Source organism: Diceros bicornis, chromosome 20, assembly GCF_020826845.1.
Source record: "Diceros bicornis minor isolate mBicDic1 chromosome 20, mDicBic1.mat.cur, whole genome shotgun sequence".
Lineage (NCBI taxonomy): Eukaryota > Metazoa > Chordata > Mammalia > Perissodactyla > Rhinocerotidae > Diceros > Diceros bicornis.
Window position 1 is genome coordinate 60,104,987 of NC_080759.1, and position 71,537 is coordinate 60,176,523.

Sequence of the window (71,537 nt, forward strand, 5' to 3'; positions counted from 1 at the left end):
TAGGACTCCTGCTGTCGGCAGAAGCACCCAGGACTGAATCCGGAGCAGCCTGGGACCTCTGATCAAAGTCGGCACTGAATCCATGCAGGAACATTCTAGAAGGCCAGGGAGGCAACTCTGAATGCAGATTACTGATTTCACTGAAGTAGTCCATCAACCACTTTTTTTTTCCAGGCTGTTAAAATGTCACTGAGTGAACGTAGCTGATAAAAAAAATGATGAGCAAAAAAATAACATTTCAACTTGAACAAACTTGCTATTTGTAGACTTGATCACATGGATCTGCTGTGGTCAAGATGATTTCGGCAGCAGCTACAGGAATGAATCCCACAAAGGGACTGAGTTTAATCATCCAATCCCAGACTGTATTGATTTTAGGACTACTTGCAATGACTATATAAATAAGCCATTTCTTTGCAACTGTATCCACAGCCGGTCATGAACCCCAAACCTTCACAACCTGGTCCAAAGTGAATTATGCCCTGCAGAAATAAATTAATAAAACTAACACAGCCGGGCTCCTCCACCAACTTATTTTCACGTTTCAAGAGCTTAAAAATATAAAATCAATAATCATTTAGTCATAAGGGTAAATGAAGCGACATAACATCAAAGTATACCCTTTAGCCATTCAAGTCATCCTGGGTAATTTATCTCATCAAAAGGCAGTGGTAATAATCCTTTCCACTCTGAGACAAGCTGCCACACAGCTGCTGTATTATCCTAGAGTAAACAAGTTGGGAGAAAATATTAAAAATCAATATCTGTTTCCTTCTATCAGACCAGGTGGCATCCATCATAAATCGGTCCCTGTACAGCGTTCTTGGAGCTGGGTGCCCAGAGTGAAGAAGACAACTGAATTAACCACATAAAACGAAGCTCTGCTCCATGGGGAACGACAGCTGGATTTCTTTAAAAATGCAGTATTTTACAATTGCAAAAATTTGCTGAAATTATAATTACGGGAAAAAAATCTATTGTCGCCATAGGGCACAGAAAGGAAGCAATTACCAATACCGTAAAATAAAAATGCAAACGCAGCTTTCGATACTCCCCGCGAGTGAGACCAGGTATTTGGTTTGTTTATTTGATCATTCATTTATTCATTCATTCATTCTTATAGGCTGGTGATTTCTAGTGGTGAAATTCAGACACCAGCCCCTCCAACTGGAGAATTCATCACATTGTCACACCGTCGTCACATGTCACATTCTCCCCCAAGATACCTCCTCAAAGTTTTGACAAGCTCTTTTCTGATCACAACTGCCCAAGTAGAAATAGCTGTGATGCTCAGCCCCTGAGAGGCCTGTCCCCCTGGAGAGGGGAGAGTGGTACTTCCTGAGCACCCTGGCAGTGTGGCTTTCCCAGTGACAGCCACAGACGCTGGACGCCTTGGACCAGGGAGCAGAAGCCAGAAGCCACATCCACCCTGCGCTGAAGCTTTGACATGGAAGGTGTGGGAGGAAATGCTGGACAAACCCTCCCAAAGAGCAACACCCCACAACCCCACATTTTCAGGGTCTGCTTCCTTTAAAGTCTACCCTGAATTTCGTTATCTCTGGGAAATGGGGTGTTGTTGCTGTTCTCAGGGAAGATTTCATTTCACTCCTGTCAAAGATATCAGGAGACACAGATACACAAGCACACACACTGTAACTAAGCACTTGAAAAATGCAAAATCCCTCAAACACAATTCCTTTTCAGGAATGGTTGGCTCAAGTCTCTGGAATTTAGTTCCAGCCGTCCTCATTCTGATAAACCCTTTCTATTTCACATTGTCCCTTATAGACTGAATTGTGTCCCCCTGAATTGACATGTTGAAACTGTACCCCACCCCGCACCTTAGCATGAGACTATGTGGAAACAAGGCCTTTATAAGGAGGTAATGAAGGTTAAGTGGGGTCAGAAGGGTGGGCCCTAATCCAATAGGACTGGTGTCCTAAGAAGAGGAAGAGAGAACAAGAATGCCGTCTGTGAGCCAAGGAGAGAGGCTTCACCAGAAACTGTTCCAGCCGGCACCTTGATCTTGACCTGCAGCCTCTAGAGCTGTGAGAAAGTAAAATCCTGTTGTTTAAGACCCCTGTCTGTGATATTTTGTTACAGCAGCCCCCACACACTTACGCATCGTCCCTGCAGTTACCTGCACTTTAAACTCAGTACAACAGCTTCCCCAGAATTTCCTCAGTGCCATAGCTCTCTACACAAGACTGTTGCATAAAGAGGCTTCTTGTATACTTGAATAAATAACTCCTCGAAGGGACCCCCAAATAAATCTCTCTTGGAGTAAACTCTCTTTTGTCATTTTATGGGGAATCCCCACATCTTACTATATAATAATAGCATTTTTCTCTTCCTCAGTCCCAGTAGCTGAAATGTCCCCAAGACCCCAGTTATTCTCCTCTTATTTGCTTCCCCAGATTAAGCCCCTTATTAGGAGACTGTCTGACAAGTGCTCACAGCCTCCAAGTTCGAGTGTAGACACCAGGTGTTTATGAATAAGAGCTGAGATAATATCAGGTTGTGATGGAACCCTCCTCATTGCAAATTTATCGAGAATTTATATTTAATCAAAAGCCCCAAATCCTTTTCACGAGTATTCTTGTTTAGAGATGCGTGATGGGTCCCTATCTGACATTGTGAGGCTGCGTGTGTTTTACACTAGGATCTCTCCCCTACGTCTTCTCCTAGCAAACATGACATTAGATTATTCTTCTTAACTGGGAGGAAGCTCCACATAGATCCTGACTCTCAGGTGGTGAATTTGCTACTATTCTCGGATAAGATGTCACTCCAGAGAGAGTGGAGGACAGAGCACAAGGAGCATCTGGGGCCACACTGCCAGTTAACACAAAGCCGAGATCTCCACGAAGCATGTGTGTTTCCCTAGAAACATACACCCCCAGAGAACAGGGCCCTCCTCCATCCACCTGCTGGGTGTTCCCAGGGCTTCTACACTCCCGCAGCTGTCCAGGCTTAGCGCCAGAGGAACTGGTGGCGCAAATGAAGAAATCATTGCTTTGTCTGATGTCAGAAAATAACAGGATTCTTCATTATTCCAAGAACAATCCAAGTTTGAAACAAGTTACAAATCACACCAAAAGTCTAAAACCCTGTGTTTCTATTAGAAAAGTTTTCTCTGAGGATGATGTTTCAGCTCGTTTGATGTCCTCCATAAGGCACCATCACTCTTCATTCTCACTTGGAGAATCTCTGTCAATTGGTCACTTATACAGATAAGTGAATAATACTCGTAAAACCATTCCATTCCTTGAATATAACTTTTCTTTCATAGAAATGACTAACTGAGCTCTTGTTACCTGCATGGTTCAGAACCCCAAGTATAAACATTTGGATTTGCAGAATTGGAATATCAATCCTCAGAAATATCACATTTGCTTTCATATAATACTATATATCATATCATCAAATGTTTTACAAGTGAGACTCACTCAGAGACAGTTGCCTAAAAGCCCACTGAATGCCGGCCCAGATCCCCACACATAGCTGCTCCTACCAAGACGGCTGTGAGGGCAAAACATACACCATAACCGCCGCCAAGTGTTACCATGTGGGGCTGAGACCATCAATCACGTGAGCCTCCCACGGGACCCTCCCAAGCCGATGCTGCTCAATATCTTTCTTTTAGGAAACACTTAATCATTGACATATTTCTCAATGGGTATTAAGAAAGTGAATTCTTTAAATCCTTGTGGTTGCTAAGAGACTGATATTTAACGTTTGAAAATTTTCTTCTGTATCAGATATATTATTTTTTTCCATGGCAGATGGGATCTTGAGATCTACCAAGAGGTTTAAAATATGACTTTTATAAAGAGAAATTATGCAATTTCACATATTTAGTCCCTGTTTTCTAGAAATGATTCTCTGCAAGTCTAATTTATTAATGAACTTTCAGCACAACATATAAAGCATACGCACTCTGGCTAATGATAATTACTTGGATTTAGCAACTGACAATTTGACAAGAGAAATATCTATGGACTACATTTTTCCATTTTTGCCTTCCTTTCCCTCCCTGCTTTGGTTAGGCTAAGCTATTTCCTAAGACAGATTTGAAAACTTGAATAAAATGGACAAGTTACAAGAATAACATCCATTTCTAAAACTGAAACCAAAAGGAATAACAAATATTAAATGTATATACTTTTTTAAAAAAATTGAATCAGTGGTCAAATATCGATCCCCAGCACCATCGTCACTATCATCACCATCATTTCTCGGCTCAGAGGTATGTCTAGTGGAGTTGAAGAAGCTACGTCTTACAATCCAGCATTTCCATTTAATTCTAAACTATAGAGAAATTTATGCAACATGTTCTTGTAGGAGAAAGTTAACTTTGTCATTATTTATGGTAGTATTTTAACTTCCTTTTCCTAGGCAATATAATATGTATTTTACACAAAATATGTACATATTGTATACAAACACATGTAGGTTTTGTTGTTTATTTAGTTTTGGTCATTGATTTATGTTTTATTCAACATTTTATGTTGTGCTTTCTCACTCTATACCTACTAAAAATCTACCCAAGAGCAAAACGGAACTTCTAGAGGTAACAAGTCAATATTTTCAAGGAAAAATCACTGATGGATTTAGCAGACTAAGCACTACAGAAAAGTATGATTTGAAGGGTGAGAGAAAGTGGAGGGGACAGCCAGGCAAAGGGAAAATTTTTAAAAAGACTACTAAAACAAAATGCATGAAATCATCACATTAATTATTTCGTGTAAATTATTTGTGTATAATCAAATAGACAAGTTTGAGACTGAATATTTGGAAAGCAACATTTGGCAATAGTTCTTAAATGAAAAAATACATATTCCGTTAGACCCAGAAATCCCAGACTAGGACTCTATCACACAGAAATAAAACTAAATGACAAAATATGTACAAGGATGTTTGTTGCAGGATCATTGTAAATAGCAAACAACTGACAACAATATAGATGCCTTTAATTAGAGAAGTGGATGAATAAGTTATGGCATTCTACTTTCACGCTATGGAATATAATGCAACTGCAGAAGGAAAGATTAAGGAACTTAAAGGTGTAGCAATATAATGTATCCAAAAAGAAGCACAGAGATGGGGAAAAAGATAAAAAAAAAAGACTAAATCCTCAGCGACCTATGGAAAAAATATCAAACAATCTAATATAAGTACATTTGGAGTCCTTGAAAGAAGGAAAATGACAGCAATATATTTGAATAAATAATGATAAACATTTTTCCACATCACTGAAGGGAATCACCAAAGCCCAGTCAGGATAAATACAATGAAGACTGAACAAGGCAGTTGGGGTTACAGGGTGGGGCACATGATGTGGGGAAATTAAGATAATAATGACTACAAACTGCTCCTTAGAATCAATGAAACCCAGAAGATAATGAAGAAAATCTCCAAAGGGATAAAGAGTCAATCTATAATTCTGTGTCCAGGGCAATATTTTTCAAAAATAAGGCAAAATAAGGATTTTTCCAGATAAATAAAAGCTGAAAGAATTTATCGCCAGTAGATGTCTACTATAAACAATGTTAATTAAAAACTTCTTGCTGAAGTTAAACGATACTGGGTGGGAACTTAGATCTACAAAAAGGAATAAAGAGTTCTAGAAATGTTAAATATGTAGATGAGTATTAATGTTATTCTTCTTAATTTTGAATTTTTTAAATTGACCTTTTAAAGCAAAAATGTAATAATATAATATAAGGTCTATATCATATGTATAAATAAAAAGTATGACATTCAGAAATGTCTTATAATGGCCTTACATTATATATGTATATATGTAGATATGTAATATTTAAAGGTAGATTCTATTGAATTAAAGTTGCATATTGTAAACTCTAGAGACCACTAAAAATATACTATTAAAAGTATTGGAGAAAAAGGTGGAATAAAAAAATTATCAATCTAAAAAAGGCAGAAAAAGATAAAGGAAAAAAAACAGATTGGACAAATAACATTATAGTAGACTTAAGCCAAACCATAACAATAGTTACATTAAATATAAAAGATCTAAAACACACCAGTTAAAAGGCAGAGAATGTTAGCAAGATCCAACTATAAGCTATCTATAAGAAATAAGCTTCAAATATAAAAACAGAGCTAAGTTAAAATAAAAAGATGTAAAAGGATATAAAATGCAAACACTAATCATAAGAAAGCTGACATGACTATCTTAGTATCAGACAATGTAGACTTTAGGACTAGGAATATTGTTACGTGTATAGAAAGATACTTCATAATGATAAAATAGTCAATTAATCAAGAAGCTATAACAATCCAAAATTTGTATGCACTTAATAATAATTTGTTGAAATACATAAGGCAGAAAATCGATAGAGTGAGGGAGAAATAAACAAGTATAGTTGGTAATATTAATATTTCTCTCTCAGGATTAATAGAATAATTAGACAGAAAATCATTAAGGATATAGAAGACCTAAACAACACCATCAACCAATTTTAATAAATTATCATTTATAGAACACTCCACATTACAACAGCAGAATGCATCACTCCTCAAGTGAATCTGGAATCTTCCATAATATAGACCAAATAATGGACCGTGAAGTAAACTTCAGTAAATTTAGAACAGATGAAATTATACAAAGTATATTCTCTGACATAGTGGTATTAAATTTGAAATAGACAATAAGAACACATTTATGATATTTCCAAGTATTTGGAAATTAAGTGAAACATGTTTAAATAACCCAATGGGTCAAAGAAGGGGGTAAGAACAAAGGAAAATTAGCAAATATTTTAAACTAAATAAAAATGAAAACAGAGTATATAAAATTTTGCAAGCTTCAAGAAAAGCAGAGCTTAGAAGGAAATTTATAGCATTAAATGCTTATGCGAGAAAAAAAGAAAAGTCAAGAAATAATGGTCTAAGCCTCTACCTTTAGAAGCTCAAAAAAAAAAAAAAAAGAATATCAAAGTAAACCCAAAATAAGAGGAAGAGAGAAATATTAAAAATCAGAGCTGAAATCAATGAAATAAAGACAAGACTAACAATAGGGAAAAATCAATGAAACCAAAGCTCATTTGTTGAAAAAAAATCAATAAAATTCATGAATCTCTAGTTGAGTGAACAAGAAAAAAAGAGAAGATATAAATTACCAATATGAAGAATCAAAGAAAGTACATCACTACAGATCCCACAGACACTAAAATGATAATATGGAAAGATTATAAAGAGCTTTATACCAATACGTTCAACCATTTAGATAAAATGGAGACATTTCTTGAAATATATCAAGCAAAAGAAAGAAGAGAAAATCTGAATAGTTCCATGTCTATCTAAACATTAACTTTATATTTAAAAACCTTCCCACAAAGAAAATTCTAAGCCCATATGACTTCAGTGATCAATTTTATCAACATTCTGAGAAATAAATAATAATAATAATATACAAAATCTTTCAGAAAATAGAGGAGGAGGGAAATACTTCCCAACTCATTTTGTGAGGCAGAACTACCTTGATAGCAAGATACCAAAACCAGACAAAAACAAGAAATAAAACTACCAAAATCCTTCATGAAAAAAAGATGCAAATTCCTTTACAAAATATTAGCAAATTAAAACCATCAATAAAAAGAAAATATATTATGACCAAATAGAGTTCATCTCAAAAATTCACAATTAACACATTTGAAAATCAATGTAATTCACCATATTAACAAAATAAAGAAGAAAAATCACATGATTACCTCAATAGATGGAAAAAAAGCATTTGACAAAATTCAACATACATTCATGACAAAAACTCTCAACAAACTAAGAGAGCAGAGAACATCCTGGAACTAATAAAGACCATCTGCAGTTAACCTACAATTAACATCATATTTAACGATGAAAGACTGCGTGCTTTCCTCCAAGATGAGGAATAAGGCAAGGATGTCTGTTCCTACCACCTCTAGTCAACATGGCACCAGAGCTTCTATTTATTGCAACAAGGCACGAAAAAGAAGCAAAAGTTATACAGATTACAAAAGAAGAAATAAAATTGTCTTTATTTGTGGATAACATAATTTCGTACATAGTAAATTCTAAGGAATCATCAAAAGTTTCTGGAATTAAGAAATGAGTTTGGCAAGCTTATATGATAAAAGGTCAATATGCAATAATTAAAGATATTTACACTAACAATAAGCAATTGGAAAATGAATTCTTTTAAATATCCATTATAAATAGCATCAAAAACATTATGTAGGAACAAAAATATCAAAATATGTGCAATACCTACATACTGAAAACTACAAAATATTGCTTAGAAAAATTAAGGAAATGTAAATAAATCGCAAGATATATCATGTCCATTGATTAGAATAATCAATTTGTTATGATATCAATTGTCCTCCTGTTAATTGATAGATTCATTGCAATACAAATCAAAATCCCCAAAGGTTTTTTGGTAGAAAACGACAGGCTGATTCTAAAACATATATGAAAATGTAAAGGACCTGGAAGAGCCAAAACTGCTTTAAAATGGAGTAATGATGGAAAATTAACACAGTGTGATTTCAAAGTTTGCTACAGTAGTAAAGTCCATGTGGTGTTGACATTAAAATAGACATGTAGATCAACAGAATAGAACAAATAACCTAGAAATAGATGCATGCTTAAGTGGTCAATTGTTTTTCTACCAAGATGGTAAGGCACGTTAAAGGGGAAAAGACAGTCCTTCTAATAAATGGTACTAGGACAACTGGATATTAATTTTTAAAAAATGCCAAACAGAAAAGTTAACTTGAAATGGATCATAGGCCTAAAAATAAAATTATGAAACTTCTTAAAGAAATAATAGAAAATCTTTGTGACATTGAGGTAGGCAAAAATTTCTTAGATAGGATGCAAAAATCGTAAACCTCCTAAAAGAAAAACTGATAAATTGAACTCCAACAAATTAAAATCTTCTGTTCTTGGAAAGATATTAAAAAAATGAAAAGACATGCCATAGACTGGGAGAAATATTCACAACACATATGTCGGACCAAGGGCTTGTATATAACATGTAACTCAATAATAAGAATACAAACAGCCAAATTTTTTTAAAATGTTGGCAGATACTTCAACATGCCATTTATAAGCAAAAGACACATGAAGGATCAATAGCACCTGAAAAGATGTTTACCGTCTTAAGTTATCAGAGAAAGGCAAATTAAAATCACAAGGAGGTATCAGTACAAACCCACTAGAACAGTTAAAATAAAAAAGGTTGAAAATAGCACGTGTTGGTGTGAGTGTGGAACAGTTACAACTCTCAGGCGGCACTGGTGGGAATGTGAAACAATGCAGCTCCTTGGAACAGCAGGAGGAGGATTCTCACCAAGTTGAAGATTCACGCACTATGTGGCCCAGCACTTCCACTCCTGGGTATTTACCCAAATGAAATGAAAACATATTCCACACAAAGACTTGTGCATGAATGTTCTTATAAGTTTTATCCTTAACAGCCCACTAAATGAGTACCTTTAAAATTATGCCCCAATGATGATGCTTAAAAATACATTTAGAGGCTGGCCCGGTGGCCTAGCGGTTAAGTGCTCACCCTCTGCTTCAGTGGCCCGGGGTTCCCAGGTTCCAATCCTCGGCAAGCACTCACACACCACTTGTCAAGCCATGCTGTGGCAGTGTCCCATATAAAATAGAGGAAGATGGGCATGGATGTTAGCCCAGGGCCAGTCTTCCTCAGCAAAAAGAGGAGGATTGGCATCAGATGTTAGCTCAAGGTTGATCTTCCTCACACACACACACCCACAAAAAACTATTAAAATATATTAATAAAGGTTATTATAAAAAAATACATTTAGAGAGAAGCCAAGAAGTAACTAAGAAAACATGATCAATTCAACAAAGCAAAGTTTATGGGGCAAGGATGACATGGGAAAATATGGTATCTAGGAAGACAAAAAACAAAAATATGGCAGAAAAGGAAAACTAAGCAGATCAGTACTTGTAACAAGCGTAAGAGAGCTACATTATGTCGTAAACAAGAGAATCTTACAAATTGGGTAGAAAAAAAATCCAATTATGTGTCAATTAAAGAGACACAACAAAACATAAAGGTTAAAAAAATGGGATAGAACAAGATATGCCAATGAAATGCTAATAAAGAACAAGGAACTGGAGCAAAATATCGATAAGGAATAAATTAAAATTCAGAGTGAAAACAGCAAAATGGATAAAGTTGGATATTCATATACCAAAAGGAATGATGCACTAAGAAAATCTGTCAGTCAAAAACTTTTCTGCACCCAACAATATAACTTAAAAACACACAAAGTAAATAAAGACAAGCAGAAAATCCTCAGTCATAGTAAGAGATATTAAATTAAATCTCAGAATCTAACAGACTAAGTAGAAAAAAAGTAGAAAAGTTGCATATCATACTTAACAAGCTTGGTCTAATTTGCCTTTCAATATTGAAACTGAATAATTAGAGAATACACATTCTTTTTAAATATTCATGAAACTGTCACAAAAACTGGATGTTTATTACTGCACATAGAAATCTCAATATCTTAAATAAATTTAAAAACCCTAAAGTACACCATCTCTTAATAAACACAAAAATTGATGCCTAGTAAAGAAAAAGGATCTAAACTCTACATAAATTTGATTAGGAAAAAATAATGTGAAGGCACAAATAACTAAAATTCAAGGTGGGAGGAAGTAAATAATTAAAACTTCAGAGAAATACACTTTGAAACTTAGAATTATCTCAGAAATTTAAATAGCCAACATTGTCTCAAGAAGAAGTAGAAAATTTAAAACAATGGGAAGCAAGGAATTTGGTCCTTGAAAAGTGCTTAAATATACTGTCACTGAAAGAAGAAAATTATAGAATAATTCATATGGTGTGTTCTGTAGAACCTATTGTCTCTTGCACATGGATTATCTCACAGTTTGGGTTCAGAAATCTGAGAGTGACTCAAAGTCTTGTGAGGCTATAGTGCAGTTGACGGTTGGGCTGCAGTCATCTCAGGGTTTGACGGGGGTGGAGGACCTGCTCAGAAACCTGACCACGGGCAGGCCTCGTCACCTCACCACACGAGTCTGCCTCAGGACATGGAGCTGGTTTTCCCTGGAATACACGATCTGAGGAGCACAGAGAAAGTACACCCAACATGGAAGCTGCAGTCTCCTAAACCTAGTCTTGAAATTAAGATTCCATCATTTATGCCATATTCTGTTCACTAGAGGCAAGTTAGTGAAGTCCACACTCATGTCTGACATGTATATATATGTCTTACATGTCTATAGGTGCGTGCACATGCACACACACATGCCTCACATGTCTGTAGGTGCATATACAGGTATGGATACACTTAGAGAAAGCTCTGGACGATACACGCTGACTCTGGGGAGGGGAAATGAGATTGAGGTGTCGGTCTGTCATGGGTTGAATGGTGGCCCCCAAAAAGATACACCCATGCCCCAACCCCAGAACCTGTGAATGGGACCTTATTTGGAAAAAGTGTTTGCAGATGTGATTACATTAAGGATCCTGAGATGAAGTCATCCTGGATTGTCCATGTGGGCCCTAAATCCAATGGCAAAACTCCTTATGAGAGTCAGAAGAGGAGGAGACACACAGAGAGGAGGCCATGTGAAGATGGAGGCAGAGATCGGAGCAAGGCAGCCCCAAGCTAAGGGACACCCGGGATCCAGATCCTAGGAGAGAGGGGGATGAAATATGTCCTCCCCAGAGCCTCCAGAGGAGCCAGCCCTGCCCACACCTTGATCTCAGACTTCTGGCCTCCAGAACTGGGAGAGAATAAATTCCTGTTGTGTTCAGCTGCCCAGTGTGTGGTGATTACAGCAGCCACAGGCGTCTTAACTTTGTCAATAATCTTAAAATTGTGAATAGGAACAATGTAGTCATGTGCACTGTATGTAAATAAAACACCAAGCTCCACTTGTTCTGTTTGGACTGGGTTCATCTGTGAAAGACAGAAACCAAAGCAACAGTGGCTAAGGGGAAGTGGGGATGGGGCTCAGTCCAGCCCAGCAGGTGCAGGGTCTCAGGGGCCCTTCCCATGCACTTTCACCCTGTGGGCACAGTGCCTCTCAGCTCTATCTCTGAGTGGCTGGGTCGTGCTCCAGACAGGAGAAGGGAACAAGGGTCTGAGTGTGTGCTCCCATCTCTAGGGGCTGCTGGAAGTTGCAGCATCCTTTCTGCTTACATCCCATTGGCCAGTACCCAGTCACATGACCAGACCTAGCTGCAAGACATTCTGGGAAATGTAGTCTTCATTCCAGGTGACCATATACTCAGCTAAAAACCAGGGTTCTACTATAAAACAGTATTTGTGGAGTGGGAGTGATTTGTTGTGTGGTAGGGTACAAGCTATACAGTTTCCCAGTCATTACGATAATTCAGAATCACCTCCTGTGGACACCACTGCTCTGTAAGAAGCAGAAAATTGCTAGTGAGGGATAAACAGAAGTTTTTGGTACATCAGCCAAAAGCAATCCATCACTGAAATCATTCAAATAATGCATAAACATTCCAGAAGGAGGTTCCCCACGTGGACTTACTAAGTCAAAGAAGCAGTTAACATTTAGCTTTCCGTGGTTCTATTAATACATAGATATGCAGATCACATCTGCCTTATCACATACAATCTAACATTGCGGCCATCTTTCTGTTTCCTTTCATATAGCTCTGCTCTGCTTTTTTAGTGTCTATTTAACATTCCACTGTGAAGCTGTTGTATGTGTGTTACCGAGAACCTATTTTCTATCTTCTCTTTTTTTTTTAATTATAAAATACTACAGAGTTGTGGTACAGAAAATAACAAAAAAATTAATAAGTACACACACTCATCCTAGGTCCTCTTATTCTAGACTGTGTGTAACCTGTGTGAATAACTGATTTTGTGAGAAGCCTCGTATTGCATTCGTGAGCGCACATTACTTACTGGGACTTTCCCTGCCAGATGTTGATGTCGCTTCCAATTTCAAGCTATGATATATGTGCAGTACTAAATGCTCTCAAACACATATTTTGAGGTCTTTCCATAGCTTCAATTTCTAGAAACAGAATTCCTATTCAGAAATTATGAAGAATGTAAATTTTGATAAACGTTTAAAAATAGCCTTCAAAAAAACTGAAGTTATATTCACTCCAAAAATATGTGATTTCTGTTTCCCCTCCACCTTGACGAACACATTCTCACATTCACTCATCAAACGGCTTGAGCTCTGTTTTGTTGTTGTTGCTAATGTTGTTTCCAAGAAGGCTCTTTGAGGGTTGCTTTGTTGTTAATTTATAATATTTTTGTTGCATGGGTATTTTATATTTTGAGAATTATGAAATAATTATGCAAGCTAAAACATGCATCTTTTTATAGATTTTCTATGTACGTTATAAATATATTTATTTTTCTTTGCTGAAAATTTGTAAATATCTATACATATAAATTTACAGGGTTGCAATATTATATATATATTTGGTCACATGAAATGTGTGAGTTACCAGCTGGTACAAGAATTCCTCTTAGAGAGAAAACTATCTTTGTCAGCACAAACCCTTCTTAAGAAACAGGTTGACATTTTGGCTGTTGGCAGAAGACCATGCATAAAGATAGTGGTTCTGCTGCTCTTCGTAAGGAAGAGCAGCCATCCTTGTGTTCTCCTGATGGAGAAGGCAGAGCAGAAAAGCAGGCCTGGGAGAGAGGGGCTGCAGGGGTGAAGGAGGTGGCCATCTCTGGGAGGACCCGCAGCCCAACCAGGGCAATGGAACGCCCAACATTAAATCTGAAGTTGCCTTCATCTTGAAACACACCCGCCCCCACATCTTCTATCTCCTCCCAACTTCAGTAGAGCCAGGAGACTCCAAGCGGAGGAAGGAGCAGTCCCCTGCTTTGGTCTGCATAGTCAGAGCAGGGCTAGCCTGGCGATAGATGGACAGCGAGAGACAGCATCCCAGGAGAGCAGGTGTGGAGCCGCCGTCCCATTGCTCCCACACCTGCTGACCCCCAGCTGAGCCCGGACCACAGGCTTGCCTCTGCACAGGACTGCAGCCGAGGATGCAGGGGCTGGAACCAGCCTTCAGGAACAGGCTTGTCTCCGGAACAGCCGAGGACCCATCCTCGTGTGGGAACAGGCCGAACCAGTTGTGCTCAGGAGCACCTCTCACCTGCAATTGAGGTGTGCAGGACCAGAGGGCACATTCCAGCAGCGTTGGAGGCAGAGGGCTGGGGGTGGGGGCGACAGAAGTCAAAGGAGTGGGCCACAGGGACCAGGACACAACAGGCAGAAGGCAACTTAAAGCACACAGAAGAGCATGCTCCTAACTTAGATGGATGGCATCAGCACAGCGCTCCAGAAGCGAGTGAAGGGGCGTGTCTGTCCACTGTCAGCTGGGCCACAGCCTCGGGTCAGGGGCTGGGAAGAGAGAGAGAGAGATAGGAAGCCGTTCCTCAGCCCCAGGCACAGGGAGGGCCCTGGCAGCTGAGAGTTTAGTTTGGGCAGCCATGGGGCAACGTGGGGACCCTGGAAACCGTAGGTGGGAGAACAGGATCACCAGAGATTGGGGAGGGAGAGGGCTGGGGACAAGATACCTGAGCTGCCCAGCCCCCACCTCCCAGTGCATCTCCCTTTGCCCTGTCCCCTGAGCGACTCAATGCTGCTTTGTTCTCAGTGAATGTCTTGTCCCCTTAGAGTCCACCTGAGTCCACCTGCCTGGGGGCAGCAGCCTCTCCTTTGCTTTAGGAAAGCAGTAAATAAATGTTCTCTTCTAGGATGGGGTGTTGATTCTGAATTCCTCCTAAAATCTGTATTTTCTACATACATAGTTGGTTGAACAGTGCCCCTCCCACAAAAAAAGAAAAAAGATACATCCACTAGAAACCTGTGAATGTGACCTTGTTCAGAGATACGGTCTTTGCAGATACGATTAAGGTGAGGTTTGGCTTAGATTAAGGTGGGCCTCATTCTAAGGACCGGTGTCCTTCTAAGAAGAAGAGACACAAAGGGAAGGCACGTGAAAGCAGACACAGAGACTGGAGTGATGTGGCTACAGCCCAGGGGCAGGAGTCCTGGGGCACCTGAAGCTGAAAGAGGCAGGACGGTCCTCCCCTGCAGCCTCAGGAGGAGTGCGGCCCTGCTGACAGCTTGATTCCCGGCTTCTGGCCTCCAGAGTTATCAGACAATAAATTCCTGCTGTTTTAAGCCGCCTCATTTATGGTCATTTTTTACATCAGCCACAGGTAACAAATACAGTGTGGAACCGTGTTCTGTTCCCTTTCAGGCTTGGAAGTCTGTGCCCACATTCCCTAGATAACCGCCCCACACCTCCCCATGCCTTCCGGAAGCTCACTCCCACTTCAATAGGGTTTTTACTCGAATGTCACCTTCTCAACGTGACTTTCTCTGGCGGCCGCTGATGAAAAAGCCCTCTGCCTACTGGCTCTGATTCCCTGTTCTTCCCAGCTCTTCTCGCTACCTGAGAAAACAGGATGCATCCAGCAGATTCTCCCGCCAAAGTCGTCTCAGATGTTCGTTCTCCCAACACCAGACACCTTTTGGGGACTGGGTCCAGCCTGGCCGCCGCTGACCCCATACACACCTGGCCCTTCTCTAACCCGTCACTTACCTGATCTGTACCTGTCCCTGCCATGGTACATATGGAACCTGACCACAAAGACAAGCCCCAGCTTTGCATGCATTGGATTCGGGGACTCCCACACAAATGTCTCCATGTCTGCCAGCTAATAGCAACAGGGGTCCTGCAGAGAGAGACCCCGGTGCTCATTCGACTAGAGCACAAGCCTGAAAATCCAACTTGGTTAGGAAGACCAGCCCACTGAAAGACATGCCCACTAAAATATTATTTCATCCAACAGCAGCGGTGATTGAGGTACAGGTGAGACATCATGCTTACATCACAGTTGACTAAAAAACAGGTAGGAAATGGGTGCAGGTGAAGGAGGCTCATCAGAGAGGACACTGTCATCCTTCTAAAAATAAAAATCAAAGCACACTCCAAGCCCTGGAAAGATTAGCACATCCTCCTGCAGCCCGGAGGGAGGACATCACCATGAATATAGGTATAAAGACAGGCACTCGCTTGAACGCACGGAAGCACATCCAGAGGAAGTTGGTGATGACGTGATTCAGCATAAAGTCGATAACATCACCTTGGATGTTGGCAATGGATTTGGAAGTCCTGTTTTGGAATTCCGGAGCTCTCCATGCTGCATCATTTTATATATTGTGTCACCTGGTAAAGACTTGTTGCCTGCCTCTCCACACCTTCTGATGGGTAGAGGAAGCAACTCTACGGTTTATAATCTCTCTCTACCCCACAATGCTAAGTTCTTTTGTACAAAATAAGTATGCAATCAATGTACAAATAAATAACTAAAATATTCCAGTGCCAATCCTCATTCTAGCTTCAGTGCCCTCTTCTGTAAACACAAGAACAAATCCCCAAATCTCACTGACAACCCCTTCTTCTCCAATTTACACAACATTCAGGGGAGGCCGTGGCCCTCAGTGTCTGCATCGGCCAGCGCACCTGGCATTGCAGAGATGACTATGAGGTAGGTTGGCATAGACTGCTTGCCATCACCTCCCACGCTCCTGAACTCGGCCAATAATCTCTGCTGGTTTAAAATCCTAACATATATTCTGAGCACCATCTTCAGAGACAAATCAGCTGGGAGGTATAAGTGGCATATTACATTCTCCCTTAATTTGATTATGAGGTCGAGTATAGTGGGCAGGAGACTGTCGCAAACCCGGAGGAAGACAGGAATCACCATCAGGAATGGCTGTAGGGGCTCATGCTAGCCTGTGTGATTTGTTAACTAGTGAATTTCTGTCCTCACCTCCACGTGAGCATAAACCCCATGAGACCAAACTCCTCTTTTTTTTTTTCACTTGTAATGGCATTTATAGTGTCAGCCTAGTGCCTGTCACTTTGCAGGTTCCTGTGTTAGTTTGCTGCGGCCGCTGTAACAAAGCACCAAGACTGGGCAGCTCAAACAGCAGAAATGCATTGTCTCATAGTTCTGGAGGCCCAAGACCAAGGTCAGTGTGTACGCAGAGTTGGTTCCTTCTGGGACCTCTCCCCTTGGCGTGTAGACTGCCATGTTCTCCTCACACGGTCATCCCTCTGTGCATGTCTGTGTCCTAATCTCTTCTTCTTATAAGGACACCAGTCATATTGGATGAAGGGTCACCCATATGACCTAATTTAACCTTTCTCACCTCTTCAAATAGTGTATCTCCACATCACATTCTGAGGTACTGGAGGTTAGGGCTTCAGTGTATAAATTTGGGGGGACGCAGTTCATCTCATAACAATTCTCAAAAAGTATTTGTTGGACTATTTGACTAACTAATGAATTAACAGACATAAAAATGAAGACAGGTCAAAAATGATGTCAGATTCTCTCACACCTTCAGTCACGAGGACGGTAGGCACAGTGTTCTGGTCAGGTGGTGAGGACAAGCAGAAGAGGTGGAGCCCAGAAACCCCAGGGAGAAGTGTCGCAGAGTGTCCCAGGGTTGACGGTGATTAGAGAAGATGACGTGTGCACATCGGACGCTGTCCTGGGGGCTGCAGGGCACGTGCCCACAGCTTCACACGGTCACTGCACTTGAGTTTCAGTCCACACGATTCCACTGTCCCTTTCCCAGAATTTCATAAACTGCAGCATCATTGCAAAGATACGTCACTTAACAACATTCCTCTGAAACCCTCACATCAAAGTCTTTTTGTTTATTTTCACTGTGTACTTACTTTCCCCTAATTCCCCATGCCAGGCTGCCAGCTCTGAACTGAACCTCTTCCAGGTAAGCCCAGCAATCTCAAAAACCCTTTTCTTTACTGGGGAAAACAAAATTGTGCTCATTGTACCTCTGCTGCCCTGCCAACCATTTTGCATCATTTTTGCCTTCTGTCCTCGGCCCTAGACTGTTCTTACAGGAGCTGCAGCCTCGTCATCTTCACTGCCAAACGGTTTCCATCTTCCTTTCTTTGGAGAAAGGAATTTTCCTGAGACTGTTACCAAGCTCTCATTCTCACCTCTGTTGCTTCCTACTTGCCCCCGAGTCCACTGCCATCCTTAGCCGGAAACCGCACGATGACCACAGCTTTCCGTCACAGTTGCCGAGAAGTTAGCATCCTCCTTGCTCTTTAAAGAAGCCGGGTTGAGTCTGCTTCGAATTCTGAGTAGCTACGTGTAAAGGGTCAGTGTCTCAGTGTTAATAACTCAGTCGGTTCAACTGAAAACTTGCTTCCAAATGAAGCAAACCCATGCAGCCCACCATGCCAGAAGGAGGGAGCAAGTCCCCTGATGGTCTTCTAAAAGAACGTTGCCGTCCTTCCTCAGAAAGCCTCTCTCCCGGCTGTGGGTGGAGTCCTACAGGTGACTACAGGCACGATGATGTAAACATAAACTCTTCAAGAGTATTTTAAACATTAATTTATAACTTCAGTAAAATATGTATTTATTTAATTGTTTTATTAATTGAAGCATAATGTAAATGCAATAAAAACCCCAGATATTAAGCGTAAAATTTGGTAGCTTTCACAAATACATATATCCATGTAATGACGATGAAATCACCATATAAAATATTTCCATCACCCCATAAAGTTCTCTCCAGGCCCTTCATGGTCCTCCACCATCCTATGTCCCAGGCAACTTCTAACACTATTTATTGATATTAACCAGTACTGCTCTACAATGGCTTATAAATGCAATTATGCACGACGCCCTCTTTTGTATCTGTGTTCCTGTTTCAGCATAATGTTTTTGAGATTCATCCATGTTGTGCACGGTAGTTCATTCCTTTTTATTGCTGCAAATATTATTATTACACTGACTGAATAGACCACAATTCAACTCTTCATTCACTTGGTGAATATTTGGGTTGCTTCCATTTGGGGCTGTTATAAATAATGCCACACTCAAATTGTTTGTGGGACACATGTTTTCTTTTCTCTTGAGTAAATATCTAAGAGTAGAATTTCTTGGACAAGTGAGTGATAAGTGTATGTTTCTCTTTATTAAATTGCCCAAACAGTTTCCTGAGGTGCTAGTCCAATCTTACACTTCTACCAGCAAAGTTTGAGAATCTCAGATGCTCCTCATCATTGCCAAGACTTGATGTTGTCAGTCTTTTAAATTTTAGCCTAATTCTAATGGGTGTGCAGTGGTATCTAATGGTTTAAGTTTTCATTTCCCTTATGACTGATGATATTGACCACTTTTTAAATGCTTACTGGCTATTTATGTGTCTTCTTTTGACAAGTGTCTATTCAAGAACTTTACTCATTTTTTATTAGACTCCTTGTCTTCCTATTGAAATGTAAGATGTATTTATAAATATAAATCTTTTGTCAAATTATACACTATATATAATATGCTATATATACACAAATTATATACTGTGGCTTGCCTTTTCATTTTATTGTCCTCGTCACATAAAGAGAATTTTTTGAAGTCCAACTTATGCCTTTTTTCTTTGGAGGATATTCTTGTGTGTGTCCTATCTAAGGAATATTTGCATACCCCCAAATTGTAAAGATTTACTCCTATGTTCTTTCTAGATGTTTAAGCTTTTGCCTTTAGATCTATGTTCCATTTCAAAATAATTTTGTATATGATGTGAGGTAGGAGGCACAGTTAATTTTTTTTGTAAGAATATTGCGTTGTTCTAGCAGTAGGGCATTTATGCCAAAACTAAGTGATCACGTATGTGTAGATCTATTTCTGGGCTATCTATTCTGTGCCATTGATCTATATGTCTATTTTTCAACAATTTCAAGCTGTCTTAATTACTATAGCTTTAGAGTAAGGTTTGAAGTCAAATAGCATAACCTTCCCAGGTTGGTTCTTCTTCAAAATTGTCTGACTATTCTTGTCCTTTGTAATTCTATGTAAACTTGAGAATCAGTTTATCAGTTTCTACAAAAAATGCTACTAAGATTTCGTTTGACATTGTACTGAATTTACATTTCACTTTGGGGAGAGTGGACACCTTAACCATATGGAGTTTTCCAATCCATGATTACATTATTTCTCTCATTTTATTTATATGTCTTTTAATTACTCTCAGCACTATTTTGTAGCTTTCTAAGTAGAGTTTTTGTGTATTCATTTAATTTAATTTATTCCTATTCAATATTTTCAACAACATTATAAATGGAATCTTAAAAATTAAATTCCAAATTATTTGTTGCCACTTTGTAGAAATACAATTGATTGCTTCTAATATGGACTTTGTACCCTGTGACCTTGCTAAATTCACATATTAATTCTAATAGACATTTTGTTTTTCATAGACAGTCACGTTGTCTGGGAAACTTTTCCAAATTTTTTCTTATTTATTTGTTTGTTTATTTATTTATTGTCTTATTACACTGGTTAAGACCTCCAGTATGACGTTGAACAGAAGTGGACGTCTTTATCTTGCTCCCAATCTTGAAAAGCATTAAATTTTTCATCAACATTGATGTCAGCTTTAGATCCATGTTGATGTCATTTGTCAGGTTGACAAGTTTCATTCTACCCACAGTTTTCTACATGTTCTTAATAAAGGAGCTGTAGAGCCAGCCCCGATGGCCTAGTGGTTCAAGTTCAGCACTCTCACAGCTTTGGAGGACTGAGTTCATTTCCTGGTTATGGAACCACACCACCTGTCCCTCAGTTGCCATGCTGTGCTGGTGGCTCACATAGAAGAACTAGAAGGACTTACAACTAGGATATACAACCATGCACTGGGGCTTTGGGGAGTAAAAATAAAAAAGAAGAAGATTGGCAACAGATGTTAGCTCATGGTGAATCTTTCCCTGCAAAATAATAAAATAGATAAATACAGAAATAATAAAGGAGTTTTAAATTTTGTCAAAGTTTTTTTCTGTATTTATTGAAGTGATCATTTGACTTTTCACCTTTATCCTGTACTATGATGAACTACTTTGGTTGATTTTCCCAAGATGAGTTGATCTTAAACTCCTGGGATAAACCCCATTTGTGCATAACGTGCTATCCTTTGATAAGTTGCTCAACTTGAGACACCACTCTAGTCGAAGATTTTTGTTTCTACGTTCATGAGACATACAGGCCTGTAAAATGATAATTTAACCATGACCAAGTAGAGTTAATCACAGTAATGCAAGGATGGTTTAATATTTGAAAATCAATTAATGGAATGCACAATATTACAGAATTATTTTTTAAAAATATGTTTACTCAATAGATACAGAAAAATAATTTACCAAAAAAGTGCAGCCCTCATTCATGATAAAAACTCTTAGGAATAGGAGGATTCTTCCTCAACTTTAATAAAGACATCTTCAAAACTTACAGCACCATCATACTTAGTGAGGAAAGACTGAACTTTCTAACTAGGTTCAAGGCAAGGCTCCTCTCACACTTCTTTCTGTTGCATAACACTGGAAGTCCCAGCTAGTGCAATAGAGACAGAGCATGAAATAGAGGGCAAACATGTTAGAAAGGGAGAAACACAATTCTTCATTCACAAAAGACATAATCATTTATGTAAAAATTTTTAAAAAGCCACAGGAAAGCTAATATAACTAATAACTCAAGCTGGCAAGATTGTAAAACATGAGATCAATATACAAAAATCACTTGTATTTCTATATACTCATAATAAATAAATTGAAAATATGTTGCAAAACCGCATTCCCAATTACATAAACAAACAAATAAATAAAATGCTCAAGAATAACTTTAATAAATGTTCCTCAAAATTTCTACTCTAAAAACTATAAAATATTCCTGAGAAAAATTTTAACAGGCCTAAATAAAAGTAAAGATATACTACTTTATGGATTGAATAAGTCAATATTTTTTAAGAAAGCAATTCTACACAAATTGATCTATATTATCAATTAAATTCCAATTAAACCACAGCAGGCTTTTTTGTAGAAATTGAGAAGCTAATCCAAAATTTTCATGGAAACACAAAAGACCTAGAATTTCCAAAACAATTTTACGAAAGAAAAATAAAGTTGGAAGACTTCTACTACGTAATTTAAGACTTACAGTAAAGAGACAATAAGCAAAACATATGATATTGATGTAAGAGCAGACATAGCTCTCAATGGAACAGAGCTGAGAAGCCAGAAATAGACACATGCTCAAGCGATTAATTGGGTTTTGGCAAAGGTGTTAAGATAGTTCACTGGGAAAAGTATAGTCTTCGTTAATTGTCATTGAAATAACTAGATATTGTATGGGGAAAAATGAATGTTGACCCTTATCACACACTGTAAACAAAATTATTCCAAAATGGATTATAAGAGACCAAAATGGAAGAGCTAAAATCATACAAAGTAAAAATTACATAAAAGAAAATCTTCATGGCCTTGGATTAGGCAAACATTTCTTAAACAAGACACACACACACACACACACCATGAAGCAAAAAGAAGAATTTTTGAAAACTGGATTTTTTAATCAAAATCGAAAGTTTTGCTTGTTGAAAAACTCCATTGAAAAGTGAAAAAATTGAAAAGGTAAGCCACAGATTGGGAGCAAATACTTACAAAACATATATCTGAAAAAGGATTTGTGACCAGAATACATGAAGAACTCTTATAACGCAATAATTAGAAAAAAACCACAATTTTTTAAATGACCAAAAGTACTGAATAAATACTTTAAAAAAGAAGATATATAGATGACCAACAAGCACAAGAAAATGTGATCAACATCATAAGTCACAATTTGGAAAATTCAAATTAAACCACAATGAAATACCGCTTTGTTCTGAAATATACCTGTGAAATTTTAATGTATGCAGTTGACTGAGTGTGGACACCAAGCAGTTAATGCCGTTAAAAGAAGGATTTATTATTCGTATCTCCTGAGAAACAACGACATGTCAGGCAAGGCAGGACTACATGGAGGCACAGGATGGTCAGAAGGCAGCAGCAGGAGTGAAGAGAGGGCCTGGGCTAGAGCCCACCTGGGGTTTCCCGGGAGAGCAAGGCTGGGCGGAGTACACAGTTTAGGACTGGCCAGTTTAAATAGTCCTGGTGGGCTTCGGGCCGAGGAACGGTCTCCAGTTCCCCGGTGCCTGGCTCTGGGGTGATTTAGGGCAGGGCAACACTGGTTTGGTGTGTGAGAGTCAGATGGGAGGTGGGGGGGCTATAGACTCAGGACTGGTGGGTTTGCATATGAAAGACATTCTCCTGGCCAGCCCTTTGCTTCCTCTAAGAACTGGCTAGCCCTGGGAGGAGCAGTCTGTCCCTGGATCTGTATGGCCCCCAAATGCCTGAGCACAAAGAACACAGAAAATAAGAAAATATAGTTAATATAATTAGCTCTGTGATGAACGGATGCCAAATAGACAAACACAGAATCTAAGAGAACACAGTTAGAACACACTTCATACCCACTTTCCGTTTAGAGTGGCTAAATGGAAAAGACTGACCACGTTGAGTTTCGAGAATTGGAAGCCACTGGAACTCTCACACATTGCTGGAAGACATGCCAAATGGTGCAGTCACTTTGGAAAAGAGTTTGACAATTTCATTAAAAATTAAATATACACCTACCCTAGGATCCGGCAAGTCCATTCCTAGGGATCCACCAATGATAAATGAAAACATGTCCACGCAAAACGGGTGCATCAATGTTCCAAGCAGCATGTGTCAAAACAGCCTTTAAAGTAGAAGCAACACAAATATCCATGAAGCCAAGAACGGATACATAAAATGTGGGCAATGGAATACTATCTAATAACAAGGAAAGAACTGGTAGTTCAAGGAACACCATTTACAAATTTCAGAAACACCAGGCTCACTGAAGAAGATGAAACACTGAAGACAATATACTATATGATTCCATTTACAGGGAATCTAGAAAATGCAGCAGTTATGACAGAAGGCACATCGGAGGTTGGCTGGGTTAGGACAGGAAAGATTGTCAAGGAGCATGACAGCACTTTGTGGGGTGACAGGAGTGTTCTAAAGCTTGATTGTGGGGTGGCTGCCAAAACTCATTAAACTGTACACTTAAATCAATACATTTATTGTATTTACATGTATGTAAATAATTCCTTGATAAAGCTCTTAAAAATACCTCAATGAGACACTGTCTTTGACATACCAGATTATAAAAAATTCCAAGTTGCTTTAAGCAGCCTAGACTGGTTAGGTTGTGGAGAAACATGCAGTCTCTTACACTGATGTCTGGAGAACAGAACAGAACAGAAATTTGGCAATGCCTGGTAAAATTGCACATTCACTCACCCTCTGACCCAGTCATCCCACGTTTGAGGCCCTGTCCTGAAGCTATGCCTTCACAGATATGAGACGACCTGGCCTAGGGCTGCCTGCCGCAGCACTGTTTGTAAGGAACAGCGCGAATGTCCTTCTCCAGGGGTCTGCTTGAACTGCTGTGCAACCTAAAAAGAATGCTGTTCAGATACTTTTGAAAAAACGAGGAGAATCTCGACAAATTAATTTGTAGTGTTCTTGATTTGTTGTTAAGAAAAATAGCAAGATATAGAAGATTGTATGTGATGGGCTATCTTTTATCTAAGAAAGAAAGAGAAAGGATTTATTGACTTATTCTCATGAATGCATGCATATCTTTGCTTTTGTTTGCAAAATAAAATGCAGGAAGCCTCGCTGGGAGTTAATGAAAATGGGAGAGATGGATATGGGGAGTTGGACCTAAGGAGCCAAGACTTTTCTGAGTATATTGTTCATAACTTTTAAACAATGAAAGTTATTTTGCAAAAACAGAATTCAGTCAAAAAGGGAAAAGCCCTAAAATTAACATAAATAGAAAAAATAATCTGTGTATAAAATTGATAAGATAAAATACTTTCAAGTAATTTTGAACACAGTGCTTTGTACATCCTAAGAGTGATATTTTCCAGATACAAAAAGATTTGCAAAGAAATTTAAAAAACTGTACTCAGTGAATTTATTGTTAGTAACGCTGATATCACAGTTTTGAAACTTTTATGTATATTTTAAGATAAATCAAATACATAAATATAGAGTGTTGAAGGAAACAAGACTTTCAATATATGGGGAGAGATGTAAATAAAAATATTTTAATGTTAAATATGAATTAGAAATATGTGTGTGCTTATCTTAGATATAATTTTCTACCTTAATTCAGAATCTGTATGTAAAAGTTGACCCTAAATATTTTTCTCAGGGACTCATATAAAAATCTGGAAAAGTCAGAGATTTCAAAAGATAACAATATAATGACATGCTCTTCTTCTCATTCCCTTATCATATACACACAATTCATCATTTTTGTGCATAACTTAAAAATTACCAAATATATGTAAAAAAGTAAAAAAATATAGAAGTCACAAAATCTGAATATTTCCCCTTTCCTGCTGCAGGTTTCACTCCTCATAAATAACTATTTGGAATTCTGTTTGAAGGTTTACAAATCCTTCTGTGTGCAATAATAGCATTTTTTTTATAACATTGTATAAATTTCAGGTGTACATCATTATACTTCTATTTCTGCATAGACTACATCATGTTCACCACCCAAATACTAATTACAACCCATCACCACACATATGTGCCGAATTATCCCTTTCACCCTCCTCCCTCCCCACTTCCCCTCTGATAACCACCAATCCAATATCTGTTTCTATGTGTTTGTTTATTTTTGTTGTTGTTACCTACTACTTAATGAAGGAAATCATACGGTATTTGACCTTCTCCCTCTGACTTATTTCACTTTGCGGTTTTAAAAACAAATGAACAACAATTATGCCAATTTTTCTTAATTGGACATAGAACTGATTTTTATCTTTGGATAACATTGCAAGTCTTCTCTGCGAGGCTTCGCTTACAATAAAAGAACAACGAGACATGTTCGCTCTCAGAGTATCCATAACTCACTGCGTCTGACTTGCACTTTTGCTGCCTCTTCCACTTTGCACGGATGCCCCTCAGAGCACGGACACTGGCGTAGCTCCTGGCTCTGCATCGTCAGAAGGGTACCGTCTCTACTGACACCTTGTCACTTGCCCTCCCTACCTGAGCTCAGAAGCGGGCATCCTATATGATTGATCTCACATCTTCTTCAACCCTCATGCCCTGTTTATCCCTTGAAGGTCACAGAAAACACACAAGGTGAAGGTACTGAGCATCCCATCACCACAAGGATCCCTGCTGTTCCCTTTTAGAAACTACCCACCTCCTGTTTGCCACTCCCAGCTCCCTCTTCCTTGTCCCTAAGCCGTGGCAACCACCAAACTGTGCTCCATTTCTAAAATTTTGCAATTTCAAAAACGTTCTCTAAGTATACTCATGCAGTACGTAACCTTTGGGACTGGCTGTTGTCCCTCAGCCTGATTCTCTGGAGATCCACCCAGGACCTTCTATGTGGACCAATACCTCACTGCTGTGTTTTGCTGAGCAGAAGTTCAACCCCTCGCCCATCTGGGACATCTGGGCCGACATCAGCTTCTGTCTATCACAAACAAAGCTGCCAGGAACATCCCAGTGACAGGTTTGTGTGAACCTAGGTTCTGTTGCTCTGGGACCAATGCCCAAGAATGCAACTGCTAGATTACATGGTAGTTGCAAGTTTAGTTTTACAAGAAACTGCCAAACTGTTTTCCAGAGTGAATGTACCATTTTATATTCCCACCAGCATGCATGAATGATCTAATTTCTCTGCATTCTCACCAGCATTTGATATGATTTATTTTTACTGATACTATTTATTTTTTTATTTTAGCCATTCTGATAGATGTCTATATCTCATTGTGGTTTTAATTTGCATTTCCCTGATGGCTAATGACGTTGAACATCTTTTCACGTGCTCATTTGCCATCTGTAGATCCTCTTTGGTGACATGTCTTTTGCCCAAACTACAATTGGATTGTTGTTTGTGTTGTTTTGTTTCACTGTTGAAGTTTGAGTATTCTTTATATATTCTAGATACTAGTCCTTTGTTGGATATATGGTTTGCAAATATTTTCTCTCAGTCTGCACCCATCTTTTCATTCTCTTAACAGGATCTTTCACAGAACAAAAGTTTTAAACTTGGATGAAGACCAGATTATCAGATTTTCCTTTTATAGATTGTGCTTTTGATGTCTAGTCTAAGAATTCTTTGCCTAGCCCTAGATCTTGAAGATCTTCTCCTGTATTTTTCTAAAAGTTTTATAATTTTACATTTAAGTCTGTGATCTATTTTTAGTTAATTTTTGTATAAGATGTGAGATTGGGTTGAAGGTCTTTTTTTCTTTTTCTTTTTTTTTTTTTGGCTTCTGGTGTCCAATTGTTCCAGTACCATTTGTTGAAAACACTGACTTTCCTCCATTGAATTGTTTTGCACTTTTGTCAAAATAAGTCAGGAATATTTGTACGGATTTGCTTCTGGGTTCTCTGTTCTGTTCCAGTGAACCATGTGTCTATCCCTCCACCAACACCACACCCTCCTGACTCCTGTTGCCTTGTAATGTCTTAAAATCGAGTAGACTGATTTCTCCTCCTTTATTATTCTTTGTGAAAATTGTTTTAGCTATTCTAAAACCCATGCCTTTAAAATTAGATTTTAGAATTATCTTGTCTGTATCTCCAAAAACCTTGTTGAGATCTAATTAAAATTTTAAATATTATAACTCTTTCCCACTCTGAAGTTTTTACTGAAAATACCATCAAAGTTCAGTTTGCTTTTGTTCAAGTTTCCTGTTTCCCATCTTCGACATGCCTTCCTTTGCTCACCCAGCTCCATGGACTGAGTGCCTGCTGTGTGCCGGGAGCTGTTCAGGCATCTGGGATGCAACAGTAAACACACATGCTCACTTTCCTCAAGAAATGCAAGATTTGGGACTGACTGCTAACTAAGGAATTTATTTTAAAAAATAAACGTTATTTTAAATACGCATATCTATTGGGGCTTAAAATTTAACATCCCAAATTGATCGTGCTTTGCACTGGGGAGCCAGGGCTCCTGAGGAGTGGTCTGACTTGCCTGGATTAGTGGTCCACCATGCTCAGGGATGGAGGAATCTCTAAGGAGGAAGTGAGGCTGAAATACAAGCAAGTGTCCCCATCATTTCCCTGTTTCTCTCCCTCAACACCCTGCTGTGCCTTTAACAGAACAAGCAAAGGTGAATAACCAAAAGCAAGCCATTCATTCATTCATTCACTCGTTCATTTAATAAACATTTGTCTAGCATCCAGGCTTTGAGTGAAGGGATGAGACTGAGGTCAGAGAACCAACACACTCTGACACCAGCAGCTCTGGGCTCCAAGGAAGAAGGGTGAATGAGAATGTGGGGAAGGGGCTTACTGTGCTAGACAAGGGAGGGAGCGTGGCTGCAGGCCAAAGGGTAAGTGGGGCAGGGTGCCCAAGAGAGGAGCAAGAGGCCAGCCAGCCCAAAGCTGCAGACAGAAGCAGGAGGCACAGGGAAGCCTTCGGAAGCATGGTGGTGCCTGGGAAGCAGCGCCCTCTTCCAGGCCTGGCTGTAGACAGGATAAGGAACAGAGGCCATGTGGAGACCACTGCCCTCACTGAGGAGGCCGGGCTGCAGGCCTTGGCCCCAAGGCCTCTCTTGCTCTATGAGGGTGGTTAAGCAGATTTGTATTTGAAGACCCGGATCCCCCCGGGCTGCAGCAGAGTGGATGAGAGCAGAGTGAGTCTTTTCTAGAAAGATCTTAAGGCCAAAAAGGCTGGGCCTTCTACTCTGGGAGTGAGGAGGCCTGGGAGGGGTGAGGGTCTGCGGAAGGAAGCCAGGCGTCCATGTCAGTGCCCTGTTTCTTTTCTCTTTTCCCTCCCAGGCTGCGCTTGCCCTTCCCCTCCGCCCCTCCCCCAACTTTCTGTCTCCCCGCAGTCCCTCTCTCTAATCTTGATTTGAATTTCTAAAATATGGGCCGGCCCGTGGCTTAGCGGTTAAGCTCGAGCGCGCGCTCTGCTGCTGGTGGCCCGGGTTCGGATCCCTGGCGCGCACCAACGCACTGCTTCTCTGGCCATGCTGAGGCCGCGTGCCACATACAGCAACTAGAAGGATGTGCAGCTATGACATACAAGTATCTACTGGGGCTTTGGGGGGAGAAATAAATAAATAAAAAATCTTTAAAATATGTCCACTGTGACATAAAGAGAAGATGCAGAATTCCGAACAGGAAAGGCATGCTGCACCCACAGAGGTGGGCGGGGCTGGGGGGAGTTGCTGTCCTTCCCTGGGAGAGAGACCCCGGTGTACAAGGCCACAAACAGAGCAAGTGGCCAGGCCCCCGTTTCCCACAAGGTGAGGCAGTGGATCTGCAGGTCCCAGGAGAAAGGCATAGGGCTTGGGGAGCATCCTGCCAAGGAAACCTGTCTCTCCTGCCATGCTTTGTATAAGGGCACAAAGAGGCCCACACAAGTGACAATCAGTTTAAAGGTCTAAACTGCAAATCCAAGACCTTGTTTATTTTGTTTTGAAGGATGGGAAAATGGAGAAAAGAAGGAAGAGATGAAGAATTTTTAAGACTTTTTTTTTTTTTAAAGAAAGAACTACTCAATTTTCGGGGTATACTTCTGTGCTATGACACTTCTTTTAAATGCTAATACTTACTTTTTAATTTTCAAAACATAAAATATTTCACATGAGAAAAATATGCAGAGTAATATAATCTCATGTAACCATCACTCAAAGTGAATAATCATTAACATTTTTTGGCATTTATTTCAGATTTATTTTTCAGAAATAAAATATTATTAATAGAGCTGAAGCCCCCCATTCCCACTCCCTCTCTTCAAAAGCACTCAGGGTGCTTCGTAGTGGAGGGGAGACCTTCCTTCCAAGATTGTTGTAGCACCAACCCCCCTCCCACTGTGCCTGTAAATAGCACAAAATATTCTGTTTGTAAAATTCCACCATCAGCATCATCTTGGCTGTATCCTTTGTTTTTTTTTTTAATTATTATTTTTTCCCACCCAACTTTACACTCTCAGGACTTATTCATGTTGATACAAGCGAAGCTGTTTCATTCACTCGCAGCCCTGGGGAACATTCTATTCCATGAAATATGCCCCAGATTCTTTATCCAGGCTTCTAGCAATTGCCATTTAGGAGGTTTCCAGTCTTGCAGTTTGCAAACAATACTGCAAAGGCTGGCTCCCCAGCCTCCTGAGCCCCCGCCTGGCGTTTTCTCTGCAATGGACAATGAGGCAAGGAGTTGCAGGGTGAGGTGGAGTGGGCATCTCCTGCTCTTTCGGATGTTTCCAAATGTCCCCCTAACTTTTTTTTGCAGCAATTTAAACTAGCGCAGCCGTGGGAGAGAGCTCCCTGCCTCTGCACACCCTGGGCCTTGTGTGGTGTCATCCAGTGGTGTCAAGCGGCATCTGGCACACTGGAGATTTCCCCATCACTAGTGAATTTGGTTGGTGTCAATGATTTATTTTCTTTCCAACTTAAGTTTTTACTTTTAATGCAATCAAATTTGTCAAATTTTTCTTTCTGGATTCTCTCTAGTTTTTAAAAAGGAAAAACAAAATCCTCCCTTCTCCTACCCACACAATCCCAGGTGTGTCAGAGTGTGCGGGAGAGTTTGGGGAGGGAAGGGCGGATGTGTGTGCGTCACCATGTGCTGCCCGAATTGGTGGTCTGGGTGAACTGTTTCGGGGTACAAAAACCGAATTAAGGGTTAGCAAAAGGACATGAAACATGGCCCAGACAAACGCTCTGCAGAGCCTCGCTTGTTTGCTAAGAGTAATTGTGAAAAGACTTGGAGGAAATCTTCTGTTCCTCGCACGTTTCCTTGGGAACGAGGAGTGCTACCTGCTCTGCCGGGACTGAGTGGACTCCTGCGGTCTCCGCAGCCTCCTGGGCGCGCTCACACCCGCACACCCGCGCCCACCGTGTAGGTGCGCCCTGGCGTTTAAAACAGTGGACGCAAAGCGACGGAGCAGCTGCGGGAGGGGTGGGGAGGGGGTGAGCTAAGTTCTTCCAAAGACTGTCTTGCAGAAACACTTAAAAAACAACCCTGACAACTCTTCATCTGTTTCCACTTGCCCAGAATAGCTCCAGCGGCGCCGCGAGGACCTCTCCGGGAAGCGTGAATGTGCGCGTGCATGTGTCTGTGTCGCTGTGTGTGGGGGTGTCCAGGCCTGCCTGGGTGCGCGGGTGTCAAGGCGAAAAGACTGAGGACTTGCAAACATTTCTCCTTTCAAACAACCGCTTATGAACTAAATCGCTCAGGTCTTCGCTGCTCTGGAAAAAGGTCTCCTGTAACTCCGATTCCTTAAAGGAACTCAGGCCTGTCCAGTCCACGGCCCGGCCCTCTTCCTCCCTCTCTGGGGGCTTCCAGGCCCCGCGCCCAACCCCATGCCAGGCCAGGGCCGCGGACACCGACGGGGCGCGAGCGGGTGAGACTCACCGGGCCCAGGCGCGCCGGGCCAGCTCGGCGCGGAGACCTCGGCCCGGGGAGAGCTCAGAGCGAGGGGAGGACAGAGACCGAGTCTGCCAGATGTCGAGAAACGGCGAGATGAGTTTTCTCCGGACGCTCCGGGGAGAGAAACTTCAGGAAGTACGTCGGAAGCAGGGCATCCGTGAAGAGGACGAGAATTTTGCTGGTCACTAAAGGGAACCGGGAGGGACAAGTTAGCAATGAAGAGATCTTGCAGTAATTAGGAGCTAAAGAGTCAGTTAAGCGGGGAAGAGCTGGGTAGCTGAAAACGCGGTTCTCAGAATGTAAAAGAGCGAGCCCTGGGTCCTGGAATCCCGGCGTTCTGACCCCCAGGGGGTCGTCCCCAGCCCGCAGGGTTGTCACCTCATGTCCCCTCCCGCGCGGCCCGTGTCGCTGCCCGGGATGGCCTAGGCATTCTGGCGCGTTTGAAAACCGGGATGGGTCCCCGCTCAGGGCGCCAGCACAGGACGGCCGCCGCCGCACGGGTCCCTCCGCGCTTGGTCTCCAGGGACACCTTGCCGCGTCACCAGCAGTTTGAGAACCGAGCTGGGAGTACTGGTGCATCCGAAATCCAATCCAACTTGTTCCTGGAATACCGAGAGGGCGTACACCACGCTTTAGGTTTGCTTTCGACTCAAATTTTGTACAACTTATAGCGACTTATTTCGGTTTCCAAAAAAGGAAAAGAAAAACAAAGGAAATTGCAGAATCTAATTTCTGGTCCCTTCTTTCTCTTTCTCGCTGTCACTCCCTCCGCAGTCCCGCCAGGAAGTCCTGGGAGGCTCGGGACTCCTGATTAGGAATATGCTTCCATACAGTGAAACTCCTTACACTGTAAATGTTCCTCCATTAAGGGGAACCCAGGTAAAAGGCGTACATTTAATCTTAATTGACAAAAAAATAAAAATGACACACTCCAAAAGCGGTAGCTATTTTCCCACCAAATTCGTACAAACGCCACCGAAGTCCAGGTTAATAAAACAGAATGAGGAAAAGGTCGTGTCCGACGTAGGTTTTATTGAAATGCGCTAGCATAATTTTCCTTCTTCCCCGAATTAAAGCGACCTGGGAAGAGGTAGGTCGCGCCAGGGCAGGGGCGCCTGCCGCCCGTCGGCGGCCGGGGACAGCGCCCGGGCCACTGCTGCAGGGACGAGGCCGCAGCGGCGGGCCACAGCGCCCCCTCGCCGCCCGCGCGCACGACTTCGAGTCCGCTCGCTGCTCCGCCTCCCCGGCGGCCCGGGAGCCCCAGCACGGACCGCGTCCAGAGAGCCCTCGGCCTACGCAGCGGCCGCTTTCCGGGAACGGCCCTCGGGCCCACGGCCGCATTTCTGACGTTTCTCAGCGTTTGGCCTTGCAGGAAACCCCGGCACCTTGAAACGTGCGTGTCCACCCCGACTTGTTCCAAATACAGCGGCCACTGTTGGGCCAAGAAACAAAAATGTGACAGCGTTAACTTTTTTTTTTTTTTAATGCACACATAGAGGAAGGGGAAGGATCCACAGTCAACCTGAAAACGCACACTGCCCAGGTAACACTTACAAGTGATCGTGCTTTCAAGGCAGTTACCCGGGTTTCCCTGAGTGCCAGACCGTTCTCTACCATTCCAGCTCGGACGGCAACTGGAAAGCAACAGGAGCCAAGTGCCTGGCCATCCCCAGGCGCCCCACATGCCTGAACACCCTCCGCACCGGTGAGCGAAGCATCCACGTCCCTGCTCTCCGGGAGAGGCAGCCGTGGGGCCCGGGCGCAGCCGAGCGATCCCCGCGCGGCCTGCACTCTCCGCGGTGCCGGGAGACGCAGCTCGAGCGGATCCAGGCCACCCTCGCAGGCAGCCGCTCTCGGAGCCACCGCCTGGAGCCTCGACACTTGGAGCATGTTTTTTTTTTTTCGACTGATTTTTTAAAAAGGAGACCAAGCCAACTTTAATCTAAGAAAAGGAAAAGTGATTTTTAAAAATCAAGGAGCTTGAAAGCGAAACGGAGTTTATATATTCCAATAATAAAGCAGAGCATAAGTTTTAATGTCTCTGCGTAGGCATTTTAATTTGCTACAGTCACTACCAATAAAAACGGCATGTAGTGCGATTCGACTGTTTAATAGTGCAAGGTAGACGGTTTTTACTAGTAGCAGGCGGCAGTACGGAAAATTTAGGCTTCAGTGGAGGAGTGTAATTGCGGGGCGGAACTGTACTCAGGGAAGAGGCTGTCTCCAGGACCAGCGGCACAGAGCTAAAGGCAGAGGAGGCGCAGGCAGCGTTTCTGGAGGCAACGGGAGACCCTCCAACGCCACATGCACTTGTCTGGTTATATACTTAATTGATGTCAAAATCGAGTGTATCGGAAGCATACGCTCCTGCTCCAAACTGGGGATGTTTTTGTAATAATTCGCTGTTTCTTTTCTGCCCCTGGCAGAGATCAGGCCCAGGGGGTGTCAAGAGAGAGGGAGGGCTGGCGAGGGGGCCAGCCCCAAATGCTAATGAAACCACAGCAGGAACTGGTCTTTAGAAATGGAAATACTCCAGGCCAGTCCTTGGAGATAAAAATTAGACTGATTTTTTCACTTAAAGTCTCTAATTGGAAGATAACCCGAAAGACTGCAATCTGATCTGCTGCTGCTGTGTTTGTCATCGAAGGTGCGCGCGCGCGGCTCATCTATGGCCTCTTACCGGCCGGTTCCCTCCCTGGAAGACCAAAAATGTCCTAGATTTTGTCAGCGGCATGCTCCACAAGGCTGAAGGGGCTCTACCCCTCTCCCCTTCTCTCTCTGTTTCCTTTTTAAAGCTACAATAATCGATGTAAAATATCTGCCCTGAACTGAATCAGGGCGTCCCACTTGGGGGTCGCAGCATTGTCGAAACCCCCCTGCTGGGTCCTCGAAGTGGGTCCTCGAAGTGGGTCCTCGAAGTGGCCCAGAAAGTGTCAGAAGCAGTGAGTTTGGAGGGAGTGGTGTGTTTGGGGGTGATGTATGGAAGGTGCAGAGTTGTGGTTTGCAGGAAAAGTGATGTGGGGGAGCAATGGGAGGTGGGAGGAGTGACGGGGCGAGGGGTTTGGGGACTAGTGGAGGAGGCATGCCGTGCCTGGATCATACCTACCCGGAGCGACAGGCCTGCAGGCCAAGGAGAATGGGTTCTTCTCAAGCCCAACACTGCAGTTTGCAACTGGTTCCCTTGGACCTGGGGAAAGACAAACGCAGCCTCACCGAGCCCTGAACGTTCCGCAGGCGACCAGGCCGGCGGCTGGAGCCTCGTGCTGCCCGCGCGATCCGGACCGGAACGCGAAAAGTGAGGCCACTCAGCGAGCTGCAGAGCCAACAGGGCTGAGGGCAGGGGGCTGTGCGGGGAGGGGGAGCTGCATGCCGAGCTCCCTCCCGCGGCCTCCTTCTCCCTCTACAGCTCTCCCAGCCCAGACGGCCTCCGAAAAAGAGGCACCTGTTGGGCTGGCGCCCCCGCCCGGCTCCGCACACCCTCGACCCCCTGTGGACCCCCTGAACGCGCCCCATCGGTGACGCCTCCCCCGCTTTCAGCCGGACCCGGTAGGGGAGGACTGGAGGAGGGACGAGGAAGCGGGGGTTTCGGGGCTGAGGTCCCAGGGCCCTCGCTGAGCATCACGCCTCTGGGCCCCGCGAGGCACCACCTGCGCCGCTGTTACCTGAGCTACTTGCTCTGCCGACTGCGCCCGCGCCACCAGCCTGTCGCTTTCTGGTCCCTTCCCGAGTGCCAGTGAGGCTTCACGTGCCAGAGGCGGTCTGTCCGGTGACAGTCATTCTCCCGAGCATTTTACAACAAATCCGAAAGAGGAGTCAACTTATTAAAACAAAATAAAATAAACCCCTTCTGGGGCTGGCGTCTTCCGGGTGAGGCACGGGCGGTGTGTGCTAAAATGCTCCCAACAGTGGAAAGTCCTAACGCCCGGGGACCCGGCTCTCCGCTGTGGACTTCGGGGCACAAGGCTCACCTCAGGGCCGTCCTCGCAGTTCGCAAAGAAGGTGCCCGGATCCGAGTCCGGCGGGGACACGCTGGGCGGCGTGGGGCAGGTGACCAGATTGGAGGCCACGCGGGAGCCTCGCACCGAGGCCGAGTAGACCGAGGAAGGTGGAGTGAAAGCCGCGCACGCCACCCCCAGGAGGACCTGGGCCCCAGGTGCCACCATCTCGCACCCCGCCCCCCATCACCCAGCAGCTCCCTGCCTGGACACTGGGGTCCCGCGCGCAGTCACCTGGGCCGGCCTCTTCGCGGGGGAGAGGGAGACACCGACCGTTCGTCCCCCAAGCGGAGCAGCCCGGCCCGATTGCGGGCGGCCTCTGCCTAGTCCTTGCGTGCCCAGCTGGGGGGCGGGGCAGTGGCTGTATTGGGGTGGGTGGGGGCGATGAAGAAGGTGGCTAGGGCGGTGCAGACACTGGGGGAGCTCCTGGGGAGAGGTGGGGGGTATGCTGGAGTGGTGGGGTGCGAGGTGGCTGAGAGTACGTGCGAGTGGCAGGGGGTGCGCGCTGCTGGGCCTGGCCAGGCTGCGGGGCCGCGGGCCGCGGGCTGGGGCTGCGTGAGAGGCGACTGCGCCACAAAAGCCTGCGTGTCCCTCCCTCCTCCCTCTCGCCATTCTCTCCTTCGCCCTCCCCACCTCCTCCCCTCCCCTCCTGGTTCCCTGTCCCTCCCCCGGCCGCGGCCAGGCCGCTGGAGCAGGCGGAGCGGGCGGAGCAGGGGAGGGGGCGGGCGCCCGAATATGCAGATGAGCGCGTGACGGACAGCTCCGCGTTCCAATGTCCCTCGGAAACTCGAGCGCTCCTTCCTCAACTCCTCACTCCCGACTCCAGACTCCCCCAAACCCCGACCGCCGGCCTGGCGCGCGGCTGCGCCCACCGGCTCCGCGCTGCCGCCGCCACTGCTGCCGCCGCCGCCCCGCCGCTTCCCCGGCCCGCGGGCCGCCCGGGCTAGTGCGCGGGCCGGCCTGCCTCGGCCCGCGGCCCCCGCGCCCGCCGCCGCGCCGCGCCCCGGCTGGGCGTGGATGGAGGGCGCCGCGCGCCCTGCCCGCTGCTCGGCGTGACGCGGGCCCCGCGCCCACCATGTCCTACCCCCAGGGCTACCTGTACCAGGCGCCCGGCTCGCTGGCGCTCTACTCGTGTCCAGCGTACGGCGCGTCGGCACTGGCGGCGCCGCGCAGCGAGGAGCTCGCGCGCTCGGCGTCGGGCTCGGCGTTTAGCCCCTACCCGGGCTCGGCGGCCTTCACGGCGCAGGCGGCCACCGGCTTCGGCAGCCCGTTGCAGTACTCGGCCGACGCGGCGGCCGCCGCCGCCGGCTTCCCGTCCTACATGGTAACCGCGCGGGCGGGCGGGCGGCCGCGGGACCCTGATCGGGGCGTAGGCGGAGCGGGGCCGGGAATCGGCGAGCCAGGGAGCGGGGAAAGTGCCGTGGGCGGTAGCTCCCGAGTCGCCGGTTCGGCCGCCGCGCCGCTGGCGGGACAAGAGGCGGGGGGGAGAGGCAGCGCGCCCGGCCGGCGACGTCCCTAAGGCCGGGCAGGACCTGCTCTCCTAGCCTCTGCCCCTCGGCTCCCGGAGTAATTTTCCCCAAGAACCTGGAAATGCGACTCTGCTGGGGCCGGTGGGGTCGGTATTTGTCCTGAGTTCCCCTTCGTTGACGCGCCGAAGCCTGGCGAGGGGTCCAGCGCTGGGCGGGAGCACGCTTCTGTGGGAGCGGGGCTCGAGGGTCGGCACCGCTGGGGCCTCCGGGGCGACTGCCGGGCGCTTAACATTTACTTGCGGGCGTGGGGTCACCGGGTTTGGGGAGGGAGCGGAGCATGGGGCATCGGATCCAGGGCCCGGCCTGGCCCGACACAGTTTCGGCCTTAATTTGTCCCCATGGTTGTGCTTTCGAAAAGCGTGTCGGAGGGCGTTTGGCCTGCTAAGTGCCACTTCGGTCCCCGGTCCACCGAGAGCAGCTCCTGCTCCGCAGACCCGGGGTCGGCCCGCGCGCCTCAGGTTCCGCAGCTGAGCCCGGCCCAGGGGGTGGCGAAGCGCGTTTCGAGCGATTGAGGCCATTACGGGGGATTGTCGCCACTGCCCGCCCTCGGTGGAATTCCAGGGTAGCGACTGAGTAGCTGGGACCTCAAAGGCTGCAAAGGTCTCGAATTTAAACGTTAAAGGCTGAATTAAAATGCTAATTACCGCGTATTTGAAGAATTCGAAACGGTGACTGGCTTCTGAGTTGCAAATTGGATTTGCGGAGCTTTAGAGCGGTGAATAGCGGAGCGGGGACTGTGGGGTGGTTTTTTCACCGTAGAAGGGCGGGAAGGGGAGCAGGGGGAGGCAGCAGCACTTGGTGCATCCAGAGAGATTTAGATATCAAAAACTACCTGTGGGCCTGTGTGCTCGCGCGTTGGTGTACGTCTGTACCCGCAGCTCAGGGACATTCGGAGGGAGATATGTCATTTTAGGAAAGTCAAATGGTTCAAAAATTCGAGAAAACTACAGCGCTTTTCGTGATCAACAGCTGGCCTTAAATTACTCGCTGCGTTTGCTCTGTTGCTGCGGGAAGCGCGGCTCGAGGGCGGTAGACCACCGTGGGAAAGGCGGCCACGGGCGGACTGGGGGTCACCTTCGCGCTGATGCCTGTCGGGTCCCCGCGCAGCCACTCACCAGGCTCTTGTCGGTTCCAGGGCGCACCCTACGATGCGCACACCACCGGCATGACGGGCGCCATCAGCTACCACCCGTACGGCGGCGCGGCCTACCCGTACCAGCTCAACGACCCGGCGTACCGCAAGAACGCCACGCGGGACGCCACGGCTACGCTCAAGGCCTGGCTGAACGAGCACCGCAAGAACCCTTACCCCACCAAGGGTGAGAAGATCATGCTGGCCATCATCACCAAGATGACCCTCACGCAGGTCTCCACCTGGTTCGCCAACGCGCGCCGGCGCCTCAAGAAGGAGAACAAGATGACGTGGGCCCCAAGGAACAAAAGCGAGGACGAGGACGAGGACGAGGGCGACGCAGCAAGGAGCAAGGAAGAGAGTCCGGACAAGGCGAGGGAGGGCGCCGAGACGTCGGCGGAGGACGAAGGTGAGCGGGGCAGCGGCTGGCGCGAGGGCAGGGGCAGCCTTCTTCCCAGGCGGGGCGCAGAGCTAAGTCGGGGAAGATGCTGCCCGCCCAACACCCCGGTTTCGCGCGGGGCCCAGCGACTCCTCGGGGCGCTTCCCGGGGGCCCGTGCTCCCCCTAAGCCGTGACAGGGGTTGGGTGAGGTGAGGGATCTTCTGGGGCGGAGGGTGCCCTGGGTGCCCACGCTGGCCCCGCGTGCCACCGACCGTGCCCGCGCCCCCGCAGGGATCAGCCTGCACGTGGACTCGCTCACGGATCACTCGTGCTCCGCCGAGTCGGACGGGGAGAGGCTGCCGTGCCGCGCCGGGGACCCCATGTGCGAGTCGGGCTCGGAGTGCAGGGATAATAAATACGATGACCTGGAGGAGGACGAGGGCGACGAGGAGGAGGGCGAACGGGACCTGGCGCCGCCCAAGCCTGTGACCTCGTCGCCGCTCACCGGCGTGGAGGCGCCGCTGCTGAGCCCCCCACCCGAGGCAGCGCCCCGCGGTGGCGGCGGCGGCAAGACGCCCCTGGGCAGCCGGACGTCGCCGGGCGCACCGCAACCCGCCAGCAAGCCCAAGCTGTGGTCTCTGGCCGAGATCGCCACGTCGGACCTCAAGCAGCCGAGCCTGGGCCCGGGCTGCGTGCCGCCGGGGCTGCCCGCGGCCGCCGCACCCGCCTCTTCCGGGGCGCCGCCGGGAGGCTCGCCCTACTCCGCGTCGCCGCTGCTCGGCCGCCACCTCTACTACGCGTCGCCCTTCTACGGCAACTACACAAACTACGGGAACTTGAACGCCGCGCTGCAGGGCCAGGGGCTCCTGCGGTACAACTCGGCGGCCCCGGCACCCGGAGACGCGCTGCACGTGGCGCCCAAGGCTGCCAGCGACGCGGGCAAGGCAAGCGCGCACCCGCTGGAGCCTCACTACCGACCCCCGGGCGGCGGCTACGAGCCCAAGAAAGGTAGGCTGCCTGCGGCCCGCGGGGCCTCTGGGGAGGGAGAGCCAGGGGGCCGTGGTTAGTCAGCACTCCCGAGAACCCGGGAGAAGAGGCTCGGGGACCTTCGTCACTTAAAGGAGAAAAGGAAAAAGAGTGCGCCACTCTTCGCTTAAAAGTTAGGGGAAGTGAAGGAGGTGGTGAAGCCACAAGGAGGGGGAGGCCAGGCGATCCTTGCCTTGCAATAAGACCTACCCCATTATTATTTACTTTCCATTTTATTTATTATTGTTACCACTATTGTTGTTATTATCATGACCGTTTTAGTTTTGGCAAACACAGTTCGCCATAAAATGCAAATTACAGCTGGTCTCCCTGCGGAGGAGCCTAAGCTTCGGTGTGGATGTGTTTTGTTGCTTTATGGCCTCTCGGCTGCATCGCCTCTTCAGTCTTGGGCTGGAAGGAAACAAAACCTTCTAGATACTCCCAGAGGCTTTAGTTCTTCAAAAGAGAAAGCGAGATCCTTTTTCCTCTTTCCCCCCTTGTCTATATTGCCTCTGTTGCTCCTAATTCAGGCTTGAGCTGATAAGACCTAAGAAGCTCAAGGGGAAGAGAAAATGGGAACTAAGAAAGAGGACCGAAGTCTGTCTCAGACGGCGGTGGTGGAGGCAGTCGGGTCCCCCAAACTGTTTGCGGGGTGCAAGGGCGAGCTGCGTGGGTGTGCGGGCTGGTGGGTGCACGGCGTCTGGGAGACAGATGGCTGTGGGGTGGGTTCTGACTAACTGCCCCCTCCCCTGACAGATGCCAGTGAGGGCTGCACCGTGGTTGGTGGGGGCGTCCAGCCCTACCTATAGAAGGGCCGGCTCAGCAATGAAAGTAAGTGGCACCCTGCTGTCTCCTCCTACCCTCGGGTGCCTCCCTGCACCGATTGCTCCATAAACTTGCTTAATGTGTATTTCTTGCTTCTTGTGATGGGGTCTGAGGACAGGGCATTGCACCTTCTCCAGTCTTTTTTTCCTTTAAGTGGGAGAGTGTCTGTTCTCTTTTGTAGAATCCTTCTATCTTGTTCAAGTTCTGCTCAGAAGAATCACTCCTTTAGCTGGAATGATATTTATTGCACCACAGCTGTTGTTTTCTCTTTGGAAAAATAGATTATTAAAATCTGGGTATTTGTATGCAATTTGGAACCATGTTTACTACGAAAGACACTTAATAGACGCTTGCTCTGATGAGCCAGTGCTGGTGAAACTTGGGGTATCAAAGCCCTTTATAGATGATGTTTGCAGAGGGAGACGGAACAGACACAAGAGGCACTAGTCTTATCAGTCCTGTCCCCCTGTGTCCAGATGGACTAGATAGGACCCTGAAGTTTGCCTGGCTCACAGCACTGTCTCAAAAAAATACCCACTTTACCACTAAGCAAAATTACTAATCCCACATCTTGAAGATGGGAAGGAGGCAGAACCATTTCAGATCTACTCATTTTTATAAGGTGATGGTGGTGTTCGTGTGGAACTGAAGGAAATGGGATGATTTGGTTTTTTCCTTGGTCCACAGGTAGGTGTCACAATTGCTTTGGAAAAAAAGTCAGCAGGCCATCTCTCTTCCCAAGTTTATAAATATACAGATATAAAAATCAGATGTCTAAACCCGGACCGCATCTTGTGCCACTATAAAAGGGAAGGATCACAGAGCACTCTCAAGCCACAGACTCAACAAAACAGACTTGTGTTGGACATACGTGAATTTGTTGGCATAGTATAGCTCCCCAATGTATGTGTGACTTTTGAAAACAATCTTTTTTCTCAGGATATCTTGAATTGATCACTTCATTGCCACGGTATATATTCTATAGGTGTGATAGGATTTACTGTAAAATTTATTTGTAAAAGATGTACACAGTAGAAATAAAATGTGATTGAAGAACTTGAGTACTTAAGAAGTGGAAACAAATTTGATATTTATTTTTATAATGATATAAAGCTTCTAGTAATTTATGCAAGTTGTATTGCAATGGAATCTAAACTTTTTGTAAATAAATTCTGCCTGGTTTTTATTTGAACATTGCTGGTTATACAATCTTTGTTGGTTGTTTAACAAGAATTCTTTACTAATTTATATCTTAAATTGTAAATAAAAACAGACTAGTATACAACAATATGGTGTTTGGGGTTCATTTTTCTTGGAAGAGCGATTTGGGTAGGGAGCCCTGGTGTTGAGAGTCCATCCCAAAGGTGATCTGACCTCGGGCTTTTTAATGAAAATGTGTAAAATAATCTCTCCCTTCTCCCGCTCATAAAAAAAGGCAGATGGAACAGAAATACACAGTAGGGAGATATATATGGTTTTAGATTATTTGTATACACATGTATTACAAGAAAATTAAGATTTTGTGCTCTGAATATGCAAATTACTTGTTAGTGTAAATTTTAAACACTTGGCAAAATGAAATGATCTGACATCCTCATGCATTAGGATCCATTTTATGTGTATTTCTGATGCTGAGTTATTGAACCTCCTCAGTAAAGTACACTGGAGTGTCGTGATAACATGGGCAATGGAGAGTTACACCCCTGCCATAGATTACTGATGGAAATGATTATTTTAAAGCCTGAATGATCCAGATTGGCATAGATTATTTAGATTTATTGAACGACTTCTTAACTCTCCTTTTCATAAAACTCACATTAAACACAAGGCGAAAATCTGGGAGGAGAGATTGATTTTCCTTTCAGTGGCTCTTACCCTCACCCTGGGGGTAGAGAAAAGTTTAAACAACCTTAGACTATTGCCTCGTTATGGTGTTACTCACTATCTAATTATAGGACACGTCTAGAATTTGTAGTCAAGATATTCCCTTTGATTAGTATCATAAAAGCAGCAAAACTGTCACTTTAATTTTCACTAAAATTATGTGGATATCCATATAATATAATTTCAGAAAAGAAATGAACAATCATTTATTTGCTCTCCAAAGATAAATTGAGTGAATATAATTTACGGTTATAAAACAAGAATAATAGCTTCTTAGATTGCCCTTTAATCAATCATACACTTATTTTTCAAGAGGTTCATCTATTTTATTCCGTGATTAATAATGTTGCAGCGTGAGTGCATTATTGGATCCCAGCGGGGGACGTCCCGGATGCTTTTAGCTGCTTTGGAATGGTCAGTTGGGGTTCATTATGGGCTGATATTGAACAATTTATAAAATCTTGTCTAAACATCTGCCAGCTCCGATAGGCTGATGTGTCTGAGGATGGGAAATTGCTGGACCAGTTGATATTGACAAACGAATCTCTCTCCAGTGGCTTTTTGTGCTGTAGAAATTAGTGGCCTCTTGCTGGGGTCTTGTTAGAAAGGGTATTTTGAAAGTAATCTTGGATACTTGAGGGAAAGCCAGGAGGCTGTTAACGGGACACAGAGCCACACCAGTGCGGAGGAGCAATTGTAGTTTGTGGAGAAGAGGAGCAGATCAAGATTTCCATTTTCTACTACTACTTAGGCATTGTGTTGGTTTTAAATGTATAAGCATTTGGAGATTAGGCGTCTTTTGGGTAGAACTCTTTTTCTCCCCTTCCTGCCTCCCCTAGTAAGAGACACGGAAGTGTTTGGAGCTGAGCTCTCTCTTGGCGACAGGGAAGATTTTTCACACGGGAAGCCTTGCCACCCTGTGGCAGCACGGTCTGGAAGAAAATAAATGGGAGTCTGCAGAAGGAAAAGTGGGCTGCCAGCTCCTTCGCTTTTGTTTTAGACATAAACCCTTCATAGAATTTCTGTGAAGATAATGACTTTTCCCCTCCAGATAGCATTTTAGATTGCAGTATGAAGGTGTTAAGTAGTTTGCTTTTATTAATATTAGCCATAGTTCCTATGTCAGCAGGGAATACAGTGCATGACAGCAATGTCTCTGTTATACATAACATTATAATTCGGGTATTTTGAAGGCTTCAGTGAGAAGTCTGAAAGTTAACAATATTTAACAAATTGAACACTGAAAGACCACACACCCTAATGAAGCTAGAACCTTGAAGGCACTCCATCTCTTAAAGGAGAGCAGAGTGTGGGAGTAGGAAACCGAAGTAAAAATCGATCTCTGCCGCATATGTTCAGAAATGGAAGCCTGGATAAAAGCTGCCTCCCTTTGGAACGGAGAAGATTGTCTTACCTGGACATGTGAGACGTTTCTGCACACACACGCGCGCACACACGCACGCACACACGCACGCTGGACCCGGTTCTCAGGGCGACGTGCACGTTTCAATTGGTGAAAAGTCAAAACAGCTCAGGAGATTAGCCCAGGCTAACGAATCTCCTTTGATGTTTATATGCCCAACAAATTATCAAAGATTTCCATAACTTACCCACCCTGCCTCCTGACCTGAATTTCTTTCTAGAGAAGTTGATTTTTAAATGTACGCTAAGAACATAAAACCTGCAGGTGTTTAGAGGGAACTTTTTAAAGAAATGAGGAGTGATTTATGAGCTCTTCTGCAGGTAGATCACTAGGAAAGATGAGGGAGGAAGAAATGGAGAGAGAGAGGGAGAGAGAAAGAGAAAGGAGAGAGAGGGAAAGAGAAAGAAAAAGCCTTCATTGGGGAAGGAAATTATGGGATCTGATTTTTATTTTTGCTTTAAAATCTAGTTAATCAAAAATTAAGCCGGCGGCCAAGACAGACGTTTGCAGCTGCGAGCGGAGGTAGGGGAGACAGAGGCACACAGCACCGGCGAGCGCCGAGCGCCGCGCGGGGCGCGCTGCCTGCTCCTCGGCCAGGCGGCCGCGTGGTCAGCCGGCCCCTCTCCCTCCGCGGCCGGGGCTTCATTACAGCTGATTTATCGGAATTCGCGCTTTAATCTCAGGTGGGTCCCGGGGGCCGGGCGCTGCCTAGAGCACCGGGAGCGCTCGACCGGCGGCCGCTGCCTCTCTCGCCCCTCAAATGTCAACATTTGTTCCCAATAAAAGAGTTATTGTTTCTGCAAAGCTGCCCAGCAACTGCCTTTGAAACTTGAAAAGAACTTCATCCACCTTTGTCTGATGCCAGGCTGGAGGGGCGGGGAGCGGAGGGAGAGGAAGGGGGCTGGGCGGGGCCTGGGGGCCGCCCCGGGCCGGGGCTCCGCGCAGCCTGGGATCCCGGGGTGCGCCTGCCTGCACCCCCTCGCCGGCGCCGCCGGAGCTCGTTCTGAGGCTGGGAGGGTGGTCGGGGTCTGCACGAGGCTCTCCTCGTGCAAGTGTTGATCAGATATCTGCAGACTCAGGGGGTGTGAGCCACTACGAAAAAACAGAGGGATGAAACAGTCGCCGTCCGCAGTCGCGTGCGTTTTAGGGTCAAAGTTGTATTTAAATATCTATTAAAGATGCTGAGAGTAAAGTGGACCTTTTTTTTTTTTTTTTTTTTAACGTTGCAGAATATATGTGCCCTAAACTTCCACTACTAGAGTCAAGGTAAAAAGACATCAGTTTGAAAAAATCATTTCAAACCAATTTATCTGTTCAGTCAGAGGCAACTCTTTTCAAATCTAAAAAATACTCTGAATTATTAGAAAGTTTCCTCCAAATAATAGGATATAATGATTATCCCCAATAATTTTTCTTTAGTTACCCCGGGGCATTGCAAGTCCCAAGGAATACATTTATTTTAACCCCAAATTAAGGATACAAATAGATCTATTAAATGTGTTTTTACACTGCTTTTACAAAAATAACATTCTAAACATTTAAGAAAATGTGATAACCCAGGAGGCAATCTTGGGAACAATACACAACAGTCTGTGATACGTGGATATTATGATTAACATCATTTCAATTTCTACAAATCGCAAAGGGGACATGTCCCTTTGATGTATTTTCAAACCTTTATGTAAGTGACAAATCCATACAGATATTTTAAAGGCTTATTATAAGGAGAAGTAATCTATGACAACATAATTTTCCAGTTGCTGAAAATTACTTTCTATTGGCCATAATAAAAGGGCTCACCAGCCCTCCCCTCTGTGTTGGCTAGAATACTGTGAAACTGGTATTCCACCATATGCACTCGGACCTCAGCCATTGGGAGGCCAGAGAGAAAACAATTCTAACCCCAGTTTTAGGGTGCAAATACCCCCATTTGCGTACTTCACTCAACTCTTTCATCTGCACCTCCTGCAAACAGAGGGATATAGTCTCAGTCCGCCCCTCCACCTCCACCCTCCAAGCCAAGAATGGGCTTGTGTTCCCTCTAGTGAGGGCAGAGCGTTCTCCCTCTTTCTAAGAAAGATAGAAACTGAAGCTGTTATGAAGGAAGATTATACTGGTAGTATAATAAAAATGGAATGAGTTATGAAATCTCTGTCGTCTGTTCTTTTGCAATCCCAGGTAAGAGGAAAGAGGAAGAATGCGTTTTGTTTGTTTGTTTAAGTCTGGCCCCAAGAAAATAAGGAAAAGTCTTTTTAAAAGGTGCCCCAATGTTACTTTGTTCTATATGGAACTGAAAACAAATTAAATCTAATATTCTTAAAGAGGCAACTGTGAGGTTTGGGGCTGCCTCCAAATAGGAACAGAGTCAATCTTCATAGGAAATGCCCTGAGGGAAGAAACAAAACACAAGGCTACACAAGCACAGCATTTTTGTGGGGAGATAAATTGACAATTTATTGTGTGTAACTCCTGATCAATTATTAATCGTTAGTGTCAACAACAGGGTTATAATTACCTATGGTTATTTTAAGGAATATTTATTTTTTCATTGCTCTGATCTGGTAATTAGTTAATGCTCTTGAGTGATGATTCTGAGGAGCTGAGCAGACCAGGCCCTCTGTGCCCCTCCTTTTTGGTGACCTTTCGGCAAAATACTCACATTCACCTTCCTGTTCTCAGAAATTCCCTCCCTGCCTCCATTCCACCAGCGGGCACCTCTTTTTTTTTTTTTTTTTTCCTGCTATAAATAATGGTTTCAGAGGAAAAGGGGAAAATGACAAACAAATAGAGCGCAGCTGGAATTAATAAGGCTGATCAAAGTTAGTGGGGGGACTGCGAGCAGCCGCAGGTCTAAGGCCCGTAAAGGTGCCGCAGCCTTGCCTTTTCCCTCCAAGATCAAGAGAAAGGGCAAGCGAACATTTTAACCCTTGACATCTTCGAACAGGGGAAGGTGGGCTGGGGGAGGACCCCTGTTTTTAGGCCTTGCTGATTCCAGCGGAGCGAGGCCGGCCTGGCCTGGGGATGGGAAGGGCGAAGCGCCTTTGCCCAGCGCCGGCGCGGGTTCCGCGCGCACCCCGCTCCGGAACCCCACCTCCCGTCCTTGGGGGGCGGGGGAGGGGGTCCTTGGCCCTGAAAGGTTAGGAGGTAAGTTAGCAGGTTGGATGGGGACAAATAGGCGGCCCGGGAGGCTGGGGTGGGCGATCGGCGTCCCAGGAGCTCAGAGGGGAGAGGCAGTGTCAACCCCGGGAAGTCGCTCCACCGCGCGGAAAGAGGACCATGGCTGTCGCTGCTGTCGCCCTTCGCCTTCCAATGGCGGCCTGCTCCCTGGCCCACATTCTCCCCCGGGAGCCCTGGGGGGCCGGAAGCTCCTTAATGTCCACAAAGCCCGCACAGGGTCGGTCCCCAGCACCCGTGTTTTGCTCTAGCACAACTACAGTCATTTCTTCAGGGACCTATTTTTCCAAGCTTTCCAGCCCCCTGGGCCGTCCGAGCCGGGGACGTCCTTCAGCTGATACCCCCAGACCCGTTTCTGTCCGGCTCCGCGCAGCGCTGCCACGTGTGCGCTTCATTGGTCACATCGAGGCCCCCACAGGCAGCGACCCGGACTTAGGCGCGTGACCAGAGCAGCAGCCGGTTACGGGAGCGTGGACTGTCTGGCTCGCGTCGCCGCCGCAGGGTCGTAGCTGGGAGTTCTTGGCCAGGGGTGCCGGAAGTGCTGGGGCGCATGGGGGCGAGGAGGAGACGGCAGGGCCGGACCCCTGGAGTCTCCCCGCTGGGCACTATGAGCTGCCACGCCACGACGGCCTGGGAGACCCAGGTCCAGCCCTGCCGATGTTCTGCCACTTTCAGAACCCCCCTGCCTTCGAAGGGAGAGGGCGTCTCGGGTCTCCATCACGTCGAGGGGAAAGGGGTCTGGCCCTTCGCAGCCTCTTTAGAGGAGGCCGCAGCCAGGCGTCCCTGGCCACCGGCGAGCCTGCAGGAAGACGCGACGACCACCGGCTCCCAGAGCAGGCCTCATTCCGGGCTCCCCCGATTCGTGCCCCACGCTGCACTCCCTTAGCCCCCGCCCAGGCCCTACTCCGGGCTCGCTGACCCCGGGTTCCACTCCTGACCCCCTAGGCAAGAGCCACTCAGGGTTCCCTTTCCGTAGGCCCCGCTCAGGAGACCGCCACCCAGGCCCTACTCTGGATCCCACCCCTAGGCAGGACTCCCCTCCTCCCCTGGCCTCTTCCTGGGCTCCCTGGCCCTCCAGCCCTGGTCGGGTCTCCTCACTGGGTGGCAGGCTCTGGGTGCCTGCACCCTGTTCCCTTGATCACTGGCGGGGAGACCGTCCGGGCCGGGCGCGGCGGGTGTGCGCGGGGATCTGGGCGCAGGCGGGGCCAGGCGAATACCGAGGAGCCACCGGCAAACTGAAAGCGCTGCCTCCAAGTTTAGGAGATCGTGGGTCGGCGGGTCGGCGGAGCAGTAGTTCTTCGCAGCCCTCGCCTCGCCTCGCCTCCAGGAGCCGCGGCCGCCGCGCCGCCGAGCTCGGAGCTGCGGCCAGCCTGCTTGTCTGCCCCTCCCTTTCTTTTCCTTTTCGGGTTCTTTCCTGCACGAACGCCGCAGTTTTGTCCTGCTCAGCAGCAGAACTCGATATTCGCACAGCTGCGGATTGCATTTGCCGGGCACTGGTCGCGGCCTTCCTTGCGCGCTCCGGGATGGCCCCGCGGAGCGGCGGTGCGCGCAGTGACCACAGCGGGGACCCCGCGCACCCCCGGCCACCGACCCCAGGACCCCGCGGAACCCGACGTGCGCGGCTGGGCTCCTGGGACGGCACATTTGGGGACGACTTTTGGACAAACGCAGCCAGAGTCCGGGGAGCGCCTGAGTGAGCCACTGGCGTCCAGACACGACTCCCCGCAGGCAAGTGGCCTGCGGAGTTTCTTCTCATTTTTAGGAAATTTATCAGACGAAGTCAGCGTTTTATAGGCCCGACACAGCAAATTTAGTCACCCTGACATACTCCCTCCCCCCAATCCCCGCTCAGTCCTCCTTCTGAACCTGCTGGAGGGCTGCCTGGAGGTGGTGAGGAGCCCACGTGGACGCCGAGGCCTGGATGGGGGCGCCTGCGAGCATGCCAGGTCGCCTGGGAGGCGTCCTGCGACAGCCCCGCAGGGCAGGCCCCAGAGTCAAGGGGGGATCTCGACCTTTGTCCTTGGGCGGCCACTGGCGGCCCTGATTTGAGAGCTCAGAGCTGGTAGCGCAGGGGCTGGGCCTTAGGAGCATCGTTCTAGGCCGGCGGGGGTAGGGTCCCCGCAGCTCAGAACCTACGGCAGGCACCAGAGGCCGGGGAAGGCCCCGGGGTGGGACTGGGGGCAGGTGAGGGTCGGATCTGGGGAGACTGAGACGATGTGCTTTGTAACCTTAGGGAGCCGAGCCCTGTTGATCTGGGGGAAGTTGTGGCCCCCACAGGACCTCAGCCCCATCCTCCCGCTATCCGACACCCGGGGTAACTTGACCCTGGAGGTCCTTGCAGATGGGAGGCAAAGGGGGCGTGGCCTGGTGGCCTGGGACCAGCCGCCAGGGCCTGGACGCCCTGGACCAGGAGGGCCCCAAGGACCCCTTGCCCAAGTGCGGAGGCAGATGCGGCTCCTCTCTGCCCCCAGGGACGACTTAGCTTATTTAGATAGGAGGCCCAGGCTGGTTCCTGGTTTACTCTTCCTGGCTCTCAAGCAGTGGAAAAACAATGTTTTATCATGATTATGTGATACTCAGCCCTCAAATAAAAGTGTCCATGGTGGTAAACAGCCCAGATAGAAACAGAAGTTACTGAGGGGCCTTGCTACGCGTGGACTTGCTTCCTGGGGGGCCCGAGAGGAGGACCCCCAGACCTGGAGAGAGGGACAGTTGGGTTACCATTTCCCTGGGCTGGACTTTCTACAGAGAAAGGGGCTGAGTTAAGGCTCTGTTTTGAAAGAAGGTGGAGCTGACCTGACAGGAGATGGACCCACAAACTAGTTACACTGTAAACAACTTTCATGGTCTTTAAGTAGAAGCAGATAATGTCTTCAGGGGCACACCCCTGCCCTCCCTGCCATCTCAGTGCAAACAAGGCAGGTGAGCAGGAAGAAGGCCCCCCTGCTCCTGCAGGTGGGCTGTGGGCTGTGGGCTGTAGGTTGGGGGTGGGGGGCCAGGGTCCCTCCCAGGCCAGGTGCTCTCGTGGCCTGATTGTTACTTTGAGGTCAGGAAAAGCCACTGGTGGAAAGCTTCTCACGTGGGAAAGGGACCAATGATGGTCCTAAGTCATTTCACTGTTGGGAGGCCCAGAGAGGCACATTTTTCTGGTGCTGGGCCCCTTCACTGAGCACTGGCAGCCTCGAGCAGGGTGCTTGGGAGCAGGTGCTGGCTACTGCGGTGGGGTCATCACCTGGAGTGTGTCCCATGTGAGTCTGAGTGTAAGCTCTTTGGCGTGGCCCCCTGCCTGGCTCTGGAGAGTGGTCCAGCCGAAGGGGCAGTGCATGCAGTCTGGAGGCGGGTTCTGCTGGACAGAGGAGCCCCAGACAAGACAGGCGATGCATGGTGGCCACCTCTACAGCCTTGGGCAGGAGGGAGCAGCACTCAAGACTGTCCTAGTGTGGCTATCTGAGTGGCCCGGGGTGGCCCTCCCCTCAAGCCTAGCTCCTCACACCCAGCAGGCTCTGCAAGGAGGATCCTTGTTGGAGTGGGCTGGCCCTGGCATCACCCCCCACTGCCCTGTCCGTCACTCTCACACCTCAGCCTGGCCTGAGGCCCAGTGATGTCCACAGCAGGGTCCACAGTGGGGCCAGACCAAGAGGACAAATGAGGCCCACATACTGGGTGTCTGAATACTGAACATTTGTAAATCAGGCTTATAATCTGCTCAGTATCATATGCTTTATCCTCCCACTTTGGGAAATACATCTTCCAATGACAAAATCACAAAATATGTGCAAAGCATGATTCACACGGAAGTCATCAACGTATCAAAAAGGACCAGATTTAACCGTGACTGTGCATGTGTGAGGGTTCTGAGGGGATGGCAGTGTGTGAATGTGGAATAAACCAAAGAGAGCCTAATTCATAAACTATATCTTTACTTCATTGATTTTCTTCTTGTCTTCTTTTCAGCAGAATCACTCCTTATCTTGTGGTAATCAAGATTTTCATATAATTGGTGTTCCACTGACAATAATGATTCAAAAACTAAAAAGTAACTGTTTTCGAAGTGTGTGTAGAAACTGCACAGTAAACCAGATATGAGAAATAAAAATGACCAATCTCTTGGTTGTTTTCCAAAAATTAATTTTTCTTCTAAAACATTCAAAGTTGTCTATTCAGATTTAAAGGCAAAATACACTTACAATTTATAAATATCAAAATTTTAAATAAAAACTTTGAAAATAAAGTTGCATTGTTTTAATTTTTACAATTTAGTTCCCGACAGAGGCAGGGTCTGAGGAGTCCCTGCAGTGGGAGGTGAGGTAGTCAGACCCCGGCTCTGACACGCAGCCCTAAGGCGCTTCCCCAGGCCCAGCAGAGCAAGTTTATGAGTTCACCTCCCACTCCCTGAGCCTCCTGAGCCCCTTCTTCCTGTGGGAAGCCATGTGACCCCAAGGGGTTGGGAAGATTTAATACCTAAGTGTGGTGGGAACGTTGCGAACAGGACTGGGTAGGTGGTTACAGGACCCAGGGGTGGATATCAGTGAGTGCGGATGGGTGGGGAACCAGGTAATTTCAGACAGCGTGAGGCCAAGGCAGAGGGAGACCCCAATAATGCCCTGATGCGGGAATGGGTCGGGTGGAGAAGGGCACAGAGTGGGCTTTTTCCTTCAAGCTCAACAGGTCTGGCCTGAGGGCAGCACAGCCGCGCTCAGGAGGGAAGTGCAGTGTCCAGTCAAGCTTCTGAGCTCTGAGGCCACATCTCCTGTGAAGACTGGGCACCACTGGCTGCCAGCAAGCACCTCGCCACCAGTTCTCCAGGGCCTGTGATTCACCAGGCAGGCCCGTGAGCCAAATTCTCACTTTCCTGCTAAGTTCACACACAGGAAGCTGGACCCTGCTCACGATTTTACTGCTCACATTATATAGAAAATTAAATATTAGCACATGCACATCTTGTCTGTTTGACTTTGTAAATAGACTTGATATTTTGGAGCATTTTTAGGGTTAGAGAAGAATGGCACAGCAAGCACAGAGAGTTTCCGTATACCCCTCCCCACCCACACAGTTTCTCCTATCATTCGCATCTCTCCGTAGTGCACTGCAAGGGTTACGACTGATGATCCAATATCGACACATTATCAATAACTGAAGTCCACAGTTCACATAGGGTTCACTCTTTGTGTTGTACTTTCTATGAGTTTTAACAAATGCACAATGTCATGAGGTTTGATTTTATACAGGACAAAAATAGACCCCTTCCTGACCTCAGAGGTGTCTCTCTGACTTCCGTGAAAAATAATAGATACAATCAATAAATGAACATACTAAAAATATAATACAATAAACACGTGAATATGTGTAAATATTCAAACATGACTGTATAAATATATATATATCAATAACAGAGTTGCCAAATACAACACAAGACATCCAGTTACATTGGAATTTTTTGTAAATGATGGATACCTTTGTAGTATAAGTATGTCCCATGCAGTGTTTAGGACGTACATAATCTAGAAAGTTCTGTTGGGTATCTGAAACTCAAATTTAACTGGTCATTCTTTATTTTTATTTGTTGAATCTGGCAACCTTAATATTGATGAGACACATTAGAAAACATTTGTCAAGTGAGCCTTTTTTTCATACGTGGCTTGGAACAGAAGAGTGTGGGAGGGAGAAACTGAGGCAGAATTCCCGTCACTGGAGTTAGTGGGTGTCCAGGGGTGGAGGTGAGGAGAAGGTGGTGCTTGTTCAGACGGGATCTCCTATGGTGAGAAGGAGGCAACCCTCGTCTTTAAACACAGAGACCCCAACAATTCTTTCTCCATTTCTCTCTTGCGTCTCTTCTAAGTCAGTGCTGCTGTTTAAAATTGGTCACTTGAGTTCAGCGTGGATTTATGGACAGTCACCCAAGTTCACGGTGTTTACATTCCACATTAAGTGACTTCACGTCTTAACCCAATGGTCTTTAAGTCAAGATGGCATTGGAGTCACCTGGAGAGGGATTTGGGGGCAGTTGGTCCAGCCTGCACTCAAGCATTGGCATTTTTTAAAAAGGTGATGAATCGAGGCTGAGAAAATAAGAAATAAAATGCAGATGGTATAAATTCAGGCAGTATTCGGGTGGTGGAGCCAAGTGGTTAGAACAGGGGCCTGGGTGGCACCCATGATGTTACCACTGGGGTGGATATGGGATGTGATGACCCACACACTCTTGAAAGGGCCAGAAGTTTCCAGAGACCACTGAAGTCCCACAAATGGAGCTGTCGGGAGGTGGGGGGCTGGGTGGCTTAGCTTGACCATCACTGGGTAGTTAGAAGACCCTTTGGTTTCCACCAGAAACAGGGAAATGTATTCACGTTATAAGTGACGATTCCTAATATTGGAAACCGGCCCTAGCTCTGACTCAGCTGTGGGCCCACAGATCACGGAGGGGTGATGGCGTTGAAATTTCGGACTCTTTTCTGCAGACCTTTTGATTCACAAGGCTGCGTGTCCCAGCTTCTGCCAGCACCGAGATTCAGGATCCAATGGGCAGGGAGACTTGCTGGGTTTTCACTGACCTGAAATCAACACAGTGTGTATTTGTGGACTCAGTGCTTGCAGACGGAGAGGACGAGAAAGAATAGGATGTGATCAGAGACACTTTTGGTCATGAGGCGTCTCCTTGAGATTGGGAATCCTGGCATGTGTGGTCACCTGCACAAGCCACGTTCAGATCGGTCTACACTGGATTACTGGGCTGTTGGTAATGGATAGGAGTTCCTTTAAAGTATCCACTTTTTAGTCCAATAGTAACTGAGAGCAGGAGATGGGAACTGGAGTTTTCAATAATTTCTTCCTAGGTTTCATTATGTTGCTGTACAATCCTGCTGATGAATCTAGGTGTATTATCAAGGAGCCCTCTAAAACCCACTGTCAACCTGTAGGGGACACAGATTGCTCAGGAGTTTTCTGTTGGCTTCACAGGATTTCAATCCATGTGCATCCTTGAACTGTGTGTTTAGAACCAGACTGGACCTTGGTCTCTGGTCCGTAGCCTGTTGTCCGTCAGCATAGCACAGAGTAGAGCCTACATCCAGCACTCTGCACCACCCGCTCCTCCTTCACTGTGGCTGCTTTGAGTGTCTGCGGAAAGACACCAGAGTTTGTTCAAAGAGAATGTGACTTTCAAGCGGTAATTTATGCTGTAAGCAGAGAGAACTCATACTGAGAAGGAGAGACGAGAGAGGCACTAAGCCGCGGACATATGGGAAATTGAACATTCTCATTTCAGCTGTTTTGATGGGAAGACACCTGATGATTGAAAAAGCAATGCCGACACCTTTGCCTCCTCTGTCCTCTTTCCTGCCTGTCCATTACTCCCCTACGTCCCTCCCTCTGGCCCTCATCCTTCCGTCTGCCCACCACAGCAACCAAACGCTGGCCTCCTGCCTCAGAGCCTTCCCTCGCAAAGCCACTCCACACCCAGCCTCTAAAATACCTTCCTCAAGCAGATTGTAGACTTAACACTCACCTGATCAAGGGGCAGCACGGGGAGCCCCTGCCTGCAGAATCAATCCTGAGACTCTTGGCCCTCACCCACAGGACCCGGATCTCACCAGCCTCCTGCATAATTCCCCTCATCTTCCTTGCTTGCTCTTGTTTGCAAACGCATCTTTGTGCTGGGACCCTATGCAGACTGCCAGCTTCAGGGGCCCCGTGTAGACAGCCATCTTTTGGGGCCTTGCATAGACAGTCAAATGCAGGAGGCTTGTGTAGACGGTTTCAAGAGATTTGTGTAGACAGTAACCTACAGGGGCTTTGTGTAGGCAGTTAGGTTCGGAAGGCAGTGTAGACAGTCAGGTGCAGGAGACCGTGTAGACAGATGCAGGAGGCAGTGTAGACAGTCAGGTACAGGAAACGATGGAGACAGGTGCAGGGGGCAGTGTAAACAGTTAGGTACAGGAGGCTGGAACCTCCGAGTCGTGTTCTCAGATGGCACCCTTTGTCCGTCTCCTTTGTAAGAAACCTGTGCAACCTCGCAACCTGGGCCCTGTTCCCGTGAAAGTGCCTCCACTGCTCTTTGGTGCAACTGTTAGCTGCAGATGGTTAGACTCTATTTGAAGTACGTGTCCTTACTAAATACTCGTTAAATGATCAGGACATCTTGAAATGTCCTAAGCTGGTTACAGTATCTGTAGGGCGGTAAGAGGAAGAGGGTATAGCCAGGGGCAGCAGGAGAGGAGAAACAGAGCGGCGGTCGAGGCCAGTCCCCCCCCACCGCCTGCTGACAGCTCCTCACAGCTGGTTAACGTGCCATCAGGGGGCGTGCCCCCTCCTCTCGGTTATGCAGCAAGTGAGCAAAAAAACATGCCTTCTTAACTGAGAGTCACCTAGTAAAACTCTCTGTGAGAAGGGCTGAGTCCCTGTTAGCTGCAATGCAAGGGGAACTGAAGCTGGTACAAGTCTAATTACTGCTTCACTGGACTTGTGGGCTTTTCACTGTCACACAATAAGGAGGGCTTTTTAGCAATAACATCAATTAAGTTGACAATTCTGCGTATAAATACATTATGTCTATGTTATAGTCAAAAATTTAAAAGTGCAAGGAAGAGTGTGTGTATGTCTGTGTGCATGTGAGTAGGTGTGTGCACGTGTGTGTTAGTGTGTGCACATGAGGGTGTCTGTGTGTGCATGTGCGTGTCTGTGTGTGCAACTGTGCACTTGTTTTTGGACAAGTGTGCACGTAAGTCCACCTGTGCAGGCACCAGCAAGCTTCCCTTTAAGGACTGTATCATTTCTGGGCGCTCTTCCCAGCTCCTAAGTCTTAGCACACAGACATTTTGATTGAGTAGGAGGCTCAAAGATGAAAAAGAAACTCGTGAAATTAAAAATCATTTCTATTAACATTTACTGCTATTAGTTTTAATGAATGGCCTTGAAGGAGAAGTTAAACAGGTAAACGCATTTGAAAAATTTCCTCTCAACTTAATATTTTATCTGTTTAATTATTGGCTACGGACATCATTTGCATCATAACTCAGCCAACATTGAGCTGGGAAAGGAATAGATTATACACGTGTTTACTCTCTGGTTTCCGAGGAAAGTTTGTTTTGGGGGTGACAGGTGGCATGGTCATGTGAGACTATATGGCCTGGGAACATAAGAAGGAAGGCGGAGATTAATTGGCATAATTATTATGACACTAAGTTGTGCTTCTGCTGAAGGGCCAGCCTGGGGCTTCTTTGACTCAGCAAGTGTCTGCTAGGACTGAGACTGGATCGATTGACAGCTGCCAATGACGTGGGTTAGTTTTCATTCAGCCCCAACAGTGACATCCCCGCTGGCACAGCCATTCCATCTTTATGTCATGGTTTCTGTGACCCAAAATAGGTCCACTAATTTAAAAACACACACATCTTTTATGGCTAATGTCTAAACTCCAGTTAATTCCAGTGGTCTGGGTGAGGCGGGGAAGTTTGGGTGTTCTTCAGCATTTTGGAAGAGAAGTTGGGGTATCTCGTGTAACTTGTGCTGGAGAGGGGTCTTTTTGCTTGACATGCTTTATGGCAGTTTTGATTCAGTGCTGGAGTTGATGCAAGCTGTCCTGGGATGAGCTAAGACTCAGTATAGAATGTTTACACAGCACCTTCACATCCAGGATCTCATTCAAACATCAGACAAATCCCTGCAGTCTCTCTGGGTTGAAGTTACCTTCTTCACATGCTATGAGGAGGATGCTGAAGCTCTAAGTGACTTAAGAGCACACGGTTAGCCATGAAGGCAGGACCAGCATTTATTTACCATTTACTTTGTGTGCTTACCACGGAGGATCTCAACTGCTCTTCACGACAACACTGCAAATAGTAATGATTATCATCTCCATTTTACAGGGGAGCAAACTGAGACTTGTAACTTGTTCAGATTAACCCAGGGAGAGGAACTTGCCTGATTCCACTTCAGGCAAGGTGAAGACGACCGTAGTGGCCCAGCCAAGTCTTTACCCAAAGTCTGCTCTTCTAGGCGAACTTTTCATTCCCTGTGCCCCACGCCCTCAACGGCCCATCCTCAGCTGTCCCTGCTGCTACCTCGCCTTTGGGCAAATGAGAGCCACGGATGAACTGAAGACAATGGGCTAGTACCAGGCATGTGGATGTGTGGATGGCGGATTCCCAATCTTCCACCATCATCAATGGGCGTTGTCTTAGTCAATGCCCACCAGGACCTGTAAACGTGTGTGGACACACAGCTAAGTACAGTGAACAGAGACTCAATCCTTCATGCAACATGGATTCTCTCCACAGAGGGGGGATGGCAGAGAGTCCTTCCTGATTTAAGTAGAGTAGCTGCCAGCATCAGTTCTTTTCCATAAATGCTTCTCCAGCAAGTTCACAACAAAGGGCTTCAGTATTTGCAAAAACAAACAAGCAAACTCCACAATCCAAAGCCATTGCCAGCCAGAAAGGTAGGAATGGCAGTTGTCTCAGCTCTCAGGCCACGGTGGCCGCCACCCTCTGCTGTCCTTCAGGAGTGCTCGCTGGGGCAGGGACACTACTGGGATGGACTCTATCCTCTGCCGGGCTCAGCAAACACAGACCGAGAAAGTGCCTCTGGCTTTTGTTCTTATGGAATCTGAAACTAAATTCTCAGCTCCCGGTTTCTTTCCCGAGATCTTCTCTTTTTTGATTATATAAACCTCTCCCTCTCTCTCTGTCTCCCTCACTCTGCCTCTCTCGCCATATATATACCTCCTCTCCCATAGAGTTTAAATTTCTGAGAATAAGTAAAGATCTGAAAGGGAGATGAAATGGAGACCTGTGGCTTCTGCAAACATTCCTTTAGTTTACTCTCTTCTAACGAGTAACCTGTTGGCTCCTAGCTGCCTCGATTCCACAGGACACCAGCCAGGCTCGCCACACGGAAGGAGCAGTGGACAGAAACACATCCCATCTCTTGACTTTCTATCAAACTCCTTTCCCTCTTTCTACTGAGTGTTCTTGGCTCAAACAGTAGTCAAAGTTGCTTAAACTTTAAGAATCATGCACAATGTCTTTGCCTGTTGGTTTTACACACACACACACATGCACACACACGTTCAGTTCCTGGAGAAGACCACAGTGCTCCCTAATTGCACAACGAGGCTCATCCCCTTGGATTCATGCTTCGCTTGCACAATCTAATTTTGGAGCAAGAGTTATGTCTACTTTATTTCACACGGGTTAACAACCCTGAAGCAAGAAATATCAAATTGACCATGTACTTCAGGAATATTTTGAGACTGTCACTCATCACCAGTCAGCAACCTGGCACATTCTGTCTAGCACTAGCTGCCTGGAGAAAATTGGAAGGCACAGGTAGAGTTTACTCTTTCCTTTCCATTAGGATATCTCTTTCACGTATATCTAGAGCTGAGTAAGAAGTGTCCCAATGTCGAGTTTCCGTGGACACCCACCTCCAGGTTTTGAATACAAATAAATATTTCAAGTTTAGGATGAAGCATAAAGGTACTACTTGAAGGTCAACGAGCAAGTATCTTCTAGAGGAATGATGAGCAGGCGGGAGCGCTCTTCTGGAGCACGTCTCCTGTTGATATGTGTCCACCTCTTGCCGTGTGACCTCATTGTCCCACTCACTGACTCTTTGTGGGAGCTGTCCTCACCAAGCTGGACCCTTGCTGGGCCCTCAAGGGCACTGCCTGGCCTTCCTGGAGGCCCCTTTGGTGGCCAGTGGTGGTGACCCAGTGACCTCTCCCGAAGACCTGTCTTCCCTCCTTGACTGTACGTGTCAGGAGGGGCCATCCACTGCCCAGCAGGGAGGCTCCACTCTTGGCACAGTGCCAGACGTGTATTCTGGAGGAACAATCATCAGAGTGAATATTTTGAAAACCGAATTTTAAACGTATATTTATTGGTGTCTTGTAATCAGAGAGGATATGGGCAGAGCACACTATGTGTGGAGTCAGACCACACACCCCGCCTTCGGGCTCCACTCGCCACTTCCCTTAACTTTTCTGGTCTTACCTGCCCCCCTGTGCAACGAGAGGATGGTACAGAGCCATTCCTAGTGCTGTATCCACGTGGAACACTGTGACTCAGGTCCTTTGTTGGATATGGCTGCTACACAATTCCACAAAACCTAAGAAATATCAGAGGACATAGTACTTAATTTATTATTGGGTGAAACATTTGTTTTCATCGTAGACTTTCTTAGCTGCGAAGTGAACATTGTGGCAACAAAATTAAGGTTATTTTCTATAGAAAAAGTTACGTTTAAAATGGATCACATATGAAGTACGCAGGAGTCAGAAGGTTTTATAATGCTGTTAAGAATTATTTAAGATATTATTCAATTCATTGAATATTATTAACTCTATCACACTAATTACAGAATTTTTTATTAGAGGGATAACTTAGAATGGTTCATAAACCTTCTAGTCTGCAAATGGATGTTGTGTATACTGTCCATTACTGTGATTCCAAACCTAAGAGGAAATTTTTAAAAAGGAACTGTGAACTTCCAATAGTGGTGCATTCACCCGACGGTGAGGAGGAGAGAAGTTGAGACAGACTTTATAACTTTGAAAAGAAAGCCAGTGTGAGCTCCACTGATTTAGGACTTTTGTGGGTAAAACAGTAAAACTGTAGTGGAAATTGTTTGCCTTTATATCCGAGGTGGGCCATGAGCTTCTGTGTTCCTATTTTAGTCTGGACATCTTCTGAATTGATAGGAGTCGTGGGCTCCAGGGAGATCATAAATCCGTGATGATTTATAACTTACAACAGAACAATGGCGTGTTATATTCAGCCAGATTCGTATTTGCATGTGTCTTCAACGTGTGTTTTTGGTCTGTGAGAGGAGGAATGTGATTCCTGACACCCAAAACCCTTATCCAAATAGCTCACAGCACTTTACAAATATTAATTCATTAACGAACCAAGAGACGTGGGAGGCAGGAGGGTAGAATGCAACACTGTCTGTGTGTTCCATAAACCGTGTCCCAGAGACGAGTCGGCTTCTCTGGGATCACGTGTGCCATCACAGAGCTGGGGAGATGCCCGTAACTCTTAACTTGGAGGGGTCGCCCCAACCATGGTCCACCATGGCATACGGAGTGGCAGGGTGTACTATGCGTTCTTAACTGGAATCTCAGACTTTTTCCCTTGAGAAAAAGTCTTTTTTTCAGATTGCAGCATTTTCCTTATGTTGTTTTGAAGAAAAAAGTCAAAAGTGATTAGGGTGACAGCTTGCCTTCTCTAAGATGCTCACTCCCTTTGAGTCTTGCTGGAGGAAGGAGCATTTTACACATGGACAAACTATTTCTGCTGCACTTGGAAGCAATGAAATATATTGAGAGATGTTTAAAAATACCTTTCCCCGGATCGCAGGACGACGGCAGGTAAGGAAGAGTTTAGTATCTTGGGGTGAGAGTTCTTGATTGGAAAAGCTGACAGGTGCTCCATTTGTATGAGAAAAACCAGCTATTGTTATCCCAACCTCTCAGAATCCTTACTACTATGCTTGTCATGGGCGCATAGATCATTATTCTGTTTGAGTAGTATTGTTCAAAATTTCTCTTAATAATTCCTCACAAGCACTTCACTAGTGACTAAAATGACCTTGGATTTTACAAATGAAAAATTTTCCCAAGCACATCCAGGGGTGAGAAGTAGGCAGCCGGCTGAGGAGTTTCTCTCCTTTTGCAGCATTTGCACTACCCCTCTTAGTTCTTTTTCATTTCGAAGTCTTATTTTAACTTCCCTTGGGGATGCAATTTCATGGGTGTGAATTTAGATTTTAAAAACATCCTGTTTCTTGTTTTTTTCCAATCTGACGTCATCAAAACATAGAGCTAATGAGACTAGGGTTGTGGGTTTGACTTCTGGATGAATATAGAACAGATTAAATCATTTTCAGTAGCCAGGACACTGTCTTATCTCTCAGCTCAGAGGTCTGGGAGACCATGCAAGAATGTGCAGAGAGCTCAGAGCAGCCACGGTTCTGCCACCTCTGCTGGGAACGCCTTTCACTGTGGGCGAGTAGCTCCTCTCCCTGCATGAGGGCGACCCGGGCCCCTGGACACTATGGTGCCAACACAGATCTTCCTACATGCACAACCTCGAATCGGAAGTCTGCATCCTCACTGTGGTGCCTGCTGTGTGGCATTGACCTGGCCCTTGTCAGCATGTCCACTAATTCAACTCACGTTATTGCGCTCTTCCTGTGCTCCAGACTCTGGGTTGAGCCAGTTAGTCCCTAGATGTTTTCCCTTTAATCTATAGAGCAAGAATTGGGAAGGAAAATCAACACAATCCCTTCCAGATCTAAGAGTTCATAATCTCAAGATGCCTTGGGTTGATGTGCCATCTTTGTGGAGTTGGTTAAGACCTGCTCCTTGAACAGAGGAAGTCCCGTATGAAGTTCACCCATAACATCTATTTGTTTCACAAAGTTGTTTCAATGACCTTGGTTAAAAGCTCAAGTCACAGGTTCAATTCCATGACAACTCAGTCAGTAGTGGCAATTAGAAGAGACATTAAAAATCGAGCTAAACGTCTCTTGAACTTGTGCTTCTCCATACAAGGCAGAGTGTGGCTATAGGAGCAGAAGTATCTCCCCGTATGCAGGAAGAACTAATGGACAGGTGCACGGACCGTGGACCCGTAGCCATGCATTTATGAAAACACAAGATGGTCTAGTAACAGGTCTATTTTCCAACTGTGAGTTGTGACCCAACCATCATGGGTCAGAAGATCAATTAGCAGTTTTGCCTAAACAAAATAGGATAAAGTAGAACATATCATTGGGTAGATAAGGAGGTTTGTGAACTTGTATTTCAGTCTGTGTGTGTGTGGATATAAAAATATGTTTCTAGGGGCCGGCCCGGTCGCACAAGTGGTTGAGTGTGCGCGCTCTGCTGCAGCGGCCCGGTGTTGGCCGGTTTGGATCCCAGGTGTGCACCGTTGCACTGCTTGGCAAGCCATGCTGTGGTGGTGTCCCATATAAAGTTATCCCAGGGCCAGTCTTCCTCAGCAAAAAAAAAAAAAAAAAAAAGAGGAGGATTGGCAGATGTTAGCACAATCCTTTCTGAGGATTGTGGTTTAACAGTTTGAAAGCCACTGATGGAGTCTGTAAGTAACAGATTATTCATGCTTCTCCAAAAGATGATGAGGATTTCAGTTTTATTTTTAGTGGGACCCTTCATTCTACAGGGTTTAGAGCAGCGAAGCCAGTCTGCTTGGCTCTGGGGTCAGGAGGCCTGGAGCTGGGTCTGCCCTCTGCCTTTTCCTGTGTGTGGTGGGGCAGCCGCTCCACCACTCCGGGTCTCCGTTTCTGCCTTTATAAACAGGGAGTAGAGAGAGATAGCACTTGCCTATCAATCAAGACAGTAAATCTCCCTAAAAGGTGAGTGAAATGGAAGCTAATCGGGTGAAAACCTGGGAGCCTGCTGATTGGTTCCCGGTTTCAGTAAGCAGTTCACTGGTACAAAATACATCCCTGAGCCGCCAACGATAACTGGGGATTGTCATGTCTTCTCTTGTCTTCTAGAGAAGGTGGCCTCTGCTCAAACCAGTTCTAGCGGAGCCTGGAAATGTCTTCGTGGTGCCCTTGTGCAAGTCCTTGCTTCTGGAAGCTTCTGACCTTCCTGTTTCTGCCCTGAGCACTCTGTGGTCTCATTCTGTAATTCCACCAGCCACGTGGCATTGCAGAGACGCCACGGCAGAGACCGTTTTATAAATCCCTGGCACTGTGTTCTGAGGAGAGAAATCCCAACCAATATAATAGCCCTGACCTGAGTTGGGTCTAAGAAACATTCTCCAAGTACCTGGAAAGAAAAGACACACTGACAAAGACCATGTGAGCCGGAGCTTAATTTCCAAGTGCGACTTCTCCCTAGTGGGGCCCCAGGACGGAGGCGTAGACTCCATTGTCTTCCAGGGCAAACTTCTCTCAGGAAACTCACTAAGGAATATGAGTCTTATTCCATTTAATCACCAAATGCGAACAAGGAAGAATCCTCTTCATTAAAGGCACTCAGAAATTCTGGCCAGCTGTTTCCTGCCACTTGGCTGAGGACAATAGAGGGAATTCTCCGTGGTGCTCAGCGCAGCTCTGCAGCGTAATTACACTTCCATCGTTTTGTTCCTGAACTGGAATCCAAATCCAAGAGCGTTTCTGTGACGTAGGGGCTTAACGTTTGACTTGCTTTAATGCGTATCACACATGTGAAAGGTTCTGGAGATTCTGGAAATTGTTTCCAGATAAGTCCTTGTTTTGTCAAGTACATTTACTCCTTAAAATTCATTGAACTTCTGGGACTGGCCCGGTGGCGCAAGCGGTTAAGTGCGCGCGCTCCGCTGCGGCTGCCCGGGGTTCGCTGGTTCGGATCCCGGGCGCGCACCGACGCACTGCTTGGTAAGCCATGCTGTGGCGGCGTCCCATATAAAGTGGAGGAAGATAGGCACCGATGTTAGCCCAGGGCCGTCTTCCTCAGCAAAAAAAAGAGGAGGATTGGCGGATGTTAGCTCAGGGCTGATCTCCTCACAAAAAAAAAAAAAAAAAAAAAAAAAAAAAAAAATTCATTGAACTTGAAGTCCGGGAATGGTTGGGAGGAGAAGCCATGGCCAGTGTGCCACATACACGTATGACAAATAGCCATTGACGTGCCCTGTGTCCACAAGATGTTCTATAATTCTCTTCTGTCACCCTATTTTAGAGTATGAAGAATTTTTTTCCTCAAAAAAATGTTGTTCTGGTGCATTATGCTCACTTTGCGATGGGGCGTTATCCTGAAACCCAAAATTCTCTGGCTGCAACCACAGAATGGCTGAAAAGGAAGTTCTTGTTTGTCTAAACCAGTAAAAGGACCGCTCAGGTGCACTGTAGTGTGGCATCGCTGGTGTGTCTGTGGACCCAGAGGCAGCTAGGGCGTAAGAGGGGCCCGTTCACCAGGGGAGGGAACTGTCTCAGAATGATGGGACTCTAGGGTTTCATTGTCTACAGAGATCTGCCCCTGGAGCAGGCGTAGCCCCCCTGAACCACAGGACTGATAGAGCCTGTGTATGGGGGTGAGATGGCAGTTCAGGGTCCAGGAAGGCAAAACCAACCACCGTCCAGCCCATCTCACATGCCACCTCTTGCCCCTGTGCACGGTCTCCACTGCCTGTAATTCCAAAGCTGCAGGTGCAGAGTCGCACAGAATTACTCGTTGCCACATTCCCAATGGTAAAGTCAGGATTCTGCTGCTACTGTGACCACAGGCAGTCTAAGTCGTCGATGGATCTGAATGTGTGGGCAGAAATGATTAATAATGTAGTTAATAAAATGCTTTATCAATTTCTTGAGTAACACAGACCATTGTGAGTATGTAGTCTTCTGACTTAGGAGTTATTCAGTGTCAAAATAATTCATGTAATTTTATTTCCTGGGGATTTCAGACTGAGCTAAGCTCCCAGCTGTGGTCTCACCATACTCCCTAAGATTCTTCCTAGGACCGAGGAGTCCCATCACCGTGTAAGAATATGAAGGTGTAAAACAATTCCTCCTTGGTGCTAGGTCACCCAAAGGATGCCTGCTCCAGGCCTGGGCTAAGGAGATGTGACAGGTAACTACCTGAAATATGGCTGGGTTTTTGTTTGTTTTAAGTAGGTATCTTTAGGAGCTGGCACCCACTGGCTTTTCTCAAAGACACCTGTGTGCATCAAGGGCCCTGACTTAGGTGCCTGCCTGCCTGAGTGAGGGTGGACCACCCTGCACCTAACCAGAGACGGGGAGCTCCATGCCAGGCCGGGAGGACACTCCTCTGTGCTACGTATGACTCAGGCTGATGGCTGTGTGATAACTCCTTGACACTTGTTGGGCTTGATAATACTCTAGGAGCCGAGTCAGCACTGACTCATCACCATCATCCTTCACTCTGCTCACTTACCTCCAAATTGGCAGAAGTTAGAAAATACAATGGCTTCTATTTTTAAATGCGCAGGCAAGGATATTCTACTTAGGATTATTAAGTTCTAGCGTTGCTTTACAGCCTTTGGAGACTGGGCTAATTCAAAAGTATGAAGTGAAATTTGCGATTAATTTTGTAAATGTGTCTATTGGGATTCTGATAAGGAGAACAATAAATATTCCTTTCAAGATATAAATTTGTTTTTTTGTATTGACAAATAATACATAAATATGTATAATCACATAGTAATTTTATTCTGAATTGATCATGTGAAGGGTTAACAAAATGCAATACTTAGGTGTGTCATTACGTGACGAAGTTAAATTCACGTCTGAATCTGTGGTGGGTACTAAGAGCCAAGAAATAGATAAAGCCTGTTCTGGGATTATTTTCCTAATTCTCTATTTTTCAAGGTCACAGATCTTTGCTTTTCAGCCAGAAGTGACTGATTTCATGCAGAAATTAAATATCTTTCCACACTAATCTCCCCGTCTACTACAAAATTTTTTTGAAAATGATCCATTTTGGATTAATTAAAAAATATTTTTGGAAAAAAATTTCCTTAAATGTTTATAACAATAAATGTATAATTTGACAATCAAAATCAAGCATTTGAAATAATCACCACTTAAAACTATGCTAGACCAATGGCTGCTCTTTCAACTTGGTGGCCCTTTAGCTTAGCCTTGAAAATGTGACGAAGGGAGCACGAAACTTGGTAACTGAAACCTTTTGAGACCAGCAGCATCACCCTTTCCATCCTGGAGACGAAAGAATGGGTGATGCTAACGGTAATAATGATCGTGATAATTTGCAGAAGGCAACCCTAAGTAGTCTGGAGAACGAGGATTAATATGTAAGCTACTATACTCTATGAAACAGTCAACCTGTTCTTACCAGAGAGGCCGAACCTGAGACAGAGGCAGAAATGCAGTGCAGGGCCTGTGGCAGCGTTGGTCTGACTTTGAGGCATGCTTCTGTGGCCACAACCTGGTCCTGCACATTTACAGGGCCCAGCATGGTTTGCAAGAGGGTTGTGGCCTATGTCTTCGGCCTCCTCCTCATCCTCAGCACCATTCCCTCTCTCTCTGTCTCTCTGTCTCTCTCTCACTTCCTTCTTTCTATAGAGTCTGAAAAGGCTGCACATTCATTTCCCCAGAACTTCTGGCAGCTAAGGCTTAGCCACAGAACCCCGTTCAAGTCAATGAGGTAAAATGGAAAATCGCTGTGAGTGTGGAGGGAGGAGACGGATTCTGAGAAGACTTCTTTTCCCTGATTATAATCAAAACAAAACAGAACAGAACAAGCTATCCTCATTTCCTGCCTCATCCCTTCCTTCCCGTGGGAGGAGGTGCCTCTTGGAAGGGTGGCAGTGGGCTTCCCATCTCATGTGGACAAGCCCAAGGCTGCGGAGCTACAGGGGAGGGTGAGAGCTGGAACGGGGGGACAGAGACTTGGTCCTCGGGACATGCATGCAGTGGCACTCCCCAAGGGGAACTTGACCAGTTCTTCTCTTCGTTTGTGAAGTCCTGTCTCAGGGAGCTGGAAGAGGTCCTCAGTGACCTAGGAGGACTCGGAAAGACAAAGAACAGAGGGACCAAGACCCACACTAGAGAGGGAGGAATCCCACGTCAGTGTCCAAAGAGTACTCACAAGAACAAGCAGACAACGTTTCTGTATCCAGAGCTGATGAACTGAAAGGTGGTTTGAGGATGTTTGTCACTTGCACACGTTCCTTTGCACACGGCAGGTGTTCCATAGATACTTTTGAGCAGACGAATGAACTTACTTCTCCATCTTCTTCCCCACGATCTCTGAAAATATCTCTATTTGAAGTTTTGGATGAGGCTCATAGAGGAGAAAATCTTTTCCTGGAAAACCCCAGAGCATTCAGGCACGAGGACTTGTGCACACACAATGTGTCATATAGAAATGGGCTTTGGGGCGTTGTAAGGCCTATTTGGATATGAAGTTGCCTGTTTCTTCCCTCTCACTCTGAGTCCACTTACCCTGACATTTCAGCAGTGACGGAGGTTTTCCACACTGTCTGCCTTCACAATGGGGATGGTACAGAGAGAGCGAAGTGCTATTTCCTTTGTGAATTGTAGCTTTTTATCTAAAATTGGCAGTCATTGTTTGTCGTGCAGGTATAGAGCTTCATTTCTCTGTATGAGGAGCAACTTCCTTAGAAGCTATTCTCGTTGCTGGCAGCCAGATGCGGGTGGGAGGGTAACATCTTCTTGGCTTGGGCTGTATTCAGGCCTTTCCAGGTTGACCCAGATTCTTTGGGAACACAAGAGACTCTTGGAGCGTCTGCCTCTTCCTCACTCTCCTTCCTTTCTCCGCCTCTGCCCTGGAAGGGTCTGCAGCTGGTGCGTGTGACTCCACACCTCGTCTCCTGCCCCCACCCCAGGACCAAGTCCTTCCTGGGTCGGGTTGCTCCTCTGTTTATCTGAGGTCTGAGTACACTTGATTCCTGACTTTGAGAGCCTATCCCAGCTTCTGGTAAGCTGGCCGGCCACGGCTCCCAGCTCCCTCTGGGTCCAGGCAACTCCCAGCATCTCTTCACTGTCCTCGAGTCCAGGGAGATCTCGGGAGGCAGGGCAGGGCTGCGCAGGGCCCCTGACTCCAGACCTGCCTTCCCTCCATTGGTGGAAAAGACACTGCACAGTGTCTAGCTCTCCGGGGTGCCTCTCTGTCCTGTGCCCACCAGGATCCCGTCCTGGGCATTTCAAGGGAAGCCTTTGGAGTTTAAGAAACCTTTTTCTTTCTCAAGGACTTGGCTCTTGCAGTTGAAGTTCTGGATCCCAAATCCAGTGGACTCCTTTCTTAAAAAAGCCTTTTTTGAAAATCACAGCTGAGCAATGGCATCCTGACTGTCAGTTTCATTTGTCTTTGCCCTGATGCTCTGGCTGCTTCAATTAGGGAAAAATGAACCATTAGCAAGAGGAGAATTAACAAGAATTAAAAATACACTGGGCTAAAGAAAATAACAGTATATTTGGAAATCTTGTACAGAATGTGATCCCACCACACAAACGTCTCTACATCTCCAACAAAAACAACAGACTGGAGAACCAGGGTTCTCAATTCTAGGAGCAAGAGATCGAGAGAAATCCTTCCTTGAATTCTAAGAGCTTAGACGGAAACATCCAGAACCTGAGGTGGACGGCTCAGTGCATAGACCATGGCCTGTTTCTCTATATTGATACATAATGAATATACTTATCACCAATAATCTCTCCAAGGAGACTGGTTGTGTGCTTTTGTGATGAAGCCTGTAAACTCTTAAGCCAAGGGCTATTCTAGTGGACAGACAGAAGGTTGCCTCTTCTTTCCTAGAGACAGTTACAGAGACTAGTTAACTAATTAATTAATCAATTAGTCACTTCATTCATTTGACACATATGCACACAACACGCACTACAAGTGAACCTCTGTGTAAGGCACTTTTCCCCATCACCAAGAGCTGTAAGTGGAAAAATCAAGATGGAATATTACTGAATATCAACATCAAACATACAACCTTTAAAATGACTAGTTGTTAATTCTAAACCAGAAGATATTTTGAAGAGTGGTATAAGGAAGCCACTGGATTTCAGAGCATAAAGTAATGAGAGAAGCAGAAAGAAGCCTGAAGAAATGTTTGCAGAGTTCAAGACTTAAACCTTTTAAAATTGTCTTTTAAAGGTAAAATTTTATTTTATGGAAATCATAAGCCATGTTACTACAAACCCAGATCAACCTACTGCATATAAAAACTCCATCACCTTGCCTCAAGGTAAGAAAATAAAGTTTACTGCTATTGAATCATACTAAAATATTCATCTGTCGGTACTTTGTCAACCATGGTTTTGATGGCATTTAAATTGAATTTAATATAAATTTAAAGGCATCTCCATTTGATGTAATGAATATTGTGGGGTCACCATCAACTTCAATTTTAATACCTTAAGTGTAGTCAGTTCCAGCTGCCTCAATGCATTTGTAGTTGGGAGTTACTTGTTATAATATATATTCTTAACACTTGGTTATTTTAAATTTGCAAATAATACTGAAGCCAGAGGTGGAATCCCAACTTTAATATCATGCCCCTGAATAGGTTCCGTGAGCAATTCCTCCTTCAGTGGTCCATCTTGAGTGCCTGCGGAGTAGCGGGGGTGCCCTGGCTGAGTCGCTGCCTCTGAAAATGCTGGTTTTCCATACGCTGATGGCACTGACGCCCACGCACAGGCCTTCTCTAAATATTTTATATGTGCACAGTAGGAGAGAACCATGCTTCTCTTTTTTTTTTTTTTTTTTTTTTTTTGGTGAGGAGATCAGCCCTGAGCTAACATCCGCCAATCCTCCTCTTTTTTTTGCTGAGGAAGACGGCCCTGGGCTAGCATCGGTTCCTATCTTCCTCCACTTTATATGGGACGCCGCCACAGCATGGCTTACCAAGCAGTGCGTCGGTGCGCGCCCGGGATCCGAACCAGCGAAGCCCGGGCCGCCGCAGCGGAGCGCGCGCACTTAACCGCTTGCGCCACCGGGCCGGCCCCCATGCTTCTCTTTTATTGTGCGTAATATTTTCTTTGTTTTGTTGTTCAAAAACAGTTAATAAGATGCATTGACAATTTTCAGAAGTAGGCATCGGGGCAACTTGGGCGGGATTGGCACATTAATAGCCTGAGGTGTGAGTGATAGAGGTTTTTGGTATTTGGTGTCTGTGCATGCCTGTCTACTGCTTCTCAAGAGGATAACGCATGGTGGTGATGGGGAAGGACCCTGAAGCGTGGGCTGGAGTCAGACACGCCGAGGAGGCTGCTGAGAACGCTGAGGTCCCCTGGGGGTGGCCATGAAAGACGAGAACCAGACCAGCCTGGACAGGCAGAAGTCCACCTGATCATGTCATGTGTTGTGTGGATTTCGAACTTTGGAGTATAGGAGATGGGAAAGTTTAAAGTGTTTCAGATCAGAGGCGTGGTGTTTTTCATGGTAGAAGTAGCCCTCTGGTAGCGGTATTGAACAGAGCTTGGATGTCGTGAAATTGGGCACAAGGAGATCAGTGGGTGGATTGTTCCAGAGGAGAGGGGTGAGAAGCTGAGTCACAGCAGGGGTGGTGAGGACAGAGGAGATGACAGAGAGGAGAGGCATTTGGAGGATGTGGTGGTTTTCAGATGAGAAGGGAAGGAGGGAGGGAGATGACCCAGGTGCGGATGGCAGGTGTACTGGAGCCACCGAGGAGACGGGGCTGTGGGGCCCCAGTGTGTGTGTGGGGGCTGGCACCAGTTTCAGTGGGGACAACACTAACTTTGGACCTGTGGGGACTGGGTGCTGTTTGGTAGAGAGTTGACACACTGGTTTGCAGATCAGGAGAGAAGCCTGTCTGGCCTGGAGTCACTCTGGGAAAGCTATCAGAGTGTGTTGGTAAAACCACAGTGGGATAATTTATCCCACATAGAGGGGGCAAAACAAGGAACGAAGACTGAAGATGATGTGTCACCAGCCCTTAAGAAGGGGGCTCGAGCAGAAGATCCAGCAACTGAGAAACAGGAAATCCTGGGAAGTGAAAGGAACAGGAGATGCGCTGTCACCCTCCAGATGAGGAGGGGTCAGAGGGTCAGATTTAGAGGCTGGTTGTCCAGACCTGACTCCCGGAGGCCCAGGGGAAGTTCCCGGCTCATTTGAGCGAGGGCCAGTTGTAGCTGGTTGGGCGGCACCGGGACGTGGAAGGGTAGAGAAACAAGACCAGGCTCTCTGAGGAGGAGGTTAGTCCTGGAGGGAAGGAGGGGAGAGGAGGGCGGCCACAAGAGGACAGAGTTCCACGGTCACGGGTGGTGATTACATAGGTTGGTCAATGCTCAGTACTGGGGCTGGGCTGGATACACGGGAGCAAAAGCCAGGGAAGCAGGGGTATGAATAGTGCCTTGTCATCTTGGTCCCTGTATAGAACAAGGTTGAGGCCTCCTACAGAAAGGACGATGATCCCTACTCTGGACATTAGGATGGGATGGAAGCTTCCAGCAACAAGACAAGTGACACGATATGTTGACATGCTTGGAGGTGATTACCAAGGAGACTCTGTCTCCCAGTAAAGATTTATGAAGTAGGAGATATTCCACCAGCCCATTACTGGGCTGAATTATGAGCTAAACATGCATTTAGAGCCATGCTTGTAGGTGTTCTGCTTAAACTGTGCATGAACCTAGTTCATTTTTGAGGATAAGGGAATACTAAATTCTGTGAAACAATCATTTATTTTTTCTCTCAGATTTAGTTTTAGGCTGTTTTTTTAAGATCTACATTTGCCTATCAGATGGAAAAATAAAAGTGTTGACATTTGAAACTGGATGTATATGGTACAAAATTTCAACAGAATGTGATAGAAATGTAGAGTCTGTTTCCTTGGTAATTTTATAATGTTTTTGCTTCTCCCAGTAGTGCATGTGATCCAAAAGTTGGTGGAGATACTCAACACCCTGGAATCAGCTGGTGAGCTGTTGGCATGCTCCCCTACACCAAATAAACCCACCGTGATCAAAAGCAATGGCAAACTGAGAAAAATATGAACAGGTACGCTGCAGGCCTGGGTTAATTTTGAATGTGTGGCTGGGCTAGCTCTGGGCCAGAAGCTCATTTCTAACTGAAACTCTGTGTAGATGGGTGGCAGGGAGGGGTGGTTTCCATCCTTTCCTGGTGGGCAACTCAGAATCAGTCCACTTTCCTCTCGAGGCCTGGAGTCCTTCCCTGCCGTGTCCACCCCTGGACAAGCAGCAGGCCCTGACCCTAATGCCCCGTTTTGCTCTGGATCCACTGTGGCTGCGGGCCCCAGCCCTGCTCATCACCCTGTGCTTCACCCCATTTCTGG

At 46.1% G+C, this 71,537-nt stretch overlaps 2 protein-coding genes across 2 annotated transcripts; one reads left to right on the plus strand and one right to left on the minus strand.

Moving 5' to 3' along the window:
* Positions 1-32,145: 32,145 nt before the first annotated feature.
* Positions 32,146-35,565, minus strand: LOC131418956 (uncharacterized). Its single transcript, XM_058563513.1, has 5 exons — positions 35,333-35,565; positions 35,065-35,141; positions 34,509-34,589; positions 32,957-33,036; positions 32,146-32,834 (listed from the first exon to the last, which is right to left on the minus strand). The coding sequence occupies exons 1-5, from the start codon at positions 35,563-35,565 to the stop codon at positions 32,433-32,435; spliced, it is 873 nt and encodes a 290-aa protein (XP_058419496.1). The 3' UTR covers positions 32,146-32,432.
* Positions 35,566-36,155: 590 nt separating this feature from the next.
* On the plus strand, positions 36,156-41,310 carry IRX2 (iroquois homeobox 2). Its single transcript, XM_058564380.1, has 5 exons — positions 36,156-36,721; positions 38,062-38,467; positions 38,730-39,446; positions 40,221-40,295; positions 40,977-41,310. The coding sequence occupies exons 1-4, from the start codon at positions 36,170-36,172 to the stop codon at positions 40,271-40,273; spliced, it is 1,728 nt and encodes a 575-aa protein (XP_058420363.1). The 5' UTR covers positions 36,156-36,169; the 3' UTR covers positions 40,274-40,295; positions 40,977-41,310.
* The last annotated feature ends 30,227 nt before the right edge of the window (positions 41,311-71,537 follow it).

Excerpts from the sequence above, each read along its gene's own strand:
- IRX2 (XM_058564380.1), top strand. The coding sequence starts at position 36,170 with ATGTCCCTCGGAAACTCGAGCGCTCCTTCCTCAACTCCTCACTCCCGA. Across the intron at positions 38,468-38,729 it reads GACGTCGGCGGAGGACGAAG|GGATCAGCCTGCACGTGGAC; the intron begins GTGAGCGGGGCA and ends GCGCCCCCGCAG. Across the intron at positions 39,447-40,220 it reads CGGCTACGAGCCCAAGAAAG|ATGCCAGTGAGGGCTGCACC; the intron begins GTAGGCTGCCTG and ends CTCCCCTGACAG.
- LOC131418956 (XM_058563513.1), bottom strand. The coding sequence starts at position 35,565 with ATGGTGGCACCTGGGGCCCAGGTCCTCCTGGGGGTGGCGTGCGCGGCT. Across the intron at positions 34,590-35,064 it reads CGGCAGAGCAAGTAGCTCAG|GTCCAAGGGAACCAGTTGCA; the intron begins GTAACAGCGGCG and ends GTCTTTCCCCAG. Across the intron at positions 32,835-32,956 it reads CCTTGAAAGCACGATCACTT|TGGCCGCTGTATTTGGAACA; the intron begins GTAAGTGTTACC and ends TTGGCCCAACAG.